The sequence below is a fragment of the Dryas octopetala genome, chromosome 4, assembly GCF_963921425.1.
Source record: "Dryas octopetala chromosome 4, drDryOcto1.1, whole genome shotgun sequence".
NCBI classification, from domain to species: Eukaryota; Viridiplantae; Streptophyta; class Magnoliopsida; order Rosales; family Rosaceae; genus Dryas; species Dryas octopetala.
The window spans coordinates 5,612,659-5,684,747 of NC_141369.1; the positions used below are offsets into that span (position 1 = coordinate 5,612,659).

General features: G+C 36.6%; 3 protein-coding genes and 1 long non-coding RNA gene across 5 annotated transcripts; 2 read left to right on the forward strand and 2 right to left on the reverse strand.

Moving 5' to 3' along the window:
* Positions 1-1,377: 1,377 nt before the first annotated feature.
* Positions 1,378-6,473, reverse strand: LOC147286301 (uncharacterized). Its single transcript, XR_015122036.1, has 3 exons — positions 6,215-6,473; positions 5,726-6,083; positions 1,378-1,709 (listed from the first exon to the last, which is right to left on the reverse strand). It is a non-coding gene; the product is annotated as an uncharacterized LOC147286301 (long non-coding RNA).
* Positions 6,474-11,878: 5,405 nt separating this feature from the next.
* Positions 11,879-15,524, reverse strand: LOC147286302 (uncharacterized). The gene is made up of 3 exons (XM_086240737.1): positions 13,237-15,524; positions 12,845-13,147; positions 11,879-12,719 (listed from the first exon to the last, which is right to left on the reverse strand). The coding sequence occupies exons 1-3, from the start codon at positions 15,522-15,524 to the stop codon at positions 11,879-11,881; spliced, it is 3,432 nt and encodes a 1,143-aa protein (XP_086096863.1).
* A 12,435-nt stretch (positions 15,525-27,959) lies between these two features.
* LOC147286303 (short-chain dehydrogenase TIC 32, chloroplastic-like) lies at positions 27,960-31,002 on the forward strand. 2 transcript variants are annotated; one of them, XM_086239128.1, is made up of 8 exons: positions 27,960-28,065; positions 28,669-28,900; positions 29,214-29,290; positions 29,630-29,783; positions 29,947-30,025; positions 30,344-30,459; positions 30,724-30,754; positions 30,838-31,002. In XM_086239128.1, exons 1-8 carry the CDS (start codon positions 27,960-27,962, stop codon positions 31,000-31,002), a joined length of 960 nt encoding a protein of 319 aa, XP_086095254.1. The 2 variants fall into 2 exon arrangements, with proteins under 2 accessions (XP_086095254.1, XP_086095255.1); XM_086239129.1 differs by having other exon boundaries at positions 30,344-30,428; positions 30,705-30,754.
* Positions 31,003-35,932: 4,930 nt separating this feature from the next.
* LOC147286304 (Pentatricopeptide repeat (PPR) superfamily protein) lies at positions 35,933-38,413 on the forward strand. Its single transcript, XM_086240475.1, has one exon. It carries the CDS (start codon positions 35,952-35,954, stop codon positions 37,749-37,751), a length of 1,800 nt encoding a protein of 599 aa, XP_086096601.1. The 5' UTR covers positions 35,933-35,951; the 3' UTR covers positions 37,752-38,413.
* The last annotated feature ends 33,676 nt before the right edge of the window (positions 38,414-72,089 follow it).

Genomic DNA, 72,089 nt, shown 5'->3' on the forward strand with positions numbered 1-72,089 from the left:
GAGCTCATAGTGGAGGATGGGTGAACACCTTGTAATTTAGGCCAATGGGCCTTCCTTTCAACACAGTCAAAAGAATTTAGCTTAAACATATAAGCAGGTTTTCAATGTTAGTATATTTTTTATACTTGTGTTTGATATTTCGGCCCCTCCAGCCTTAGAATTCTCAGGTTTCCCGCCTGTGTTCTTCCTTCGGTTCTTGAGGATGGAACTCGGTTGTTCAACTCAGTTCTCGATGATGGAACTCAGTTCAATCTCTTGTTTATGGAATTAGTTAAATTTAAATGGTTGCTTAGTATGCAAAATGTACAGGATTTTAATTAAAATCCATAGTTGTGTATCATAATTAAAATATATTTTAATTAAAATCCATAATTAAAATGCAAAATATATTTTAATTAAAATCCTGTACATTTTGCATATGATAAGTTATCCTACACAACTATGGGTTTATTGTCCTACACAACTTATCATATGTAAAATGTAAATGGTTGCATAGTATGCAATTCCATTTTCCTGATCATGATCATATATATTGATAACAGCACAAGTGGGGAGCATAATGACAGTACTCCTACCAAGGCATTGCACAAATATATTTTCTTTCTCCTGACCATGCTAGCGGTGCTCCTCCAAGTGAAGCAGCAGCAGGGAGCAGCCGCCGGTAATGGAGTTGGGTCTCCATTTGTCACAAACAACGTGACTGCAGTCATGTTTACTGTTGCTTTATTCCTTTACGTGGGTTCATTGGCCACTGATCTCAAGATGATACTCCAAGCTTTTTCCATTGATAATTCAGATTTGGGTGCAGCTCAAGTATTCATGAATAACATGAGCCTTTTGTTTGGAACTCTTGCCTCCATTTTACTATTGCTCATGCTTGTTCCAGCTTTTGGATGGCTGTTCCTTGTCTTCTGGACCATTTCTTTTGTCACCGTTGTGGTCAAGTCCTACCAATTCTTGAAAACATTGTATGCAATTGCAGTTGCAGCACTTGTTCATGCCTTTCACAAATTCAAAAATCTGAAATTCTACCACTCCAAGGAGGAACCCGCGGACCAGGCTGACCAGATCAATCAGATAGCTTAAGTAATCAATTTCTACCGATACATTTCTTTAATTCTATCAGCACTCTTTAGTAACCTTGTTGTATATCGAAAAACATTTGCTAGCTATTTGCTTTTGTATTGTATTTTCCTTTTTCGTTTTTGTTAATACTAGAAATTGTGCCCGCATAATGCTGCGGGTGTTAAAAGGTTATAAAATGTTCATTCAAGGCCTAATAAAATTTAATTCAAGCGTAATAGTTTTTACATATATATGATAATCTAAATTAAGTTTGGAAACATTGACATGATTGTTTGTTCACCAAGTTTAATTTACAAAATGTGCATTCATATATGGCATGTTTTATATATACGCTGATTGTTTTGTTAAGATATTATTCATATCTTAATAAACCAAACAGCATTCAAAAAACTATTATAGTAATCAAAAGATTTGCAGTATTCAACTGCTCATTGTTGAAAAAAGTTGTGAATGGGTGGTTGGAGGTGGCTTAATTGATTTTGGGGGTTTCTTCTTGAGTGTTGCTCGGCTGCTTATCTATTTTTATATCTTGTGCAGGGGTATTCTTCTCTTCATTGCTTTGTGGGATAGGGGGCTGTTGTTTTTGCTAGCTGCCTTCTGTGAGGGGTTTTTTTTTGTGTTGGCTGCAAATTTTGAAAAATAAGAATGAACTTCATTTAAGGGTACATGAGATTTCTAACCAATTTAAAGCAGCTGTAAGATAAGAATGAACTTCATTTCAAAATTTGATACCAATGCAAGGAAAGAAAGTCTAAAAAAAAGGCAAATTTTCAACCAATGCATAAAGCCTATAAAATGTGCAAATGTGCAGCTAGTGTATAAAATTTGGAGCAAGTGTATGAAATTTGGAGCATACCAAAGCTGGATGTAATTGAGGTTCCAAGCAGCCAAACCAATCCTAATTGTACCTTTTTTTAAAAATGTTTTTGATTTGCATTTGCAAGTTAAAATGTTATGATAATTGGTAACTTATACTAATTAATAGATTAAGCATAAAGATCAGCAGTCAAAAGCAATTTTGCACAGTAGTACAAATTAACTGATTTGTAAAAATGTATTTAAATGCAAATTTTGAGAACAAAGGAAAAACCTCTAACTTACCGAGCAATACAGAAGTATCATCTACTAATTCAAATGATCAGAATATTTTAATCAAAGTGTTTGATTAATCAGTGTTTTAATCATGAATGGATACCTACTAAAATCATAATCTATATAAGAAGGCAAAAAAGTGGAACCACGTTTCCACAACACCCCTCACCAAAGAAAAAAAGAAAACCAGAAAGCCTAATCTCAATTTTAAGAGACTTAAAAGCCGTGGCCCAAATGATTGCATGTCCATTTTACATTAGACAATTGAATTGAGAAACCTAATGAATTAGCTTTCAAAATCAATTAAGCGACGTATGTAGCCAGCTAAGTAGCTATATCTATATATAGGCAATATTCATCATTAAACCATCTTATTCTTGGGCATGTGATCAACTATTTAAGAAACCTGAAGATAAAATAAATGATTTCACAACATGTTTATGTGTTTATTAACATTATTGTTTAGGTAGAAGCTTGCCAAAAGCAGACATAATATACAATGGATTTATAAAATTTTAGGGTCCTAAATATTTGAGGGCCTGAGATATATAATTATCTCATTCATTTGCCTACTTTCAAGACCAGCCTTAGACATAACCAACCTTTCAAGGGTTGCAAACCAAATGAAATCAAGTCCATAACGAAAATCAAAGACTGTCATCTTTGCCAACAGAAAGGGAAAAAATTAGCAAGCTTAAATTCACATGCATTAAGTGGAGGGAAAAAAATAACAAAGCCACCCCCAAAACGAACTCACAGGCTCGACGACCTTGCAGGTCAATGCAGACGACCAATCAAACCAAACCCAGGAAAAAAAACACAAAGCAAGCAAGCAAGCAAACACAAAGAAAAGGCAAACAAAAAATATTTGATGCCACGGACAAATATTGTAATGGATGAAAACGTAAAATGTTATAATATTGTAATTGGATGAAATGATGACATGAAATAGGCTGTGATTAAAATTAAAAAAATTAAAAGAGAAAGTTAAAGTATTGAAACATTATATCTAAAATATTATTTGTAATGCTTCAATAAAGATGACTTTGTTATCAAATTACATCTCTAATATAAACAAAGAATATATAACAGTCAGATGACTCAGACGCATTCCAACTAATCACCATTTACCAATAGAATATTAGCTAATACAATGTTTACGAAGTCCCAAAAATTTTCTCTTATCTCATTAAGATTTTCAGACAAAAGCAAATAAATTTAATGATTTTTACACAACCACAGAATTTAGCTTACGTAGCTCGTGTCTTGTGAGTCCTTATATTGTTAAAGTCAATAAATTAATGATTCATATAGAAAAACCAAATACTGTCTTCTTTCAATATTACTCCATAAAAACCCACAACAATTACCACTGCTCGAATAACACTACTTGCAAAAAAAAAAAAAAAAAAAAACACTGCATTTATGAATCACAGTTTTCATATCATTAAGAAAAGAACATGGTTGAGATTTGAATATATGCATAAATGAAATTTGAAATGGAAAAAAAGAATATATCAATTATTTTCTTATCCAGAAACATAATTGCAACAATACTTTGTCTTGCAGATCAAACACCTTCAGATATACTTCTTTAGATGTGACTGCTGGTTTGCTAAACCCAGGAGTCCTTCAAGAACAATAAAAAAAAAAAGGGTCAAGCAAAAGGGGAGCACAGTCATAAACTTGTGGGCATGCTTGTAGTTAATTAATTAAGGAGAACAGGCTCAAAATGAGTGGGTAGCCAAATATAATTAGCAGCAAATCAAGAACTGAGTGAAATTATGCACTTAAGCTACTGCTGACTTGAGGTTTCTTAAAGGAAAGATCTCAAAAATTATCAAAAGAACCAAAACCTTGAGAGTTAAAAGTTGAACAGAAACATACCAAAGCTAAAACCAGTGAAAAAAAATACCTTACCCCAAAAAAAGAAACCAATCTTCAAATCCAAGAAAGTACGGGAACTTGAAATTAAAACCAAAATCCAATTAAACCCAGAAAAAAAAAAATTCATAATGAAAGAATTTGAAGGAAAAAAATAAGAAAGAAAACCCCGAAAAGTGAACCAAAACCCAAGAACTCATAATCAAATTCACCAAAACCCAAAAAAAAAAAAAAATTGAATAACACGTAACACCAATGCTCAAATGGAGGTGTTCCCTTAGTATTTCTACCTTGCTTTACGAATGTTTTTTTCAGTTAATTCTTTCATCAGACTTACTATTAGCATATACATGTCAACCATAAACTACATATGGAAGAAATATTTTGAAAATGACTTCGTAGGATTGAACAAAAGTAATGAAAGATACAATTGCAGTAAAACAAATGCAAAAGAAAAGAAGAAAAGGGTAGAATACCTTATAGCTTGAGAGCAGCCCATAGTTTCACCTTTGAGAGAAAATATAATAAACATTCATTTTCACCATTATTATCCCTGTTTCTTTTTTTCCATAACTTGTACAAAATTGAAGTCATGGTAAGTTTTAAAAAATACATTCACATCCTCTAGTTACAACCTTTACATTGAATATACATTCACATCCAAAAGAAAAAAGGTGGATCATCAAAAAAACAACTGAAGGCTTACTGCATCATGAATGAATGTAATTGCACAACATATGGATAGCTACAAATTTCTGCCTGCAGTATCCATTGTTTGAATATGACAGAAAATAAAGAATACACCTGCTCTCCTCAACAGATAAAACACTCAGAAAAAATAAATAAATAAATAAAAGAAAAAAGCAACATTACCTCTGGGTGAGGAATCAAGAATTAAACAACCAAAACCCACTAATTACGAACACTTAAAAATAACAGAAAACTACAATGAGAGAAACTGAAAGTAAATTGAAAGTAAATTAGAATGACATGTAGGCTTCTATGCCAAGTAAATTAACAATGAAGGGTACTTTCTTCTTTAAGAAAAGTTCAGACTATATTCTTCTTGTTGAATTGTTGAATCCTTGTTTTTCTTTCTTTAATAACTCTTTTCTAGAGGGGAGGGGTAAACTGATAATGGATTTCCAAGATTGCTTTAAGACATGTACTTGCATTGATAATGGATTCATGATTGTGTTAAGACATCTAGATGCTCCTTGTAATAACTTTGTGAAACTTTATCAAATATCGGACTAAGTGATTGTGACTTGTGAGTTCAAAAGATTTGCTCTTTCTTTTTCTCCCAAACATGGTGTCCAACATGATTGGACACTGTAAAATATTTTGCAATTTATTATTGGCCATCTATTATGTAGATTTTCACTAAACACATCAGGTTTCTGCATAATGTAAGAGGAGAGCATGCAGAAGGCCATGTTCATCATCATATCCAAGAGCTCTAGTATTACTTTATTTTTCAATTTTCATTTATGCTTCATCTGTTTCCAATCTTTGTCGCTAGCTTCTTGGAGTGAAATATAATTAATTCCAAAAAGGTTCGTCGTCAAAGTTAAATAGCACTAAAACCACTCAAGATGCTCTTAAAAGTACAAAATTCTTTTACAGTTATGTGTTCATTAAGCAAAACACAATATGAATGTACCTCATCCTCAGATCATTGGTTTCTCCAACAGGGCTGAAAAGTACCACTCATTTTTATTTTTTCCACGATCAAGCTTGGCACCGGCATTCCATCGTAGTTTGTTAAACCAATCCTATCCAACATGGGAACGTAAGTTTCGTTGAGCTGTGATCCCAAGAAGAAGAAACGATCGAGCCAGAAGAGCCCTCCTGGCCTCAACACCCAGTATATGTCATATACTGTGAACTCAAGCAAGTTATCGGGAATCCAGTTGCTGAGAACATGCATTGAATGCACAATATCCAGAGTGTTTTCGAATAATGGAAGCCTGTGGGAGACACTGAGATGAATTGGGATCAAGCCCCGCGATGCAAGGAAGCTGTTGAATGGACAGCTTATTAAATACAAAACTATGGTCACTACTCACTATATAGTTCAAACCCAAAACCAAATTAAATACAAATTATTGAATAAGGAAAAAAGTCATTACTGAAAGAAAGAATGACTAACTCGAAGAGAACCCAGGTGGTCGCGGGCCTCGATTCCGCCGGAAAAGAAGTCAATGCCGGCGAGCTCTCTTTCCGAGTTTTGACTCGATTCGTCGCCGTCGGTGACTGGATGGACGATCGGCGACCATGAAGAGAGAGAGAGGAGAAGGAGGCGAGTCGTATGGTGGTGGTCTCGCCGCCATCCCTCATCTGACGGCGTCGCACCTAGGAGAGAGAGAGAGAGAAGAGAGAAGTCGGTGGATGAGGAGAGAGAATGAGAGAGTGATTCTGAATATGGGTTTACTTAACTCACAGTGGAAGCCAAAAAGTGAAGGGTGAATGACCAAAGAGGGCATACCCAAGGAATTCACAGAATGGCACGTAGATAAAAAAAAAAAAAAAAAAGACTTAGAGAGGCGAAACAGAACAAAAGGAGAGCAATGGCATGGGCGTAAAAAAATGAAAAAGGCAATAGCAAAAAACAAAGAGATCGTGAATGACCAAAACGGGCCCAACTAACCCCACTATTACAATGAAAAGCAACTGAAATAAAAAAAATAGTGGCAAAAAAGTCTTTTCAGTGAACAAAACACTGTTCCTAAGCTACAGTAAACCGATTGTTCTCTTTTAGTATATAGGTAACTAGTAATTTTGCCCGCGTGTTGCTGGGGGTTTGGAAAGTCTAAAAAATGTGCAAAAATTTTAATGGAACGATACCGTGTTTAGTATATTAAAGTTTAAATGGTTGTGCCTAGCCTCATAAACCACCATCAATCAGATTTTAATCAAACCAAATATTTCGTTAGAAAACGTAACAGACAATATATTATAAGAACTAAAGGAGAAATGGCCCAAGAGGGAGGGATGACATCCTAGTCCTACACGCACTACAAGAAAAACTACATTTAGCGACAACCCTATTTCGTCGTTAAAAACTGATGTTTCGTCGCGAAAAACGTTTGGCGACCGAAATATTTCGTCGCCTGTTTCGTCGCCTATAGGGCGTCGCCCTTGATAATTGGCCAAGAAAGAAGGATTTCGTCGTGGATTACTTTCTGAGACGAAAATATATTTCGTCGCCAAATAGCATTATTTTGTCGCCAATATGCCAATAAAAATTGCCCGAGATTTGAATTTTGGCGCCAAAGTTGGTCGCCTATTGTAAAAATTTCGTCGCCAAGTTTCCTGGATATGGCGCGAACTACACATATTTGGCAGCAAGTGCTGTCGCCAATTATATTCATTTCGTCGCAAAATTTTGACGCCAATTATGTTCATTTTGTCGCAAAATGATGAATTTGTCAAAGGCGAGGAAAGCTAATTTTGTCGCCAATTCATTTATTGCTTTTTTTTTTTTTGTATATAGTTAATATGCTTTATTTTTTGGATTAATTTTATTATGTTTTCATTTATAAATTAATAGACATTTTAAAATCATATTATAAAATATAAATGAAATTTATGTAAATATTAATATGAAACAAATACTAAAATAAAGATAAAGATAATTTTAGTTTAAATGTAACATACAACCTACACATACACAAGTGTTCCAACACTTCAAAAGGACCAGAGCCTATGAATATATACATGCCAAAGAGACCTAAATATCTGAACACTTCATCTAGGATCGAAATATCTAATTACACTTCAAAAGGAGCAAAGTTTATAAACAGTTCAAAAACATTGAAAGCATTTTACCTAATGCATGTACATCTGATTTGGCACATACCTAATGCACTTCTACTGCACATCTAACTTACTTAATGATTACCAAATGGTCTGCATGAAGCCAAAAGACCACAATATCAAAATACCCAAAACACATACCATACCCACAAGTAAAAGTGTAACAGCCTAAGTAGACCTAATATCCTCAAGATCATCAAAGGTGTCATCACTTTCACCAACATCATTACCAAAAACACCATGAGAATTGTTTTGTTGGGAACCTCGAATGGCAGCAAGCTCATCTTTCATCTGCATAATATAAGAGGTAAGTTCCTCCACCTTTCCTGTAAGCTCCTCAATTTTCTTATCTCTTGCAGCAGCTGAAGCAATCGATGTGGTATGCATGTGAGAAGTAGTTTCTCGGCGAGGACCATATCCCACACCTCGAATAGTCGTACCTTTAGCAACCCCAACTCCTCTCCCCAAGATCTCCAACTGATCTTCAACAGGTACAATGATTTCCTCAAGTGGGGTACCCTCAGGTGCACTCTCAGCCAGCTCCTTCTTCTTTTCATTCAACTCTGCCACCATCTTATCCTACAATACAAGAAGAAATAAATCCCAAGGTTATATGAGCTAAAGAACAAAACAAACAATTTCTCTATCTTCCATTTAGTTCCTTATCTGAATAATCCCAAGGTTACTATTGAATATTCAAGTAACCAAAACTTAGGGATTTCAAGGTTGGAAGCAGTAATTACTAAATAGAAAAGGCCTTATTATTGTTGTGAAGGACTATTCAAAAGCATATCCAACAATATCGATCAACATGCTCAATTTGTACATTGTTTTCCTCAGAATGCAATCCCTCCAAAAAAGAAAAGGAAAATTCTTTGCTGCAGTAGACACACACACATATTTGATAGTTGCATTAACACAAACAAAGAAACAAGTGTAAAAGGTCATAAAACGACCACAAAAATTCATCACAACGTATTTTAATTACTGCAAAACACCACACAAAGTAAATTTGCAATTCTTCACTCCTGGTAACCATCTAACAAGCTCAGCTGATTGTTCAATGTGAATAGGTATAACAAACTATATTAGAAAAGAAAAATAATTTAGGGGCTTACTGAATGCCCAAGTAAAGCAGAGGTCAACTATTCATTGCTCTTTCATGTACAACCCCATCATAGCCTACCTTAATTAGCTCCCTGCATGTCTCTCTCTGTCTCTCATAATTCAGAACACATATATATACAATTAGCTGCAGAGTTCTATTGGTGGCAAAATGGGCTGCAAGCAATCAGATAAGCGAAACCCAAAGCCAAAGCACAAAAACAGATTGTGGTCTCCTGAAGAAGACCAAAGGCTTCGAAACCACATCCTATAAAATGACCATGGCTGCTGGAGCCCTGTTCCCATAAACGCAGGTGAGTTTTTTAGCTAAACACCTATACCAACTCTAGTATATATATGTGTATAGATTGCCTACCCAATTCACCAAACGTTTCAAATGTGCACCAAATTTGTAGGATGTTCAAAGCATTGCCTGGTATTAGTTAACGAATGCATGTATCCCTTATCATTCCATCTAAGATGACTATGATGATCAAGAATTTCTAACTGTTTGATTCTTATATTCCTTTCCCATTTTTTGAAGAAACCTTTCCCATAATGATAACTATACAAATGGCCAATCTCCTATCTATTGTTTATATAAATTATGTGGCATGCTTACTGTGTTATAGTTCATTAAAAATTACTTCATATAATTAAGATTAAGACACATTCAGATTGGTAATCATAAAGGACTTTCAATTAAGCTGCAATCATTAACTGACCCTATAAGTATTAAAAACAAACTACTCCAAACACAAGGATTTAGTCATATGCCTAGCAGATTTGTGTAATTAATCCCTTACATGTTTTTCCTTGGCTTTCTCGTCCCTCCAGTTGCCCGATTTGCTCTTATACATATGGCCCCAATTCTCAATATATGTAATTTGTTGACCCTCCTAAGTTTGCCAACAAATGAAAAAATATATTGAATACATACTTAAAATACCAAAAAATTAAACATGCAACTGAATATATACTCTTGGTAGTTGGTACCAATTTTTTGGCTTCCATGTGTTTTTGGAAAGGTCGTGAGCCACCATGGTGGTTATGTGGCAGCTTTCTTCGATTTTCTCCGTTAATCCTAGCGCGTTTCTACATGAGGAAAACACATCAAAGTTATAGATTAACCATAAGTAGTAAAAAGAAAAATCAATCAAAAGATCAGTATAATTAATTAACATACCTGATATTCATTTGTTGAGTACAACTCATCAACTAACCAGTGCCAATCCTCTATAGGTCGCTTACCCAACTCCTTTGGAGGGTGTGCCCGTGCATATTCAAGGTCCTTCAGCTGCGTCTGCTTCTTGTAATGCTTGTGGAGCTTGGCTCTCCACTCTTTGAAGGTTTTTGACATATGGTTCTCAACAAATCTCCATATCTCTGGGTCCTCCAAGTCTATATCAAACTTAACCTGATATTTTACACAAGACACATGTTAAAAATGCATGAAGACATTATTATACCTAGTAACATTAGTTTGATTATTGTTCCCCCTCCTTAACCTCCAACTATAACCCTGTCAATAATGTTGTTTTCATTGTGTTGGTACTTGGTATCCTCTACTATAGTTGTGAATACACATCACAAAATGGAAAAAATTTTCTCTATTATTAATGTTGTGTATTTCTACTCGTACTGTGCTTATATTATAGTAATAGACATCTATAATTTTCATCTCAGTTTTGAAACTATTCTATATGTATATTGCTTTTCTATAATTAGATCTATTAATTTCAAGGTAAATTAAAATATTATGAGATCCAAAAGATGTATAACAGTACATATATAAGACCTACATTATAAAGTTGAAGTAAACTTCAGCTACATTATATAAGACCTAAATTATAAAAGTATATAATGTACTCACCGTCAACCCTTTTGCAATTTCTCTCTTATCACTCTCAGACACCCCTTTTGCAATTTCACTATTATCACTCTTAGACACCTTCCATCTTTTGACTTTCATAGGAGCATAAGTGCGCACAAGGGATCCAATCTCTGAGACCAACTTCTTGTTGGCATCTATCCCAGCAGGAAGTTTTTGTGACTCATCCATCCGTATCACAATCCTATGATGGTGAGTATTTACCATAGCATGGGTGCCCAACCCCACTGTTGGGCCTCGCTTCCTTTTCCCTAGAGAAGAAGAACCAGCTAAACAAAAGAAATAAATAAATAAACAACCTCAGGTACAACCATATTTACAAAAAATTAAGGTAACATGTTGGCAATCACTCTTACCTCTCGAGTTTGCCCCTGCATCGAGGTCAGAGGTTGCTGGCTGCTGTGACTCTAAAGCTTGTGGTGGCTGTGTTTGTGGTGAATCTGGCTGTGGTTCCGGTGGTGGCAGCCTAGCTGATGTCCCCCTTGTAACTAAACAGAAAAAACAATTTGCAGTTTTGTCATAAGTAACAACAATAATTACAAAAAATTAAGGTAGCATGTTGGGAATTGGAATTACCTCTCAAGTTTGACCCTGCATGGAGGTCAAAGGTTGCTGGCTGCTGTGACTTTAAACCTTGTGGTGGCTGTGTTTGTAGTGAATCTGGCTGTGGTTCCGGTGGTGGCAGCTTAGCTGATGTCCCCCTTGTAACTAAACAGAAAAAACAATTTGCAGTTTTGTCATGAGTTACAATAATAATTACAAAAAATTAAGGTAACATGTTGAAAATTGGAATTACCTCTCAAGTTTGACCCTATATCTAGGGCAGAGGTTGCTGGCTGCTGTGGCCCAGATGATGTCTTCTTTTTCCTCTTTCCAGGACCCGTTAAATTAGTCATCCTAAGCATTAACAATGAAAAATAAGTTAATATAGCAGTACATATTACATTGTAAATAGATAGAAAATGACAAGTTTGACAAAAATTAAATTATGAATACATTTGCTTAGATCCATTCTAAATCACTAAATTCATCACTTTGGACACTATTTTCCTCATCATCTGATGGTCTTTGTTCTTCAAGAGGATTGTCATCTATGAAATCATCAACCAATACAGCTCTTTGTTCCATATCTTTTTCGCTTACAGCAACTGCTTCAGGTTCTACATCATCTCTACACAATGGTATATTCGATTCCTCATTTTCATCTATAATAATTCTAACAGTGTCTTCTCCTTCTTCTTCTTGATCTGCATCATCTACCTTTTCATTTTCAAGAACGTCCCACACATGTCTATGTTGAATCCTTTGAACAACTTTCCAAGTAGACCCCAGTTTTGGGTCGTCCAAGTAAAATACTTGACATGCTTGGGTTGCTAGTACATAAGGATCGTCATGATACCATAGGCGGTTTACATTCACTGAGGTGAGATGGTAATCTTTAACAAGTCTTTTCTTTTTCTTATCTGTGTCGAACCACTCACATTTGAAAAGGATCACATGATATCCATATATAAATTGTATCTTAACAACACTAACCAACTTTCCATAAAAATCACAATCATCATCATCATGTGACCCTGGCACCATAAGACCACTATTTTGTGTTGTGCGGTTTCTTTCAATTTGGTTGACCCACCACCGAATCCCATTAACAATGCACCCTGTGTAAGTTTCTACCCGATTATCTGGACCATATGATAGTGCATACAACTCATCAGTCACCGACTCATCACCCTCATCATAAAGCGCCTTCACATGTTCTTTAAACCACTTAGGAAATAATTTTCTATGTCTCTTATCTAGGTCAACTGCACTCTCTGTTCGTAACAATTCATAATGCTCTCTGCATAAACAACACATGTTGAAAGTTAAATTACATTACTGGAAGCTTAAAAAAATTTCATAAAATAAATAGAAAGGTCATTCTCACAAAGAAAAATGAACCGAATGCTACTAGTATTAAAGTACCTTCGAAACGGTTCAACCTCGTCGCAATTATTTAAGATATACCAATAAGATAATTCATTTTCACTGTCTGAGGGATGAACCATTCTATAACCACCAAATGGACTTGCATTCTGAGAAAATACTGAGAGCTTCGCATCAATTTCACCCCCATCAACATTTCTTTCTGGTCGAGTGAATGATGTCTCAACATTCTGGAGATACAGCGCACAAAACGTCACCGACTCATTAGAAATATATGCCTCCGCAATTGAACCTTCTGGTCTAGCTCTATTACGCACATAACCCTTCAACTTTCCCAACATCCTGAGCACAATTAGAAAAAACTAAATTACAATTCAAACTAACTAACTTAAAATTAATATGAAAAAAAATAGAATAGAAGTATTGAGTACCTCTCTATCGGGTACATCCATCGAAATCCAACTGGTCCGGCAAGTTTTGCCTCACGTGGCAAATGCACTGCTAAATGTACCATGATATCAAAGAATGCAGGCGGAAAGATTTTTTCAAGTTTGCATAGTATGTACACAATTTCAATCTCCAACCTATCAAGGTCTGCAACATTTAATGTCCTTGCACATATCTGTTGAAAGAAGTTGGATAATTCTACAAGTGGGGAACACACATCCTTTTTCAAGTATGGTCGAATTCCCACAGAAAGAAGACGTTGTAACAAGACATGGCAATCGTGGCTCTTCAACCCCGAGATCTTACCATCTTTAACATTTCGTGATATATTGGCTGCATAGCCATCTGGAAATTTCACTGATTTTAAGAATTGCAAAAATTCTCTACGCTCAGTTGGTGACAATGTATAACATGCATGAGGTTTCTCAATTCGGTTATGACGCTGTCTTAGATGCAGTTCCTTCCTTATTTTCATATCTGCCAAATCTAGTCGAGCCTTGTTTGTGTCCTTGTTCTTCCCTTCTATACTCAACAATGTTCCCAAGATGCTATCACATATATTCTTTTCAATGTGCATTACGTCTAGATTATGCCTAATTTTTAATTTCGCCCAATACTCTAATTCAAAAAAGATGCTCTTTTTTGTCCAATTCAACTCATTGGGTGTCCGCTTCCTCTTCCTATCCCTATTATCAGGGTGTTTACCAGGCTTAGAAGGCATAAGGTGATCAAATTGTAACAAGACATCATCACCAGATAATACCCTAGGGGGATCCCTCATCTCATGCTTTCCATCAAAATCAAGACTCATACGCCAATGATGGTTTCTACCCAAGTAACGACGATGCCCTAGGTAACAAACCTTACTCCGCAGCCCATGCGATGATGTATCCTTATTACACACAGGACATGCTAAAAAACCTTTAGTGCTCCAACCTGATAAATTTCCATAAGCTGGAAAATCATTAATCGTCCACAAAATAGCTGCTCTAAGGTTAAATCCGGAATCAGTTAGTTTATCATAAGTGCCTACGCCTTGTTCCCACAACTCCTTAAGCTCGTCAATTAAAGGGCGCAAATACACATCAAGTTCCTTGCCAGGGGCATTTGGACCAGGTATTAGCAACGTCATGATAGAGTATTGGGACTTCATACATTTCCAAGATGGCAGATTATATGGAACCAACACCACTGGCCACATACTGTAAGATGAGCTCATATTTCCAAATGGGTTAAACCCATCGGTTGCAAGACCTAACCTGACATTGCGCGGGTCTTGAGCAAAAGATGGGTACATTCGGTCAAATTCCTTCCACGCAATAGAGTCGGCTGGATGTCTCATAACACCTTCAATATCAACCCTTCTATCCTTGTGCCACCGCATATCTGCTGCTGTATGTCTTGACATGAAAAGTCTTTGTAATCTTGGCTTTAATGGAAAGTAGCGCAAGCATTTTTGTGGAACCTTCTTACTCTTTTTACCTTCACTAGAACTGGGAGTGGGTAAATACCTTGGCTCATCACATTCTGGACATTTTTCCTTATGTGCATGCTCTTTATAAAACAAGGCACAATCATACTTACATGCATCAATCTTTTCGTACCCCAAACCCAGATCTTTCAAGATCTTATTTGCAGCATAATATGATTCTGGAATGTTATTGGGTTTAGGGCACATTCGTTTTAAAATTTGTAACAGCATATCAAAAGACTTGTTAGTCCAATGATTAAGGACCTTGCAGTTCATGAATTCCACAATAGCTGTTAAAACTGTAAATTCTTCACAGCCAGGGAAAAACTCCTTTTTCGCTTCAGCCATTAACTTTTCATACTTAGCAGCTTCTGCCCTATGCACATTGTTTCCTCCATTATCCCCCACTGTAGGTTCAGTGGCTCCCAATATATCATCCTCTACCACTAAATCTTGATCCATGTCTACAACTTGTGGGAATGCATCATCCATAATATCAAGTACATCATCATTTGGTCTGCGTGCCCCTTGAGCAATTGGAGGAGGGGGATCTTGTCTCTGTGATCCCACTTGTTCTCCATGATGTATCCAAGTGTCATAAACCACTGACATCCCATAATGAATTAGATGCATCTCAATAACCGATAAAGACTGCCATTTCAGATTCTGACACTTCACACATGGACATGGAGTCTCATTACTAGAGTTCACATGCTGGCCTGCAACTTCTATGAATGATTGAATACCTTCAATATATTGCTGACTCACTCTATTAGGATTGTGAATCCATCCTCTGTCCATCTTGAACTGATTGAATATTCTTCTAATCTAGCTACCAAGTCTGATCATTTTTCAATTGTTAATAAACAACAAGCTACACATTTGTCAACTTCACAAATTTAAAAAAATATATTCAATCAATCAATGAACTTTAACAAGTTATTCACAAATTAAAATCAGATATTCATAACCTATTTAATTTTTTTGCTCTCATTTATAAGAGTATAAGAAGCTGTCGTAAGAACATTTCAGGAGAGTGCAGATACATTTCCAGTACAACACACAAACAAAAATGACTAATATACAAGTTCCCAATTTAACTAATATGCATTTGCTGCTACTAGAGGTTCCCATTTGGTTTGTGTTGTGCATGACAATTAGAAACCTATTTTTGTTAATTTAAATAAACAGAGCTGACTATGCACACACTGCAATTCAATTAATATGGTTTGATAGGCTTATTTACCTACAATCAGCTGCTCAATTCGTCTCGATTGCAATTTCCAAGCTGAAATTTGACCGATGAGTGAACTTTAACAAGTCATTCACAAATTAAAATCAGATATTCATAACCTATTTAATTTTTTTGCTCTCATTTATAAGAGTATAAGAAGCTGTCGTAATAACATTTCAGGAGAGTGCAGATACATTTCCAGTACAACACACAAACAAAAATGACTAATATACAAGTTCCCAATTTGACTAATATGCATTTGCTGCCACTAGAGGTTCCCATTTTGTTTGTGTTGTGCATGACAATTAGAAACCTATTTTTGTTAATTTAAATAAACAGAGCTAACTATGCACACACTGCAATTCAATTAATATGGTTTGATAGGCTTATTTACCTACAATCAGCTGCTCAATTCGTCTCGACTGCAATTTCCAAGCTGAAATTTGACCGATGAGGAGAGAACTAAAGAGCTGAAAGAGGAAAAAAAAAAAAAAAAAGTAAGCTAAATTCAAGATTGAAAAAACATACCCAGATTTGTCAAAAAATATTTACTCTAGTTAAGGCATGCATCTATGTTAAATCGTCGACATAATGTAAGTATTCTTTCATACAATTTGAGTTCATGGTATTTATGTGCTTGTAGTCTTACTGCTACTTTTAATTTTAATTTTTAAGGTAAATTGTCTCAATCAATAAGGCAGCAACACACCAACACAAGGCAATCACAGGCAAAATCATGCACAAGCACAAGCACAAGCAATACCGTCCGTTTATTAGCTTTTCTAGAAAACCTTAACATGGTATTTGTTCTTAGTAAAAAAGAAAAAGGAACAGAAAAGTGAGCATAAATATTTTGGACTTTGGAGGCAACGATTTAATTGATAGAGAGATAAAGACTTTGCTTGCAAAACATTACTAGAGGTGTTGGTTTTTACTAGGAGTAGAGTCAGCTGAAAGCACATTATTCAATTAAATATTAAATTTTTGTTTGCAAAGCTTGTGTCATATGTCTGCAAATATTAAAGGTAAAGTAGTACTAAAGTCAATATAGTCATATCTTTGCAAATATTAGAGGTAGAGTAGTACTGACTACTAAAGTCATATCTTTGCAAAGTTTGCATCATATCTTTAGCTGAGCAATATTAAAGTCAATAAAGTACTAAAGTCATCCCTATAATTACAAAGTTTGCGTCATATCTTTAGTATTTTACATTTGCAAAGTTGCAATGCATATGAAACAAATCCCTTTAGTATTTGTCTACTCTACATTTTAATAATGTAAACTATCTTCAATCAATCATGAACACTAAGAGCCCCAAAGGATAGCAGTTTTAAGGTTTTTTTTTTTTAATTATTTACTCTCAGCATTTTCCAAGGAGAAGAAAAACATAGTTTAGTTTAAGAGAGAGAAGCTATTAGCTATATCTATCTATCTATTTAGGGAAGACCTGTTCCTATTTGTTGAGCATAAGAAGAAACTTAGGAGACTAGTGTAGTGGTGAAAATCATCAATATACAGAGAGAAATAAATTAAGAAAAGAAAAACAAAGGTGAAATGGGCAGGCCTCCTTGCTGTGATAAAGAAGGGGTTAAAAAAGGACCATGGACTCCAAAAGAAGATATCATTTTAGTCTCTTACATTCAAGAACATGGTCCTGACAATTGGAGGGCTGTTCCTACCAATACAGGTTCAATTGTTTCACCAAATTATGTGTCCGTATACACATATTATTATTATATACATAATACACTTATTACAAATAAATAAAATTCAGAATAAGCTCAAATTTAATTAAATAAAAAATGTTACATTATTTGAGGAATGTAGCATCACTCCAAATAACAGCAAGGCAAAAGCAAACTTGGGGGCAGAGTGAAAGGAAAGGATATTCTCATGCATATGAACTGATGGATCAAATAAAGTTAATTTTATTGGTCTCTTCCACACCCACTTTCCGAAAGTACTAATACAGAAGAACTTAATACAAATCATCTCAATTCCAAATTTTCGAAAGCATTCAGGATACAATTAACACCCATTCGAACTAATATATGAAAAATGTATTCTGTTTCTGTAAAACTGTAAAAGTAATGGAAAGATCAATTCATTTGTGTTATGCAAGCATATTGGGTTGACCCTTGTTAATTTGTTTGGATTTCGTCAAATATAAACCTGATTAGCAACATAATTCTTGTCTCTTTTTCTTTTTTTAGTAACATATCATGGGTATGTATATAATCTGCTGGTCAATCTTGTTACGGGTTGTAATGGCAATCTGGGTTTTGTATAATTTTGAGATAAGGAGGTAGGATGTTAACTCTCCATTATTTGTTATTGGAGGAAGTGACATATAAACCAAAATCCTTTTAAGAGAAAAAATGAGAAAAGGGGGAATCTCCATAATGCAACTAAAAAGGAAAGCTTTACCACTTACCTCTTGCCTCACCACACGCACAACAACAAATAAATTTGCTGTACATCTAATTTTATAATTAACCTCTATTGAACAACAGGCCGGCAATTCAAAACCAAAGATAGCTATTGAATACAACCTAAATAGGCTAGGAATGGGCCTCTGCAACAACCTTCATCATAAGACTGTTTAAATGATAATTTGCCATGTCTCTCATTGCCTACATCCTTTATTATAGAGAACATTCACTCTAGTAATACCTCCCCATTAACAGTAAGCCAATATAAGAGTGTCTTAGCGTAAGTAGACCAACCAAGCAAATATTGGACAAACCCATTTTACAAATCAACATTATTCCCTTTTAGCATTCCCTAGATAAAAGTGGGGTGGCCATGTCCCCAACTAAAAGCTAAAAGAAAGCCTTTTCTCAGTGTTATAGGACATGTGTCTTACAACTTACAAGCACTCAACCTAAACTAAACAATGATTCTTCATAAACTTCTCCAGCAATTTTTTCAGAAAATCCAACAATTAACTTGTTCAGAAACTTTTACTTCTTCAACTTGTTGAGCAACTTATCCAGTAAGTCCAACAACTTGGCACGGAAGAGAAACATTTTCAATACAGTCCAGATTGCTACGCTACTACATAGAAAGAGTAGGGGGAAAAAAAATAGAGTAGGGGAAAAAAAAAAAAAGAGCAGCACCCCAAAATAAATAAATACTCAAAAAGAGCAGAAAAAACATTTGTCATCAAGACTCATGACAAGTCAATTAGGAACGAAGGGAGAGAATGAGATAATGAGAAATTTGGAGAAGACAGCACTAGCAGAGCACATTTTGGTTTCTGATTTTTCAAAAGGTTGCTAGAGATAATTTAAGTTTTTACTTTGTCTTCTTCTTGAAAAGAATATAGTTATTTGCAGAGACCAATAAGATACAGAGTGAAGAACAAATTTTCTAGAGGCTATACATGACTCTGATAAAGAAGGTTTCTAGTTTTTATTTTTTATTTGTATGGTTTTCGAATCATAAATGGCAATCTTATGTAATTTTCATTCCATGTAGTTACCGAAAAGAGAAATACTGCATCCCCATTTCCTTTCTAATCCATGAAAATTAACCAAACAGTCATTCCAACTCAGACATACGACTAAACAAACACAGAGGGTTTAGGAAATGCAAACCTGAAGACAAACAATGGAAGACCTCTCAGCTTGGCACTTGTAGATTGGGAAGATATGCTGAGAATCAAGCGCCGCCGTCGGAATGGGCCGAATCGGAGTGAGGAAGAGAAAGAAAGAGTGAAAGAGAAATTAGGACAAATGAGAAAGAATTCTATCTGAAAGAGTTCAGAACAAATGAGAAGTTTCTTTTTGGGAAATGTAAAAAATCATTTAAAAAAATGGACAAGGGAAAAAACTGGGGGAAAAATATTATGGGAGCCAAAATTTGGCGCCTTAATTATACGCGACGAACCTAAATACAATAGGCGACCAACCATTTGGTCGCCCTAAAGTTCAGTCACTTCGCTCGTAGACCCACCAAGGAATTGGCCACGAAATATTTATTTCGTCGCCCAATAATCTATCGGCGACGAAATATTCTGTCGCCAATTTATATTTGTTTCATCGCCAATGAGTTTACATATTAGTTTTCCAAACATTAAATCATAGACGACGAGATAATATATTTGGTCGCTAATTACACATATAGACGACGGAATTGAGGTCGGTCGCCCAAAAAGTCGTCGCTAAATGTACTTTTTCTTGTAGTGACGTATGAGAATTCACCCTTGGTACAATGGTTGTATGTCATACAACCACATCAAATGGTAGAAAATTTATACCCTAGTAGTGGAAAAGTAAACTCATTAATATTCAAGGGTCAAAAAGTGGTTGTATGATAGAAATTTCCCAAGCATGAATCCAAAATAGTTGATAAAATTCTGACTCTACAGAGCTAAATGACTGCTTATAAAGTACTTCCAAAATGTCAGCAAAAGCATACTTCATCTCCTTTGGTAAACCTCACATCAGTTTACCCTTATGCATGAAACCAAATAAGGCATAAAACTCTAACTATACAAAGATGAATGACTGCTAGTTGTAACTCGAAGCAAATCCTAAATCTCAGCAAAAGAAGTATACTTCATCTCCCTATGTAAAACCTCACAACAGTTTACGCTTTCCTTTCCGAATGACTGCAGCTTTCGCTTCAGTATAATCACATCCAGGCAAGTCTTCCACAATTGATTGATACATGTGGCATGAGCTACTCCCCAGCCTCAAGAGACTGTTTCATCAACTAAGAATTCAAGCAAGGGTTAGGTTTGTTTAGTACAGGAAAATCATTGATTAGATGAGCTATTATAAACATTCAATCAATAAAATCTTCAAGTACCTTTCAGTCGTTGAAATCAAATCTAAAGACTAGGTGGCAGTAATCAAGACTGAGCATTCCTTGGTGCTGAGTCTGCTGACATAGCAAACACAAAACTATATAAATAACCAAACCAAAAATAGAAGAGAATAATTCATCACAAAGATGAAAGTGAGCATTTGCAAAGGGTCTGGTTCAAGCCATCATAGAGAATGAGCATTTGCAAAGGATCTGATCCAATTGCAAAGTGAGTATTCATATAATCCTCAAAAAGAAAGAAAAACATCAAATAAATGAAGACTAATTCAATCAAAAAAATTAAATAAATAAAGACTGAAGTAGCATTGTACCTGTCAAATTAAATTTCTTATCAACCGGTGCACATCAACATCAATTTAAATTAGTTTGATTCTTTAACTTTAATTTCGTATGTAAAAGACCATTTGTACTTGAAATACAACCATTTGTTATAAAACCAAGTTTCTTGAAGCAAACAAACTGTGGTAATATTTTCTTTCAAACAAACTTTTTTTGGTAAACACACCAAAGAACATTTTTTCTGACATTTCATCAAAGATCTCGTATAAAACATAAACTAATGCATGTGTAGAATAATTAAACATAAAATGATACCCAAAAAGCCTAGACTCAGCAAACTAGCTTTGAAGATATTGAGAATACCTTGTTCTTATTTACCTAAATTAAATTGGAAAGGTTCTTATTGAGAATACCTTGTGGGGAGCGAATAGGTTATACAGTGTTTGACATGTTGACATGAATGGACAAACCCCAGAACTTGTTCGGATGACGTTTTCGTGCTGTTAGTGCACTATATGAATTGCTAGGGATTGATTTGATTGATGATGTTTTACTATTGATTTGATGAGTGGATTTTCTTTTGCTTGCAAAGCTTATGGGATTTATGGTTTTTATATTACTTTTGAAATTTTTGAATTAAATGATGAAACAATGATTTGAGTAAAGTCTGTTTTGCATTAAATAATTTTAGATGGATTGAATTATTCGCCATTTTTGATCTAAGGGTTATCAAATATTTAAACAAATTATTTAAATGCCGTGTCTAAGTACCCACTGATTATTAAATAGGTCTTTGGGACCCATCACGGCACACACATAGGCTTTGGGCCGTGTGCCGGGATGCCTTGCCCTTTGGGGGTAGTCTACGTGCACGTAAGACATTTTGGCTTATTGTACGACGGCGATTCGACGGTACAAGGGCCACCGTATGTCCACTTGTATGACGGCGTTGCGACGGTACAAGGGACATCGTAATTCCACTCGCATGACGGCGTTGCGACGGTGCAGATGGAAGGGCAATCTACGTGTACGTACCACACTTGGCTTATTGTACGACGGCGATTCGACGGTACAAGGGCCATCGTAAGTCCACTTGTATGACGGCGTTGCGACGGTACAAGGGACACCGTAATTCCACTCGCATGACGGCGTTGCGACGGTGCGGGTGGAAGGTTATGTAGACGGTTCACTTGGTGCGACGGTTTTGTAACGGTACCAGTGTGGAGCCCGTCAAATGGGTACTTATATGGCCAACGTTATTACTAAAAACTTTATTAGATAAAAAAACATTTTTAGTTATTCTTTTTATCAGTTCAAAACGTATTTTTAAAAATTGGGGGTTTTCAAAGAAAATGAGTAGTTTTATAAAATGGTTTTCAAATGAAAGGTTTTGAAGTTTATTTTGTCCACTTACTGAGAGTTTTTCTCAAAATTTTGTTTATGAAGTTTCCCCAGGTAGTAGCGATCACTGAGGTCGGACCGTACCACGTCGATGCAACGGGACCCATTTTAATTCGATTTAATCGATTTCATACAGTGACTTTTACATAAATGTTTTGGGCTCACACTATGATTTATCAAATATATTTATTTATTATGTTAAGTGCATGGCTCATTCTTTGAAAAGAGGTTTAAAGGTCAAAGTTTCAGTATATTTATGGACTCGAGGTTTGGGGCGTTACAGACGAGGCGTGGAACTGGCGCCACATCATTAAACATGTTGCTTTATGATTGGCCACGTTGGAATTTAACCCCCAAACTTAGCAATGCATCTTACATATGTCAATTTTTCAATTTAGTAATTAGTTTGATCATGGACACGATTGAAAGATTTTGTGTTACATGAATCCAATTTTCATTTCATCTGGGAAAAGCCATCTTTTTCTCAACAAGCCAAAATTCAGTTATTTCAACTACATCAAGTGATATATCTCTTGTGAAAAAAAAAAAAAAAAAGACTTCTTTTGTGGAATTAACTAGGGGTGGGTTCGGTACGGTTACCGAACCTCAAACCTCAAACCGTGTACCGACCGAACCCTCCTCGGTTGGCCATTTTGGTTACCGAGACCGGTACCGGAATGTTGGTAAACCGGCACTCGGTTGGACCGGCATTCTCGGTCGACTCGGCTCGGAATGGGCATTTAACCGAAATGGTGGTGGGTTGAGCAGTGGTCTGATGAGAGGATCAAGAACATACCAGTTCGCCGGAAAATTGGCAGGGAAACTAGCAACCTTTTAAGCCTTCAATCTGCCACCTACGGTGGTCGGACGAACAACCCAAATACATCGAAAGACTCAAGCCGACGAGAAGAGGCTCTGGGTACCAACCACGAATCACAGAGTTTGTCGGAGAAGACGACCGACCTTGACTGGGTTTTGGGTTTTCGGAATCTTTGGGTGATTTGAGGATAGGGGGAGAGAGAGGAGACAAGGGGAAGATTTTCTGGGGTGGTCTCGTCGCCACCCAAGGCCGGACGACGGCAATTTCGCTGTCAATGCTCGACGTGAGTACAGTGGGATGAGAGAGATGAGAGCATCGAGGGAGAGGAGAGAGAAATGAGAGATAAATGAGATTTTTTTTTTTTTTAAGCCATCGAGAGAAATAGAGTTAATTTCTGATTTTGGGGGTTTAGTGTTTTGGGGTTGGGGTTTGGGTTTGGGGTTTGGAGTTTTTACTTTAAATATATTTATATATAAAATACATTTTTATACCCTAAAATATCTTTTTATATAATACATTTTTATAATTTATATAAAACATCTAATTTATAAATTTATAAATTTTTTCATTTATATAATACATTTCTATATAAAAACTAATTAAAATACCCTAAATCTTAATATTATACCATATCCTAAACCTTAGGGTATATAAAATAGGTACTTTTTTGTCAGAAAATGACAATTCAATCATTATTATACTATTTGACAAAAAAAAAAAATCATTATTATACTATTCACTTACTCACTATGCTCAAATATTCTCCTGACACTGACTTGAGCGTCAGAGGAGGTTCAGCCGGTACCACACTGGTGCCCTTCCCCCTCACTTTTGTGTGTTTGGGCAGGGTGCTTCGAACATTACATTTCCTACTTCCATTCGCTAGTCAGACCAACCCATCCGATCCTACCCCACCTCAACGTGTCATCATGCATCTCAGTGGGAGGTCAACGGGTCCACGTGGTTTGACTCGTTGTTGAGTGCTCTACCATTTTTGAGCATCAACATATATATATATATATATATGTGGATGAACATGTATTGGGTGTCATTTAAATATCCATAAATATCTCAGCATGTTTGTAATTTTTTTTTGTCAGAAGCGTGTTTTGCTTCCCTATGAATATGAACTATGCCAGCCATGTTTTTGGTTCATTCTTTGTTCGTACATGAATTGTATTTTATTCCTTTTTAGGTTAGATGAAGAACAAACATGAATTTTAGTTTACTTAATTGCTTTCACAGGATAAGTAACCCCAGTAGCATTAGCAATACTGGTTCATTTGGGTTGGGTGGTACACAAGAATTCATTGTGATCAAACGTCATATGATCAGTTGCGCCCGAATCAATTATCCATCCATTGGAATCACTCTTATTAGAAGTAAGTAAGTTGGCATGACATTGAACATATCAATCATTATTGCTATATTGATTACACTAATGATGTTTGAATGTTTGGACCACTAACTTGAGACGAAGGATCACATAGTGATAACCTTGGGTTTGATTCCCTAAATCCACCGTTGGGGTTTTCCTAGCGAGCTGTGGCTCCCCAGGATCGATTGATGTTATTTACACAATCGTATGGTTATTACTTTATGAGTAAGTTAGGTTGTTTTTATTTGAGGATCAAATGATTAGGATGTCTTGCTACCCATTCAGATTTCACTGACAGGGAGGTAGTTGATACATTTGATTATCGGTTAGTGTGGGTTCACTATCATTTGTACAGGTATACAAGTGTTGCTTCTTTTGCAGGCCAGGTACGCATGCATTGGTGTGCATGACATATAATTCATATGGCATCATGATCATTAAATGTTAATATGATTATGAGATGAGAATATATGTGCCATTATGTTGTTGGATTATGAAATGTTGATTAATAGTTAAATTAATGATTGACTATTAAACTGTATAGTGAATGCGTTGTTTATGGAGATTGTTATCTAGTGCTTTGTTATGCACATGTAAGCATATTATATACGTGATATGTAATGAGCTTGAGATGCCGTTACTTGTTTATTGTTGATGGTTGTTGTCATTGTTTGTGTGTGTGATAACCTGGATGTTAATTCCAGGATCGGTATTGCAAGGTATTTTATATACCATATTGATAAGTGTTGTTTGTTTCTGTTTGTTTGTGGGATGATTCACTCATACGAGCTTTATAGCTTACCGGGTTTGTTCTTTAACTCGGTGCACCATTCAACGGTACAACGGTTTGTTTTGCAGTATAGTCGAACGTGGATGCAGTGTGGAGGAAGTGGGGCAATTGGTAATCCAAGAGACAGAAGTTGTTTCCTCTTCTATTTTTGTAAAAATTAAGTTGTTTTTGTATTTATTCAGCTCATTAATGTTCGAAATATGTTATTCATGGTTACGATTAATTTATGTAATTTTAGGGGTTGGTTTAATCTAAAGTATTTGGTTTCTTTACGCTGGTGTATAGTTTATCTTTGATCCAACCCTGTATTTTTTTTTAAAAAATGTCAACTTTACATTGATTGTTTGGTTCTAAAAGCAGGTTACCGGAGCTTGGAAATTCCTTCTAGGGCTAAATAGTCAGTGTGGCGCACTCAAATCTTCCAGACGGTGGTTTGGGGCGTTACACCTAGACACCTGCTTATGCACACACAAATATACACATGTCATCAGTTTATGGCTTATATACTCTATTTGCAGGTTGTATTAGCTTGAAACATGGAAGCAAAGAGAGAGCTGTAGGCGGAAACAAGCCATTAAAATAAAAATCACTAAATAAATCATCTGTTGTACATATAATACATTTTTTTATAAAAATAAAATATACTCATTATGCACAATTTTGGATTTGTGCTATGTGGGTAAGAGTATAAGCTCACGTCAATTATGTGATTGTCAAAATAGAGGTTGTGCGAGTGACACAAATATTGGATTTGTGCTCTACGTTATTGGTAACGCCAAGACTGGTCACATGCAAGAAAATCGTGGTTAATTGCACCGTTACCAATGACATTAGGACATGATTAATTAATTGTGCTTTTTGAGTCAAATGACACAAATAAAAATGAGCTTAGTAAAGATTTTTCTTGTAGTCTCAAATCTTTATCAAATTAATCATATCCATATAATACACACATATCCAACGGCTCTCACGCTAGCTGTGGTCTATCAGAGTGTTAGTGGAGTAATTTTTTTTCTTAGTGGGGGCCAATCCACTACTTATATGACTCTAATGCCTAAAATGTCTGTATGATCAAAGCTGCGAGAAGTCATCACATACTCCCCATAAAAACTGCAACATACATTATGTTATGGCCTAAAAATGCCTCGGCCACATGGACGGCTGAGAACGACCACAACAAACCTCGCCATAAGAGACGAGGTTTCCAACTTTTGGCGAGAATGTGAGCGTGCCACTAATCAGCTTGAAATAGCCAATTAGAAAAAGATAATATTTGATGTGCAAGTAAAAATAAAATATATTTAAAGCACCAAATTAAAGATCTAACTTCTAACCAATGATTGTGTGATAAAAAAAATGGACGGATAACCAATTCTTTTCTTGTCTAAGATTAACTAGGACTTTGAATATAAATAACCAAGAAAATAAATAATAGAGCAACAATATTTGATTGAAAAGTAATGAAAGATGACATTAATTTAGAATTAGTACTAAGAGAAAGTTCAATCTTAGTAGATCAAGCAACAAAGGAAATGCATAGGAAAACTATGAAGAAAATATTAAAAAGGGCTAAGAACTTGACAACAATATAAAATGAAATTGATATAAAAAGAGATTTAAAAGACTAAAAATATTGAGAGCTTGATAGCAGAAAGTTTCTAGGTTGATTTGATTTTGTCCTTTGTTGTAGGGGTTGTGTGTTACAGAGAGTTCTAGAAATTGCCTTGTGAGCTTCTTTTTATAGTGATCCAATTACTTTGCCTCTAAGTCTTTCAATAGGATGCAGCCACATGTCTGGTTAAGATGACTTGTACTTTGAGTGGTAAGTAATTATCTTTGAACTGGAGCTCAGCTTTAAATGACTGAGTATGAGCTCGGTTACTTTTGGGTTTGCAAGATGTCCAGCCGAGAGGCTTTACTATGGTGGGTCGAAGATATACCTCAAGTCTTCGGAGTGTTCCCAACTCGGATTTTAATAGATTTAAAAAATCAAACAAAATCTAGGTGTTTTCAATTAGAATTTTATAATGGATTTCATAAAAATCTAGGCGTCCTCAACTCGGATTTTGATAAATTCCTTAGAGATCCAGATGTCCTAAAGAACTCATAGATTTCATTAAGTGATAGATTTTAGTGAATTTGGATGGATTTTACTCACATAACAAAGGCCATGAGAATTCAATTTTTGATGGATTCTATGAAATCTGCTTCTTTAAAATCAATTAAAATCCCAAAAACATCACTCATGCATGCAAGTCACGTACTCATCATTTTGTTTTTCTCATTCTCTACTTGTAAATCTCCTCCATTACTCTTAATTATTTTAAGAGCAAAAAATAAATATAAATATGGGTGTTAAATGGGGTATAAACACATTACATAGTACTAAACTGATACTGCTGGCTGTGATTACTGTGTTGGATTTTGGACGTGTAGCTCTGTGAAATTGTTTGGATTTGATTCTGGGTTGGTTGGTATCATCTGACCAAAATCTGAAACCATGTGGATATTTGGGCGGAAAGGGCCATCTGGGTTTTCATACCGTTCTACAGCTGAGGAAGTCACTCAAGGGATTGATGGAACTGGTCTCACTGCAATTGTTACAGGTCTTCTTTTTCCTTCTTTTTTTTTGGCTACAGCTGAGTTTTTCTTTTGTTGGTCAGTTCCTGTCATTTTCTATTCCATAATATGTTTGGTTGATGGGAGACTTACTGGGAAAGAAGGAAGAAGTTTTCTTTTTTAGTTGTCTTTTATTTTGCAACGACAATTGAGCAACCAAAGGGTATACTAGTTTTCTATCATGGGTAATTTTTTTAGTATTTCATTGGTTGGTTTTTTTGATTGAAGGTGGTGAGGTTTAGAATTAGCTGATGTTCTAGATGCAATGTAAAGTTAAAGTGTCTTTTGTTGGTGATCGTTACTGAGTTTTGGGTATAAGATATAATTCAAAGCTTGGTAAAATGTAGTAGTCGTGAAAGCAAGGACCGTGGTCTGCGAAGGCTATAATATTCATGCTCTTTCGGTTATATATTCATGTAAATCATGGATGTTTGAGTGTTTAGACTTTAGAGTAATGAATCAAATAAATATGTGATGTTAGTGATGCTTGAGTAATAAGTCTTTATGATTGACTTCTTTGATTTTGGCTTGGCAATTGGTGAAATTTGTACATTTGGCCTTTTTCAGTTCTTACATAGATTTGATTTCAGGAGCGTCAAGTGGTCTTGGTGTCGAGACAACACGCGTTCTAGCATTGCGTGGTGTTCATGTCATCATGGCAGTAAGGAATACAGATGCAGGTAGGGATGTCAAAGAGGCAATACTTAAGGAAATCCCCACTGCCAACATTGATGTGGTGGAAATAGATCTCAGCTCAATGGCATCTGTAAGAAAATTTGCATCGGATTATAAATCATCTGGTCGTCCATTGAATATTTTAATGTAAGAAATCTAAATTGGACAAGTATAATTATTTATGTTACATTTTCTTATAGTTATTTGAATCTATCTTCTCTAGTTGGATAGATGTGCTTGCATGCATTTGAGTGTGTTAAACACACGAATGTTTGTGTGTCATTATGACCTATGGTTATTATTGCCGTTTTGTTCTCTGTTTTGAAGTTGTTTTGATCGTAAGACTCTAAGAGTGGGCAAAAAGGAAAGAAGGAAAAACAAAAAGAAAGTTTGTATTATAATACAATGTTCTTTTTTATATTAACATTAAAGAGTTATAATTTCTCCTCCATGTTTGAAGTAATAATGCAGGGGTGGCAACTCCATTCATGCTTTCCCAAGACAACATCGAAATGCAGTTTGCAACCAACCATATAGGTATCTATATTTTCAAACATAAAATTCTTTTGCTGTTTTTATCAAGAATTATAAGAAATTTTTAATGAGGGAGTAGGGTTGACAAATCTGAGATAGGAAAGTTTTAGTTATTTGACATTCCCAATTTGCTGTTCTTCTTTCGAGAAATCTAAAATAGTTGGATTGCAGTATTAAGATCTGAATAACTTCAGTTTTCAGAGAGAGATAATTCAACTTTACTCAAGTTTTGACCTTGAATAAGGTTACTATTTCGCTTTTGAAAAATTCTAGTGGTTTGAAATGCCCTGTCATGTTGTCTTTATAAACTGGAATCTTAGAGTTCTTACCTCTATTTTACAGGCCATTTTCTTTTGACAAACCTTCTATTGGAGACCATGAAAAAGACAGCATGTGAAAGCAACAAAGAGGGAAGGATTGTGAATGTGTCATCAGAGGCTCACCGATTTGCATATAGGGAAGGGATTCGTTTTGATAGGATCAATGATGAATCAGGGTAACAGACTGACATGACCATCTGTTGAATTTAATCACTAAGTTCTGCTACATTAGTGCAGTGATCTATAATTTTATGGTTTGACATGTCCACATGATGTATTGAATTGTTTCAAATAATATTGTTTCTTCACTTTGCTTTTGTTTATCTTGAAAATTTACAGATACAACCAAATGTTTGCTTATGGGCAATCAAAGCTAGCCAACATATTGCATTCTAATGAGCTTGCAAAGCACTTGAAGGTACTCAATTCATATAAGATCATCAATTTGATTACCAATGAATTTAATGATATAAATTAATTTTATGTGATCATAGTATTTCTTGGTTAATAAATAATAATCTCAAGAGGAATTTGGTTATTAATGTATCAAGTTCCTGTCATTGGTTAATAAATAATAATCTAAGGTGTTTGCCTTTACATCATTGGTGTTTTCAACATTCATAAGCAGTCCTTCAGTTCATACTTCCAAAAAAGCCATGTCATCATGCAATGGAAATTCTAATCGGCTGTTGGGGTTTTTTTTTTTTTTTTGATGTTATATTGTATTGTTTAACAGGCAGAAGGTGTTAACATAACTGCTAATTCCCTTCATCCTGGAACAATTCTTACCAATCTCTCGCGCAACTACAGTTTTTATAATGGTAAAAGTTTTGAACCATTTATAAATATGTAGTAATGTTCTTCAAGATATGCTTAGACATGTAGTTGTTGTTGGGTCCACATGACAAATATGCTCATTTGTTTGGGATGGGTGATTAAGGTCATGCATTTTAAGTTGTCTGTAAAATTATTGTTATAACTAAATAGTAATTTTAAGATCTTCATCCTGTGTTTATAACCATCTTCCCTAAACTTTCATCATCTCCTGTATTTGTCTGGATTCATATTAACATCTTCATCGTTATGGCTTAATGCAGTTGTTGCCAATTTGTTAAGCAGAATATATGTGCTTAAAAATGTTGCTCAGGTATGTTTATCTTTGAACCCTAATATGATATGCTCAAGCAGCTTCAATTTACTTGTCTTTTTATATATTTGACATAACTTCAGGGAGCAGCAACTCAATGCTATGTGGCATTGCATCCACAAGTTAAGGGTGTCAGCAGCGAGTATTTTATGGACAGCAACAAAGCCAATCCAACCTCTCAGGCTAAAGATGCAGAATTGGCAAAGAAGCTGTGGGATTTCAGCTTGAACCTGACGGATCCAAAGTAATTGGGATTTATGGATCAAAAGTAAATATTACATTGGTCATCAGACTTGTAAATTGTAGTTCAATGTGCCTTTTACTGGTTTGAGATGAAGCTACAACATTGTATGACCATGAAAATTAAAAACTGTAATAACCATGGACCATGGTGTCCTGCTTGTTTACTAGCAGAAGAATGTATTGTTTTAAAATAGGCCGTGACAATGTAATTCAAGGGATTGTTCTACCCTACTGCAGTATTAAAATACTTTTATTTCTATTTTTTTTTATTTGCATTTTTGCCCCCTATGCACAAAAATTGTTATCGATTCGTTGTTCTTTTGCTCAGTCACATAGTTCTTGGTACACTGGAATTTCTCAATTCTAAGAAGCTCAATTGCTCTTTCGAAAGTAATGAGACCTAGCTGTCCACCATCCCAGTCTTTGTAAAAGAACTAGCATCGGTGGGTGGCTCGGTTGGGGAGAGAGAGAGCGAGGCAGAGAAAGAAAGTGAGGAGCGGGAGAGAGAGAAGAGAGGTAGGGAGAGAAAGGGGGTGGGTGGGAGGTGGGTCGGTGGCTTGGTGGCTGGGGTCGGCGACAGGGTGGCTGGGGTCAGAGGGGTAGGTGGCTGGGTTGGGTGGGTCTCGGAGGGAGGAGGGCTGCAAGCCTGGAACTCCATTTTTTCTTTATTTTTTTGTTTTTTTTAATTTTATTATTATGTTTTAAATTTTTTTAAATAATTCTTTCTTTTTTTTTTGTCCACATGGCATTTTTTTAAAGGTATGTGAGTATGTCACGTAGGCAATTAACGGCCTCCCTGACGGAATAATTGACGGAGGTACCTGGGTGTGCAAAATCAGTAGTTTAGGTACCTCTGAGCAACTTTTTTTTATTGAGGTACTCAAGTGAACAAGGATGTATACTTAAGGTACCTGCGTATAATTGGCCCTTAATAATTTAAAGTAAATGATTATAAAGTCCAATTTTAGGCTTTCACTACTTTTAAGACCCAAGTTTTTTTTTGGTTTTTGAAGGAGGCCCAGTTTATACCAAACCGGTCCTTTCTTCCGTCTTTTATCATTCTCCGTCTGCACTCCGTCTCTCTCTATCTATCATTCTCTGTCTCCCTCCTTCTGTCTCTCACTCTCTGTCTCCCTCCTTCTCTATCTGTCTCTCTCTGCTCGTCTCCATCTCTATCTCTCTCTCCATTTCTTTCCCGGTTCTGCAGCAGATCTACAAAGACTAGAAAGCCAAAACCCATTTCTTAACAGCAAGTATGTTGTAGAGACCTCGACGACGCTGCGATGTGCGGCCATGGGTGCCATCGTGCTTAATTGCTCTCTCCCTTTTTGTTCTCTACTTGACGTCGTTGTCATCGGCTTTAAGCAGATCCACTTGGATAACATAGTGCTTCGAATGGTGACCCATGCCACACCTTCATCGGTTACTCTCTAAATCCCCAAAACCAAATTTCACAAAAACTCATTTTTTTCTTTTCAGTTCCTTCACAGCTCCGACAGTGAGAGAGAGAGAGAGAGATAGAGAGAGAGAGAGGAGAGAGAAAGAAAGATTGCGGGTTTTCTGAACTCTCCCCCATCTCCCCCACAATCAAATTTGCTTCGAAATCGCTCCACAACAATTAGTAAGACCGCCATCCATTTCTCCTTTTTTTTTTTTTCATTTGATTCTTTCACTTTTGTTTTAGATCTTCGGGTTAATTTTACAGACTTGTGCTCAAGATTTCAAAGGCGGGTTAGCTTTTTTCTTCAAAAGTTTAGATCTTTTGTCTAAAGTATGTATAGATTAGGGTGTTTTTTTTTAGGTGACATATGTTATGGTTGAGTTAATGATTGTCTGATTGATTAATTGGCCACTGGGGTTTAATCACTATTTTAATTTAGTTGCATAAGGAATTGAGTAATAACTTTATGACCTTGCAAGTTATACATTTTTTTGTTTTGTACAGTTATTGTACCTTTTATCATTATCCTTTTATGAGGAAATTTTGAATGTGATTGTATGTTTTATGTTCACTTATATTTATAGTCTATTCACATTACTACTGAGGAGATGCCAAAATATTGTTGAGTTTTTGGTTGATTCCTTATGCATGTGTATATGTGTGGCTTGTCTTGTATATATTCAGCTTGCTATTTGAACACATAGATGCAATTGGTGGATACATTAATGATCTTGAACCTGAGAATCTACTTAGTTTAATTCCAAGTGCAGTGGAATTAAACTGTGTGTATTTGCCTACTGAATTTACTATGTTTATTGTTCTTCAGGTTTGAGTTTTAGAAATGCATGCTGTTGGCTATCATTATTGGCTATAGGACACCTTCAATGCTTCGGAATTGCAGTCACATTGGCCAAAAAGAAAAAAAGAAGAACAAAGATTTTTGTTTAAGTTTTTTTCTTTTTTATGTGTTTATGTTAGAAAAATACATAAGATTTGTATATGTATATTGTTTCTAGGTATTTTTTTTACACAGTGAGAATAGTCATTGTTCGACAGTGGCAATAAATAATAACTGCCACTGTGACAATAGCAATTAGCTGATTGTTACTGTGTGATAGTAGCAAATTAGCAATCACATGATTTGTTACTGTGTGACAGTAGCAATCAGGTGATTGTTACTGTATAACAGTAGCAATCAGGATATTGTTATTGTGTGACAGTAGCAATCAGGTGATTGTTACTATCTGAATTTTGTAATTTTCTATGGTTTGAATTTTGGTGATTGTTATTGTATGACAGTAACAAAATATGTTAGTTATCTTCAATAGGTGATTGTTATTATCAAACAATAACAATACCTGATTGTCACTGCTACGCAGTAGCAATAAATGATTGTTACTATCAAATAATGATAATACTTGATTGTTACTGCCCGGCGTAGCAATAGGTGATTGTTACTATTCGATAGTAACAATTATATTTACTATTAAAACATAAAAGATTATGGATGCCTCATCTTGATTTTTTGTATTTTATATTGGTTATTATTTAACATGTTTATAACATGAAAATACATAAATTATTATTTGTTTTTTTTTTGGGTAGTTTATGTACCAATTGGTACTGAAATGGGGAAAAAAAAGAAGGGGAAAAATGACATTTTAAAAACACTGTAGAGCTACAGTAACGGCGTCACTGTAGCGCTATTACTGTAGCACCGGTTTTTAAAAATTGGGCCGCTACAGTATTTTACTGTAGCGCTTGGGCCGGATGAATAGTGAATTTTAAAAAATGGACTTAAAAAAAAAAACCCAATAATTTATATGTTTTTTAATTTATATAATACATTAATAGATAAAAACTAATTAAAAATACCCTAAACCCTAATATTATATCATATCCTAAACAATTTATGCCATATAACTATAAACTAAATTATAAACCCTATATCCTATTCCTATATCTCATACCCTAAACCCTATTGTGTATTTTAAAAATTTTAAATCTTATAGCTTATAAGGCTGATATCCTATACCGATATACCATATACCCTAAGACTATAAATGTGTTAAAAGTAAAAACTCCAAATCCCAAACCCCAAAATACCCTAATGTCTAAATTAAATTAATTAATAAAATGAAACAGGACTTAAACAAAACAACCCAAATTTTTTTTAAGAATATAAAATATATTGATTAAGAATTTATGACCTTATTTATTTATTTTGTTAAATACGTGGCATTCTATGATTGGTTGTTTTCATTCTTACCATACACTCTACCCTATAGAATCTCAATTCCCACAAATCACCACCCTACCCTATCCTATCTAATAAAAAATAATTATTAAAATTAAGAAAATAATAATCATTACCCATGTTAAATAAGAAGCTTTTACTGAGTCAACTTTATATAAGAAAGTAAGTATTAAAATTAAAAGAAAAAATGCCAGCAAAAAATATTCAAAAAAGGTTGCTCCTCAGCCAGCATCATGATTCAAATTAGGACATGGATTCTCTGCCAGACAATGTGCCTGACTTTTAATCTCAGTCCTTCAATAATATCTCATGGTTGATATTTTGCCACGTTTCTAAACTACTTCTTTTTTATTAAATAATATTAAAAAATTGAAAAATAAGAAAAACAAAAACCCATTAGGCCAACACATCCCACCGCACCACTTCCCTAGTACGGCAGACCCACCTCCTCCCCTCTCTCTCTCTCTCTCTCTCTCTCTCTCTCTCTCTCTCTCTCTCTCTCTCTCCCTCTCTCTGCGATTTCTCTTTCTTTGTTTTCGGTCAGAGCCCATTCCGAGCCAAGCCGACCGACAATGCCGGTCCAACTGAGTGTCGGTTTACCGACATTCCGGTACCGGTCTCGGTAATCAAAGTGGCAAATTGAGGGAGGTTCAGTCGGTACACGGTTTGGGATTCCCGGTTACTGAACCGTACCGAACCCACCCCTAGGTATGATACCATCTCCATTCCTTCCTTGCCCCGTATGTCTATTCAATAAAAACATGTATACCCGTTTAATAAAAAAAAAATATTATATAATTATATTTTAATTTTTGTTGTCTTTATAAAAAGTAAATGATATTGTGTATTTAGTTAGAGTTAATTACACTTACACCCCCTGAGGTTTCAAAACTGTTGCATATAACCCCCTATAGTGAGACGAAAATTGATGAGAAATTATGCAAAAAAACATGTTAAAGAATTAAATAACCTGATAAGATTACTCAAAATGTAAGGTCCAACCTCAATACAAATATTTTCTTTTTTATTTATTTATTTTTTTCTCTTGTAGGGGGTTATATACAATAGTTTTAAAACCTTAGGGGGTGTATGTGTAATTATTGAAACTCCAGAGGATGTATGTGAAAAGACGATAAATCTCAAGTATAATTAACTCTATTTAGTTATTTACGTTGATTTGATATGTTTTACCGGAGAGCCATTGCTCGGTCTCTCCTCCACTCTTAGCGATTGACAAACAACAGACTGAAACAGACATGGCTCTCTTCAAAATCCCAGGTAGCCATCGCTTGGTCTCTCCTCCACACAGCTACAACTGCTGTTACTGCTTATGCTTCTCCACCACCACATGGTACTCGCAACCACCAACACCTCACCCTGAAGACTCAATACTCTCAGTTATCTCCGAGGCCATCAACAGCACCCAAACTAAGCCTCTCGACTCCTCTCTCAGAAGGCTCCTCCCTTCCCTCACAGCCCGTGACGTTATCAAGCTCATCAACCTCAACCCCCACTCTCTCTCCCCTCCAGCTCTCCTCTCCTTCTTCAACTGGCTCTCTTCTCAGCCTGCTTTTCGCCACACCATCCAATCCTATTGCACCATGACTCACTTCCTCTGCTCTCACCAAATGTTCCCCCAAGCCCATTCCCTCCTACGACTCGTCGTCTCTCGCAAAGGCAAGGACTCAGCATCCTCAGTGTTCGCTTTGATTCTCGAAACTAAAGGTACCCATCATTCCAATTCTGTCTTTGATGCTTTGATGAATGCATACACGGATTGTGGATTTGTTTCTGATGCAAGTCAGTGCTTTAGGTTGCTTAGGAAGCATAATTTTCAAATCCCATTTCATGCTTGTGGCAATCTGCTTGATAAAATGTTGAAGTTTAACTCGCCTATTGTGGCTTGGGGTTTTTATATGGAGATTTTGGATTCTGGGTTTCCACCAAAGGTGTATAATTTCAATATTTTGATGCACAAAATGTGTAAAGAAGGTAAAATTAGAGAAGCCCAGTTGGTGTTCGATGAAATTGAAAAGCGGGGTTTGCGCCCTAGTGTAGTTAGTTTCAATACTTTGATTAATGGATATTGTAAATCTGGGAATCTAGAGGAGGGCTTTAGGTTGAAGAGAGATATGGAGGAGAGAAGAATATGTCCTGACGTATTTACTTACAGTGTTTTGATCAATGGGTTGTGTAAGGAGTGCAGGTTGGATGATGCAAATCGGTTGTTTGATGAAATGTGTGAGAGAGGTTTGGTTCCAAATGACGTCACATTCACGACTTTGATTGATGGCCAGTGTAAGAATGGGAAAATTGATTTGGCCTTGGAAATGTATCAGAAAATGTTGAGGAGAGGTATCAAACCAGATTTAATTACATATAATACACTCATAAATGGCCTTTGCAAGGTTGGAGATTTGAAGGAAGCTAGAAAGCTTGTTGAGGAGATGAAAATGACAGGTTTGGAGCCTGACAAGGTCACGTATACTACACTTATTGATGGATGCTGCAAAGAAGGAGATCTAGAATCAGCACTAAAAATAAGGAAGGGAATGACTAAAGAAGGGATTGAACTTGACAATGTAGCTTTCACAGCCCTTATATCAGGATTGTGTAGAGAGGGAAGAACTAGTGACGCAGAAAGAATGTTGAGGGAAATGTTAAATGCCGGCATGAAACCTGATGATGCTGTGTATACAATGGTCATTGATGGGTTTTGTAAGAAGGGTGAAGTGAAAATGGGTTTTAAGTTGCTCAAGGAGATGCAGGAAGATGGCCATGTTCCAAGTGTTGTAACCTATAATGTGCTCATGAATGGATTGTGCAAGCTAGGACAGATGAAAAATGCTAATATGCTCTTAGATGCTATGATTAATTTGGGGGTGGCTCCAGATGACATTACATACAACATTCTATTAGAAGGGCATTGCAAACATGGAAACGTAGAGGACTTTGATAAGCTACGGAGTGGGAAAGGGCTTGTTCTTGATTATGCTTCTTATACTTCGCTAGTTAAAGAATGCAGTAAATCTTCGAAGGATGGTCGAAAGAGATGATTGCAGTGCACTGCCCTTAACTTAATCCTTAACTTGATTAAGGATTTCAAGTGACTCAGATCAACAAATTAAAAGGAATAAGTGACTTGAGATTATTGTTAATACACACTACACCGGAAAGCATTTCTCGAACAAAAGTAAACCGCAAGAAAAAAGTCAAAAGCTGTTGGAAATACTAGCATTGGCAAACTGGGATGGGCTGGTTACGCTTGTCGAACTGTTGTAAAGGAAATGAGTTGTGACTGTTTCAGATTGCAGAGTAGCAACTTTCGTCTCTTCAAGAGCAATTCCTATTTATTGTACATGCTGCATCCAATTTTCCAAAGCATTAGAGCATTCACATTCGCACAAAATTAATGTCTTTCAAGTTAGTGAGTCTGTCTAAGAGAGACTTCAAACATGTTTTAGCTCGTTGTCTTATGATTCAAAGTGCCATCATAAGAGAAGGATTGTTGTATCCACAGAGACAATGACAAGTCATTCCCCAACCATCAAGCAGTACCTGTTTAGGGTGAGTATTATCTTAATGCCATAGAACCAAAATTAACATGATTTGCGAAGATTCTTCTATACCATTCTTATTGCATTAACTATTGAATCTAATGTTCATTTAGTATTTAGAATGTTGCAATAACTAAATAATTATTTCACTTATTTTCCAATATATATATATATATATATATATATAGTATCATACATACATTAAAATTTAAAATTAGAACAGAAACATATGCACACTTGCTTGGTTTCTGATGGTTCAGAAAAGTACACTTCAAAAATATTACAATAATATATCCCTTCAAAAATTACAATAATACATAAGAGACATTTGAACTACCACTTAAAAATTTGAATTGTTGCTTAAGTTAGGTTCTATATAGATTATATACTAGACTTATTTAATATTTAATTTGGGTCTTTCTTTCTTTCTTTCTTTTTTTTCTTTTTTGTGAGGGAAGAAGAGTCCTCACCATTTCTGAATAGCAGATTCCAGTCTGCAATTCATTTATACTTTTATGAGGTTATAGGGTGCACCAATAACAGCAAATTGTGTTTGGAATGCTTGTAGGATCATAATCAACTAATTGTATGTGTAACCTCATAATGTCATATGACCTAGACGTGGACTTGAATTTAGACTTTCGAGACAATAAACTTTGCATTGCAGAATAAGCTCATAAGTTCTTGAATGTCTTGCTGAGGATTCTACTCACGTTACTCCATCTGTATGGTGCGCATGCATGCCTCTCAATCTTTAAGTTACATGTGTCTCATTCTAGTGCATAAGTGGTTGTTTCTTGATTGGAGGACAAATAAAAGCACCCATTAGACACAATAACACAGCAACTTGGATAAGTTTGGACTTTTGTAAAAGCACCTATCTGGAAGCAATAACAACTTTTAAATCTACAATTTATTAACAAGCTAAATGGGTTTAATTAGTTGCCTTCTGTAATCCATATTCAAAAAGCTGCATAGATGCATGCTGTATTGTATACATTTTGGATTAGTTCTCTAGGTTATGGTTTACTTGAAGATTTCAGTAAACATTATTCTTCAGTAACTGTATAGATCTCATTCTAGATGCATGCTTGTATTGTTGGTCTCATATTGCTATTTCTCTCTACTCTATACATGCAAACCGGCTATTATGTTGTAGATGGTTGAGAGGATAGAAGAGAAAATATTTGAGGAAGAAGTAATGAAAATTGTAGGGATTCTTGTATCCATATATGGGTCATCCATACCTGGTCCAGACAGGATCTTATATCAGAATTATTTACGCCAATCCTATAGAAAGCTTGTTTGGACGAGATCCTATACCGGAATTCTTTATGCACGGAAAACATCTTGTATAGGATTGGCATAAAGGATTCTTGTGTATAATCCTGTTCGGACTAGGTGTGAATGAGGCGGATATGGATGAGAGAAGCACTTATAGATATTGTATATGGATGACCTAAAAATCAACTGAACAAAAAAACCACTGAACTATAGGGCTTAGGCCTCATTAAACTATAGTCAGGTCGTGAGCTTTTCAATTTTGTTTCTAGTTGCATTGTTTTGCTGATGTTATCATAGTTTTTTAGTAAGTATAATTTGGCATTTGATGAATTTCATATATTTTTGACGATATTATTGTAACAAAATGTGATTTATGACCATTCCTCCTTGTTATGATAACTCCAAGACATTGTCTTCATTTTGTTTGGAGAATGTTTGGCTTTGAGAATGGCATCAATGGGATTTGGTGCATGAGTTTCAACGATATTATTGTAGGTGCTTCTTGTGCTTCTTTTGTAAGCAAAAAATAAAAATGTTCGCCATTGCGAAGGAAATATCGAGCCATATTGTACTATAGTTTTTTTTTTTTTTTTTTTTAAGCAAAAAATGTAAATATTTAATAAACACAAGATTAAAAATAATTAATTAGCATAAATTTTTAAAAAATTATTGCCCTCATTGTGTGGGTTTCTAGTCATGTCATGTGTTTTTTTATATGCGCTTGGGGTTCATTCCTGTGCTTTATTATATTGTTGATTGTGACTAATTGTGAGTGTGGTTCTTTGGATTTTTATTTTTAATATATATATATGTATATATATATATATATACAGGCTCCTTCTGTTGAAGTATACCTCAACTTATTTATGTTGAGGTATGACCTTGTTGGGGCCCACACGAGTCGTTTTGTATCGATCTGAACCGTTCGCAAGGATGATCTTCATTGATAGATCATCCTTGCAAAAAATTAGCCAAATCAGAAATCATTTGCCTATCTAACTTTGATAAAACAAATGGACGGTTTCATCGAAAATATTTGGTTCGTCCATTTATTTGATCAAAGTTAGATAGACAAATGATTTCCGATTTGGCTAATTTTTTGCAATGATGATCTATCTATGGAAAGTAAAAAATGAACGGTTCGGATCAACACAAAACGACTTGTGTAGGCCCCAACATGGCATACCTCAACATAAATAAGTTGAGGTATACCTCAATAGAAGGAGCGTGTATATATATATATATATATATATATATAGATATACATGGTCTTTCCATTAAGGGCTTATTTAAGGGATCCTTCATGGGGTTCACTCCATAAAGTATTTTTATAATCGAAATTATCTATTTTTTTAGTCTCCATTGAAAAATCATCTTTTCAAAAATTAGAAAAATTGGAAACTATTTGACCGTTGATTAAATAGTCACAATTTCAAGTGTTTATTGAAACATTTTGTTCGTCTATTTGTTTCATCACAATTAGATATCTTAATGATTTCTGATTTGTCTAATTTTTTGTAAAAATGATTTTTGAAGAGACATTAACAAAATAGATGGTTTAGATCGTTGAAATACAACATAGAATGAGCCTCATGAGGGATCCCTTAATGAAAGAGGTTTGAATAGATATATATATATATATACAGGCTCTTTCTATTGAGGTATATCTCAACTTATTTATGTTGAGGTGTGACCTTGTTGGGGCCCACACAAGTCGTTTTGTGTCGATCCGAACCGTTTGCAAGGATCATCTTCATTGATAGATCATCTTTGCAAAAAATTAGCCAAATCGGAAATCATTTGCCTATCTAACTTTGATCAAACAAATAAACGGTTTCATCGAAAATATTTGGTTCGTCCATGTATTTGATCAAAGTTAGATAGGCAAATGATTTTCGATTTGGCTAATTTTTTGCAAGGATGATCTATCAATGGAGATGTAAAAATTGAACGATTCGGATCGACACAAAACGACTCATGTGGGCCCAATAGAGTATACCTCAACATAAATAAGTTGAGGTATACCTCAACAGAAGGAGCATGTATATATATAGAAGTCTTCTAATGAGGGATCCCTCATTTAGTGTTAAATGAGGAATCCCTCTGTGGGGCTCACACGAGTCGTTTTGTGTCGATCCGAACCGTTCATTTTTTACATCTCCATTAATAGATAATTTTTGTAAAATATCAGCCAAATCGAAAATTGTTAAGATATTTAATTTGAATCAAACAAATGGACGAACAATAAGTTTGTCTCTAAACACCTAAACTTTGACCGCTGAATCAAACGAGTAAACGGTCTCCGATTTGATTGATTTTTTTACATGAATGATCTATCAATGGAGATGTAAAAAATGGATGGTTGAGATTGACACAAAACGACATATGTGGGCCCCAAAGGGGGATCCTTCATTTAACACTAAATAAGAGATCCCTTATTGGAAGGCCCCTATATATTAAATGAAAGATCCTTTATTGGAAGACCCTTATATATATATATATATATATATATGGAAATTTTCAAGTAAGGATGTCCTTACTTTAAAAAAAGTAAGAACATCTTCTTTGGATCTACAATTCAATGATTGGAACCTTCTATATTTTAGAATATCATTTAAAGATCACCCTTACAAAAAATCAACCAGATCAGAAATTGTTTAGCCAATTTATTATAGAAAACATCATTTCAATTTTATTTGTCTGTACAGTTTAGATGACCAAACAATCATCGATTTGATTGATTTTTTAACAGGGATGAACTTTGAGAAGGAACCTAAAACATGAATGGTTCTAATCATCAAACTGCATTGACAAGTGTTACACAGAGAAGATATATATATATATATATATAGGCCTCTTCCATTGTGGATTCCATAAATAATTTTATTTATGAGATCCATTATAGAGCTCACTCCATATGGTATTTCAACGATTTGAACCGTCTATTCTTTAGGTCTGTACTCAAATATTATGTTTGCAAAAAATTAACCAAATTAGAAATTATTTGTCTATCTAACTTCGATCAAATAAATAGACGAACCAAATATTTTTGACAAAATCGTACTTTTTATTTTTTTTATTTTTATTTTTTTATCAAAGTTAGATAGACAAAAAATTATTTGATTTGGATTGTTGAAAAATTACAAGGAGTGAGCTCATTCACCTCATCCCACAAATAAGCTTAAATATTGGATCCCACACTTAAAGGGGCCTATATATATATAGAGGAAGCGTCAAGTGTGAGATCTCACATTTAATGTTAAAGCGATGGGAGAAGAGCATGTCAAGGGTTGGGGTTTTCAAATAAGGGTTTTGAAATTCGAAGCAATTGAACCCAAACTTGTATACCAGTAGAAAGAGCATGTCGAGGGGAGAAGAATGAAACTAGAACCACTTCAATCTGTCGCCGGCAATGACGGAGGTAAGTCTCGGACCTTCTCGGTGTTGATTCACCGTCTACGGTGGTCAGATGGAGAATCGGAGACCACCATCGTGCTTAAGACGTCGAGAGGAAGAATACTTGGGTGGTCCAACATTCCAACTCCGTCAGAAAAGGCAGATCGCCGGTCGGAGAAGCTGCGGCCATTGTGGCTTTGATCTACCACCGTGATTGATTGGATGGAGAATCCGAGCACACCATCGTGCTCAGGACGTCGAGAGGAAGAAGGCTGGGGTGGTCTGGCATTCCAACTCCGCTACAAAAGGCAAATTGACGATGAGCACCACCGATCGGAGTCGCGGCGATCTGGGCTGTTTGGGCATGATTCGGGCCGAGTGAAGACAAAGGAAGGAGGAGAGAGAGAGAGAGAGAGAGAGAGAGAGAGAGAGAGAGCCTGAGAAATGAAACAGATTAAGTGACTAGGGCTATAATCGAAAAATCAAAATAAAAGGGGGTCAAACCTAGCTAGGTGTTAGTTGACGAGGGGGTTTTGGGAAAGTTTAAGTGACTAATAAGGGGTTTTAAATTAGTTTTATTAAGGGTGCGGGTTTTGAAATAACTAAGCTCTAATTAAGGGGTTTTGAATAGTTTACTATATTATGAACATGAGTTAGAATGAGCTTCAAAAATTATGGCCGCCTGATGCAGTGAGTCGTACATCGATCTCAAGAAATTCAACGACTCTTTTATTTATATATATATATTCGCATATAAAGTAGCAAGTATCCCATAAGTTTTCTAATAAAATAAGACTATATATCCACATTTATGAACATGCAAATTTCTTCCGTTTAGCACTTAATAAATAAATTTTATTTTGTACATTGTAACTCACCAAATTTCTTACGGTGATCCAATACAAAGTGTGGTAAAAAGCTTATAAAAATGGAAAGTTTTTTTTCACAACCCTTATTGTATAATGTATGTGTACTATTGTTATGGCTAAAAATGCTTCCCGCCATATGCTAAGCTAGGATTCGCTTAACTCATAGCATACACAAATCTGAACGCTGGTGTACTAAGAAATGAAGGGCGTGCTACCAAGTAATGTTGTACTTGGAACAAATACAATATAAATCTCAAAGTGGTGTAAGATCAAATGATGTAACTAAATGATAAATAAAAATAAAAGAAAGATAATGAAAATTGACTTCTAATCAAAGGATTGCACTGGATTCTTTTAATTATCTGGGCATTCCAGGACTTTAAGTGCTAAAAATCCTTGGATGAGTGTTCATTGACGTTTAATGTTTGCTTAAGAAATGTCCATAGTGCGTGTAGTTAAGTGCAAGATTGATTAAACCCAAATGGACAGAGAGTTGAGAAAATAGATCTAAAGAAAGCTAGAGAAAATCTAGATATGACTAGTCAAGATCAAACAGTTGTGAATTCTCTCACCGATCTAGCCAAGGTTGAGCGAATAATCCATAAAATAAAATAAAAAGAAATGCATTAAATGTAAATTATTCAAACTCAAACTTCCACTTTGATTGATGTTCGAATCTCAAGAGAGATATACATTCAATGAGGGAAATTAATGCCAAACTAAAAAGTAAATGCTAATAAAAGCAAATTCGGACCAACTAACTGCATAAATCAGGATCGGAAATCACAATTCTGAATAATCAAAATTTAAATGAAGAACAAAATCAGAAGAATTTGATGAGTAGACAAAATGAAGTAATTGATCAAGCCATTGTTAGAAATATGCGATTTGCAGAGGTTTTTTGTGTGAGAGTTGTTGGAGAGTGAGCCTTTGGCTTTAGCTTTTCTATTTATAGTCAAGTCAAGGTTCTGAAAACCCTAAGCAAAGTGTCCTTGGATCATCCCACGTGTAGGGTACTGAACAGGCTTGGAATTTGTACTTATCCTTCCATGACAGCTGCCATCCAACATTTATCAGCTTTACAAGACACGTGTCTTCGCATAATTGGCTCAATCTATAACCTTCTTGGTTTGGTATAGCCGAGAGTAAATCCATTCGCCAAGGAAAATCAAACTTCCTAAAGACCTAGGCCTTGCGAATTTGGGCCTTAAAACTGGGCTATCTATTCCTTTGGGCTCAATTTTCCTTCTGAAAACTATGGTACAAACATTGCCCCCCAAGTATGAGTATCTTTTAGCTTGATCTAGCCGAAAGAACAAAGACTTTATTATACTTTACAGAGCCGAGCGAACGAAAATGATCGCAAGCAGAAGGACCTGGCGAATATCCTTGTTTTATATTTGGCTTAAACGAAAGGTACGTTCGCCAAAGAAAGAAACATCTCAGCCTCATTAAATGCTTGCAGTAGCTTTTTCGCATGCTTCAAGACACGTGTTATGGTCTAACTGGCTATGTGTCTCTTTGGATGTTCAGAAGCTGCGTCACCTCTTTTCTGTTCTGAAACCCTAGGCAGTGTGTCACTTTGTCTCGATTTTGCAGCTGCAATTAAAATATGGCCGCCATTTTCCTTTTAGATCATTAACTTCACAGATTCTGAGGCTCCTTCTGATTGTTTCCGCATACCACCTTTCCAACTTCTCATCACGTCAAATCAATTCAAAAAAAGTATTCTTTTAAAACACTTGATTACCCAAAACCGACTCTTCAATTTTGCAAACTTATTTTCCATCCCTTTCATTCCCACTCTTACGCTACCAAGTTTTCAAATTCTCCAACTTTTTGAACTCTCTGTGTTTTTCATCTTTTAGAGCAAAATTTCATTTCTTCATCTAATTCCTTCTGTTCAAATGGCTCAAGTCAGAGAAATTGTTTCTTCAAAGAAGATGGGTGAAGAAGCCAAAGCTTTCAATGACGCAATCGCCCCATTACTGTCCCCTGAGGCATTGTTGGAGGCTAAGAGTGAAGTTATCTCATTTTCTAGCATCAGTTTCGCAAGAGAGCCTGGTTTCATGGCGGCCTTGGGTCTTTACTTCAGGAACAAAATGCCAATCCTCGTGGAAGAAATCATGAACACCCAATTTGTGGATCACTCCACATTCTATCATGGTGGGCTCTAGGGAACTTGGGTATCAAAGAAACCTCAGACTGTGTGGCCTACCTCTGCCCTGAATTATGAGTGGCTTCGATGGTATAAACGAGTCGAAGCTGAAAAATCGGCAATATGGGAAGCTCTCGGTATCAGAGACGCCATCGCCTTATCAACCAAAGCCCTAACTTTTGATCGCCCATTCCTCGCAGCAGCTCTATGTTTCTGGTCATCAGCCATGAACATTCTATACCTTCCCTATGGGTCACTTACCCCAACTATGTTAGATATGGCTGCCATTTTTGGGTTTAGACCACATGGTAATTTCATCTCCCCATTCTTTGAAGAAGAGCTTGACAAGAGCGAAGATATCAAAGTGAATTGGCGACATGTCTTTAGAAGGGATGTTAAAGCCTCTCGCACAGTCTGTAGTTACGAAACATTTGTCAAGCACTACAATCGAGGAAAAGGGGCAGTGACTAGGGGTGGGCGTTTAAACCGGAAACCAGGTGCACCGAATCAAACCGGAGGGAAAAAAACTGTAAAAAACCGCTTTGACCAAAACTGGTCAAAACTGGACCAGATCGGTCCAATCCAATTTCGGTTCCGGTTTTGCACTTCACAGTACTGGACTGGACTAGATTGGACCGTTTAATTAATATGTATTTTTAATTTTTATATATATTTAATTTTTATACAATTTGTATACACTTTATAAACATTTGTATACACATTTTTACACACATTTTACACATTTTAGGTAATAAAATTAATATTAACCTAGCTATATTTTAGACCCTAAAATATATTTTATATAACCATATGGCCTATATTCTATATATATAATAATGTTTTAGTATATAATTTTAGTTATCCCTTTTATAATAAAAGTAGTATATTCTCTATACTCTATAATCTATATACTAAACCCTATATACTAAAATTATTATAGTTCTAGGATATAGTATATAGTTAATTAGTTATAAACTTCAAATAGAGGAAATTATGTATTAGGGTTTAAGGTTTAAAGTTTAAAGGAAACCCTATAATCTAATAATCTATACCGTAAACCCTAAAAGTAATAAGTATATAACATATATAACTAATAACTATATAAGTACATAAGTATATCAACCCAATTGAAACCCCAATTAGACTCATCGTCAACTATAACCCTATATCCTAATACATTATAACCATATACCCTAAACTATATTAATTAGTTAATTACTCTACACATATATTATATATAAGTAATAAGTATATAAGTATATATAATTATATAAGTATATAAACCCAATTGAAACCCTAATTAGACTCATAGTCAACTATAACCGTATACCCTAATAAAATTATAACTATATACCCTAAACTATATTAATTAGTTAATTACTCTATACATGTATTATATATAAGTTATAAGTATATAAGTATATAACATATATAACTATATAAGTATATAAACCCAATTGAAACCCTAATAAAACCCCAATTAGACTCATAGTCAACTATAACCCTATATTCTAATACATTATAACCATATACCCTAAACTATATTAATTAGTTAATTACTCTATAATATATTATATATAAGTAATAAGTATATAAGTATATAAACCCAATTGAAACCCCAATTAGACTCATAGTCAACTATAACCCTATACCCTAATAAAATTATAACTATATACCCTAAACTATATTAATTAGTTAATTACCCTATACATATATTATATATAAGTAATAAGTATATAAGTATATAACATGTATAACTATATAAGTATATAAAGTATAAACTCAATTGAAACCCCAATTAGACTCATAGTCAACTATAACCATATACCCTAAATTATATTAATTACTCTATACATATATAAGTAATAAATATATAACATATATAACTAATTAACTATATAAGTATAACTATATAACCACAATTGAAACCCCAATGAAAGTTAAAAACCCAATTTAATTACACAAAGTAGTTAAGTGTCTAAAGTGACTTAAGTCACAAACACAAACTCAAACAGTCAAACTAAAACAGTTTGACACTTTGACTCAAAGACTTCAAAGTCTCAAATATACTTGGCAGGGTTTGGGGGTCTGGTTTATTGAGCAATACCTAAACTGAGTCCAAGTCTAATTGCCAGGCTTACACTACTACTGATCTCTTCCATTACATCATTCATTGGACCTAGCTACTTCCATTCCTAGTCTCAAACCCTCACGACGCAGGCTCACTTAGACACTTACGCAGACTCACCTCACTCACGCAGACAGCAGACTCACCTCACTCATGCCGTCGCGATCTTCCTATCGCAGACAGCAGACTCACCTCACTCATGCCGTCGCGATCTTCCTATCGCAGACAGCAGACTCAAACTCCCTAACCATGTGTCCGTTGCCGAGTCGCCGAGTCGCCCTCGCCATCTTCCTCTCTTCCCGTCGCCATTGCCGTGGTGATCTTCCTCTCTTGATCTCTCACTCTCTCGGCGCCTCTCGATCTCCCCTCTCGATCTCGATTTTGGAGGAAGACGAAGAGAGGTTCGATCCATGAGCTATGGGTCTGTGAGAACCGCCATTTTCATATAGTTGTAGACTCTCATCTCTCGTCTCTCATATCTCACTCTATTACAGTATTATTGATTTTGGGTTAGGGGTTTGATTTAGGGTTTGATTTGGGGTTTGATTTGGGGATTTAGGGTTTGATTTGGGGTTAGGGATTTACTGATTTTGGGTTAGGGGTTAGGGATTTACTAATTTTACAGTAAAGTCAAACGATTGTGGTTGTCAAATCCAATTTGGGTTTTGTTTTTCATTAGAAATTTTTCTCTGGGATGTATGTATTCAATCAAATGGTGTTCAGTGTCGAATTTTAAAATGGTTTGTTTCTTCATTTCTTGGTTGATTTGGGGTTGTGAATTGTGATTGTGAATCTGTTTGGTGGCTTGGTGCAGGTTCTGAAATGCAGACTCCTCACTACGGGGTCGGATGAAGGGATTCAAAAGACAGCATGGATCGGGGAGAGGGGAAATTTGACGCAGTGCAATTTTTGGTCCAGCCCCAAACAGTGCACCGAACCAAATTGAAACTGTTACAGTTCAGTTTTGTCCAGTTCTGGTGCAAAACGTACAGTTCTCAGCACCGGACCGAACTGGATAACCTCCACCAGTCAAGTGCACGGTTTGGGGGGAGAACTGAATTGGACTGGACCGTGCCCACCCTTAGCAGTGACTGATCACAAATATTCAGCTTTCTTATCCTACTGGCTACTGCGCAAAAAGTAACAACGTTGTGCATGAGTTTGTTTGCCTGGCCAATGCCTTAGCATCAAGCCGAACACTCGCTCTAGGGCCCTTCGTACTAGCCAATCTCTACCGCTGTTTGCGAGACATTACCATGGGGCGAATGAACCAAAATGTAGGTGGCCCCTTATGGATATTTCAACTATGGCTGCAAGCGTACTTCCCTCAATTTCGCACAAAACCCAATGTTGAATTCCCAAGTGATGAAGTGATTACCAACTTCATTATTCCTTTATCTTTAAGGTCTCACACAGTGAAGGAGTGCTTCAACTTTCTTTTCTCCCAGACGAACATTCCTGAAAGTCTTCCAAACTTATGTCTTCCGCCATCATCCCCTCTGCCTATCCATTGAAATTGATGGAACTCTCCCAACATATCCTGGTGTGTTGGAGGAAGCCAACCAAATATGGGTGGGCATTTTACTTAACAAGGACTTGCCTTGAGGGAGTCCCTCGCTCGTAGCAGACAAGTTACAAGTTTATAAGGCTGAGGCGAAGATCTATCAACCTTACTTTGTTGCTCGTCAATTTGGTTTTTGTCAACTTCTTCCATTCTTTTATTTTAATTCTGCCAACAATCTTTCCTCTTGGCAAATAGACTACATCAAAGCAGCTTTCTTTGATAAGGTGAGAAACTTCTACAGAGCGCTTCGTAAAGATGCATGGTCTACGCTTGCCAAGAAGTTGCTCAGGCTTCAACCAAGGAAGATTAACTATCATGTAATGGCACCCTTCACCACTTGATGATAGGGAAACTACTCGTGTCCTCGCTCTTGACAGCATTCCTTTTAAATCCACCAATGACAGAAAGCCCAAGGATTATAAACCGCCTATTATACTCAATGAAGCGAAAATAAAGGCAAAGACCACAGCGTCAGAACAACCAACTGAAGAAGAAGATCCGCCAGCTGAGGAAGAGATGAGCGAGAAGGAAGAAACCATCGGGCAAGTATTGGATGCTCATAAAAAATGAAAAAAGAAGATGAGGGAAGAATCGGTAGCCTGAAGAAGAAAAGCTTGCCAATTCTCCCCAACCATTGATTAGGCAAAAGAAACACAAGGGGGAAACGGACAAAAGCTCCTAAGCACCATCTGCTGCCGCTACAACCAACTTACCATTAAGTAAGAAAACTCAATTTATTTTGAATGTACTTTTAATATGTAAAACTGCCATATATATACTTATCATGTAACCCCCCATTTTTTTATTATATATTTTTTTTATATATACAGAACCCTCACTATTTATTAGGAAGAGCTGCCTAATGGCTCATTCTTGTACCATACATTGGATAGCCCAGAAGCTTTTAGGCTTTAAAACCAAGACAAAGAGAAAGAACAGAAAAGAACAAGAGAAGAAGAAGAAGAAAGAGAAAAAAAAAAAGAGAAACGAAGAGAAGAAAGACAAAAAAGAAAGGAAGAGAAGAAAAAGAAGAAGGAAGAAAGACAATTGGCGAAAGCTAAAGAAGAAGAAGAAAGAAAAGAAGAGGAAAAGAAGAAAAAGGAAGAAAAGAGAGAAAAAAGAAGACAAGAAAAAGCTTCGACTTCAAGTTCCCAGCCGAAACCTTCTCCTATTGAAACTGATGTTCGCCAGGTAATTTTTTCAACTTGGGTTCTTTTAATCATTTTAAGCTTCCAATGCCCATCATTCTTTTTCCTTTTTCAGGGCGAAGACACTACTGCTGCCAGTGAAAGGAATGATGATGGCCAACTAATCAGACTGCTATCGCCAGATATGTCTGACTTTCCACACTTTGAGGTTTGTCATCTTTCGCCCTAGGTTTTCATATATTGTGGTCCTCCATATGTGCCAAAACTCAATAACGGTCATGAGGTATATTTTTGCTTTTATAGATGTTTTTATTTTCTTCTAACGCATCCTTACCATCATTAATATTTTTATATACATTGCTCAGAATGTGATTGCTGGCAATGAATCAACAGGCAAGGGCTTAGTCCAGATTCTTGCAGTTAAGCCTCTTCAATCGTACTCGCCACATTCCCAACATCTTACCCTTCCTCAACGGTAGTTTATACTCAACCTATCCCTTTTTGTCTTCTTGCTTTTGAATCTTAACCCCTTCGTCTCCTTAGCAGGATGAACCAACCTCATGAATATGTCCCAACTAACAACCAACCCCCTACTTCAAACGAACCATTGCCTCCAACTCCCCCTTTCATTGAAGGGTTGGCAACCTCTGAGATGATTAACAAAGTTGTCTCAAGCGAAGACGTTTTTGAACGAACTCAATCTCCTCCTCCTTCAACTTCGCATGTGCCAACTCCAACTCCTTCGCTCAAAGTTTATTTCCCAGTTTCCAATTATTAATCAGTTCTAATTGCCTTTCTCTTTCACAGGCACCACCAGGCTCTCTTACTCGCCTTTAAGAACTTCTAACCCTGAATTTGGACGAAGATAGTGGCGATGATCAAGTGCCCTCATCTCCAGTTGTATGGATACCTTCTTCTGATGACATTCGCTCCACTTATGAAGAAGTCAAAAACATGCTGGCTCGCCCTTTCGCCAAGATTGTAGATCCATTAGTTTTCGAGTCTTTCTACACTGCTCTTGGAATCTTGGCTGGCGAAGGACTCTTTGGGAAGATGAAGGAGTTACTCAAAATCCATTCTTCAAAAACAATGACAGCTTCAGCTACGACATACCCTTCGCTAAGTTCCTCACACATCAAAAATAAGTCTTCTCTTTGAAAATGTCAGCAAAGTTCAAAGGGATGCCTCCATTGGTCTTCGCATAAGAAATCTTAGTTGGCACTCCATTTCGGTCCATTCCTTCTAGCTTGACTACCCCGATATCATCCTCATACACTCGTGCGTGCAGAAAGTTCGCCGCAGTCACAAACGGATGAGGGTCAGCTTCGATTATTTCAACTCCGTCTTTACCCCTCACGATGCACTATTGCAAGAGAGTCGACGAGATGCATAAATTGGTATAGATTCAATCTCTCCCCAGAAAAACATTATAGCGAAACCGAATTAGCAATAAAAAAGCCAGCCTTCTATTTTCGGCTACCAACTTTTATGTCCAACGGAAAACACCCAGCGGACTTATGTGCCATCCCGACATAATCGGTGATGTACATATTTGTCTTGATCAGACCATCATTTCTCTTGCCGAGCTTCCTCATCATAGGTCTAGGCAAGATATTCTCTGTCTCCCCTGGGTCGATGAACACTTTGTCAACTGGAACTCCATTCAGTTCCGCCAAAATATACAATGGACGAAGGTGGTTCGCTGTTAGTGTCTCTAGTTTCTTTAGTACAACCTTTCCAGACTTGGTTACTGATAAAGACCCCACTCGTTCAACTATTTCTTCTTCCTCTACTTCAGCAATGGCTATCTCAGCCGTGGGAAATTCTTCTGTTCACACGTCACCCTCTAGCTAGTTCAATTGGCCCGAAAAAGCGGCGAATTCCGATGGCAAGATAAAAGCCATGTTACATTCGGTTTGGTTGATGGTTTCAAGTTAGAAAGTGTGTTTTGGGCTGATGCTATAAAAGCCATGCTACATTCCGTCTGATCTCTAGCTGGGCCTTTGCCTTTTTCAACAGAAAAACTTGACTCCTTTCGCACCAAGGGTTTTGGTCTTGTCCTAGTCATTAAGACTTTGGGCTGCACACTCTGTGATCCTTTGCCAATCCTTGCAGTCAACCTTTTCTCAAGGTGTATCTTAACATTAGACACTTCGACAAGAATTTTAACTTTCGCCGTCAAACCCTTACCTTTGTCCATGACGAATTTAGTAACCGTTACTACAGGCATTTTCCCTTTCACGCTGCTTTCGCTAGCATCCTTCTTCACAACCTCTTTACAGTTCCCCCCAAGTGTTGGAAGTGCAACATCTTCAATTCCTTCATACTTCTCGGCCTCTAGCGTTGCTTGTTCTCTCATTTGCTGCCTTCTCTTCTGGGTCTGGGTCTGGGTCATCGTCTCAACTTTCTTTGTTAGTTGGTTAAACCGATACCACCGCCTATCTTGTGGCACCGTTGCTCTGAAGATCTTCGGGCTGATCTCTCTTCGCTCTTGAGATCCTGGCTCGGCTTGCTTAGGTCTTGCAGGCGACCTTAGGCTCGGGCGAGCTTGTTCTTTTGTTTTCAATCTCGGCATGGCCCTTTCCCTTTCGGGTGAAGGCCTTGCGGGCGAGAGGCTTCTCAATACTTGTCCGCGTGCTTCCTCTTGGCTATCAGCCTTCTTGTTTTCCCTCGGGACCTATCTCACAACCCTTCTAGGTTCCTCTCATTTTCTTTTCTCAGTCCTTAGCGAAAAAACCCTTTGCGGAGATTGAGCTTGCCTTGGTGGACTCCTTATTGCCGAGCTTTCATCTTGAAAACTTCTTTTCGTCATTGGCTCAAATTTTTGCTCATTGGCCCTAGCATCTCCTTTCATCATTTCTTCCAGCTTGATTTCACACTTGCAACGGTTGCATAGTAAAACCAGCTCTTCATTCTCTACTTTTCTCTCTTTATGCCTTCTAGGCGGAAAGTCCATATTCACCATATTTTCTTCAGTAATGAAAGATAGCTCTTCATCAATCTTCATTTTTTGCTTTTCCTTATTTGGGAACTCAAGTTTGCCCTTTTCAATGTTCTTCTGCAGGTGCTCCCAAAAGATGATGCACTGGTTCGTGGAATGGTGATTCCACCTTTCATGGAACTTGCATAAAATTTTCCCCTTCAATTCTTCTGGCAAAGGCAACTTCTTCCCAAACTCCAGTTTGATCTTCCTGGCAGTATATGGATAATCGAAGATTTTGTCTGCCACCGAAATATCAAATTTAGTAATCCCTTGGCACAGGCACTTCTCGCTTTTGCTTGCCAGGGCAGTCATGATGACCGTCTGTTTTTGCCCGGCCTTTGTTTTGGCCTCGTCAAAGCATCGCAAGCGAAAGGTTTGTAAAAAACGATTGAGATAGTAGCCACCTCTGCCTCTTCATATTTTTCAGTCTCTGGCAAATAAACTTCTGCCATATGTGCCCTCACTATACTCCGATAGTGTGCACTATTCGCCTCTTCCTTCAAAACAACCTCGTACCTCCATACCTTCTCAGCAAGTTTGAAAATATCTCGGAAGTCTTCATTGCTAAATTTTTCTCTATATTTGAAATGCAGCCCCGCCAACGCCATTTTGGAGAATTCTTTCTCCGGCAGCAAGACCGGGCATTTAGACTTCGCCTCTTGGAATCTTTGTATATGGCCGAGTACTGTCTCCACATTCATCTGATACATTTTCTCCAAATCCATTAAATCAATCACCTCCGCAAGCCTGTAGAAATACTCATGGAATTGCTCCTCCAACTCAGTCCACGAATAAATCGAGTTTGGCCTCAGATTGTTAAACTTAGTGAAAGCATTCCCAGTCAAGGAATTGATGAAGATTCTTATATTCAAGGTCTCATCTCGTGCATATTCGCCACATTGAGCTATAAATCTCCCAATATGTTCCAAAGTAGAAAACCCTTCAAAGTCGGAATACAAGGTAAAGTCAAGTAAACGGAAGGGCCCTTGGGTAATCCAAATTAGCAATTTTTGGCAGAAAGGGAAGCTGGTAGGTGGGCCTTAGTCTCCGCCCTTGGTTGGCCATGAGGGCTTGCATCATATTCTCTACTTCAACCATTGTCAAGAATTGTGCTTGTTGGCCTACGAAATAGTTTTCGTTCACCGCCATTCGTCTAACATCATTCCCATATCCATGGCCATTATTGCCATTGTTCCTCGGCAGCTAGCGAACCTGCTGCTGAGGAATCTCATTCCTTGGGTACTCATGTCTCTGCACCTCTGCTCGAGTGCCTTCTCAATTTCCTCCATTCGTCACTGGTGCACGGTTATATGGTGGCACATAAGCTCCGCCTTGACGTTGGGCTACGTTGGCTTGCTCAAGAGCAACCGCTCGCTGAACTTGAGGAAGTAGAAGTGCAATTTGCACTGCGCCTTCGCCCACAGCTGGTAGTGCTTGTGCTGCTACCTCCTGTACTATCCGTTCAGGAGTTTCTCCTCGATGAGTTTGTACCTCGTCCTGAATCGCCTGCACGAGGGAGGCTTGCATATTCTCGATGGACATAGTCAGTTGTCGAAATTCGACATTCATTCCGTTCTCAATCCAGATATTTTCAGTATGGACTTTACCTATTCGCGGGTCCATCTGCTCGTCGTGTACCTGTTCGTAGGGTTTATTATGACATTTGGGGTTGGTTAGTTTAACAATAAGGGACCTAAAGCCCCAAAAGCTCCTTGTCCATCCGCCATCTCTGGGAACTCAACAACCACTCTTTACTCACTATTATCTCGTGCAATTCTTAGTGCAAGTTGTCTACGGGTCTCGACCAAAAACCAAAAAACACTAAAAAATGCACAAAATAACGAAACACACTACAAAGTTATATGATAACAAAAGTGAAAGCGAAACAAAAGTAAATTTGAGATTCAAACACCTTAAACTTAAAAACTATTAGCACTAAATCCCATTGGGCGTGCAAATTTATGTTATGACTTAAAATGCTTCCCTCCATGTGTTAAGCTAGGATTCACTTAGCTCATAACATACACAAATCTGAACGTGGGTGTACTAAGAAATGAAGGGCGTGCCACCAAGTAATGTTGTACTTGGAACAAATACAATATAAATCTCAAAGTAGTGTAAGATTAAACGATGTAACTAAATGAGAAATAAAAATAAAAGAAAGATAATGAAAATTGACTTCTAATCAAACGATTGCACTGGATTATTTTCACTGTCTGGGCATTCCAGGACTTTAAGTGCTAAAAATACTTGGATGAGTGTTCGTTGATGTTTAATGTTTGCTCAAGAAATGTCCATAGTTCTTGTAGTTAAGTGCAAGATTGATTAAACCCAAATGGACGGAAAGTTGAGAAAATAGATCTAAAGAAAGCTGGAGAAATTATACATCTGATTAGTCAAGATCAAACAGTTTTGAATTCTCTCACCGATCTAGCCAAGGTTGAGCGAATAATCCATAAAATAGAAACAAAGAAATGCAATAAATGTAAATGATTCAAACTCAAACTTCCACTTTGATTGATGTTCGAATCTCAAGAGAGATATACATTCAATGAGGAAAATTAATGTCAAACTAAGAAGTAAATGCTAATAAAAGCAAATTCGGACCAACTAAATGCATAAATCAGGATTGGAAATCACATTTCTGAATAATCGAAAATTAAATGAAGAACAAAATCAGAAGAATTTGATGAGCAGACAAAATGAAGTAATTGATCAGGCCATTGTCAGGAATATGCGATTTGCAAAGGTTTTTTGTGTGTGAGTTGTTGGAGAGTGAGCCTTTTGCTGTAGCTTTTCTATTTATACTCAAGTCAAGGCTCTGAAAACCCTAAGCAAAGTGTCCTTGGATCATCCCACGTGTAGGGTACTAAATAGACCTGAAATTTGTACTTATCCTTCCATGACAGCTGCCATTCAACATTTATTAGCTTTAAAGGATACGTGTCTTCGCATAACTGGCCCCTTCTATAACCTTCTCGGCTTGGTATAGCCGAGAGTAAATCCATTCGCCAAGGCAAATCAAACTTGCTAAAGACTTGGGCCTTGCGAATTTAATAGTTGGTAGTATATAGTGCATGTCCAAACCTGCTTGTATAATGTAAATCAAACTTTCTAAAGACCTGGACCTCGCCTACATATTCCTTTTGTATAGTGCATGTCCAAACCTACTTGTATTTAATAGTCTGAGAATGCAATTGTTGTCTTGTCAGTTTACAATTGTGGTGAATGGACATTTCATGAGTTGTTTACTTAAAAAATATAACTTTTTTGCAGGAGTTACGTACATTTCAATTGTTACTTATATATAAATTGTCAAACAAGAGCTCTAATTTACTGTACAATAAACCAATTGCATTTATGCAGCTATATAATTGTATCAATTGCATTACATGGCCATTTGGTAGTGTGGCATACAAAAAATGATCTGAACCATGCACTATACAAAATGAATCTGAACCATGTAAAAAAAAAAAAAAAACAGGTCGCCTACAAAAGGTTGATAATCTTTTTCGTTCGACCCCTTCATTTTTTTGTCCTTTTCTTGTTTGTTTAGACACTTTGGTAGATAGAGGCACTTCTGACATCAATTTTTCAAATGAGTCATTCGGTGACTTGGAATTGGGGTGTGATATAGTCTCAATGTCCTTCAAAAGCGCATGGAACCTAAGGTTTCGTGGATGTCTGACAATTTCAAGGGCAATCTTCATCCACTCACCCACTGAATCAAAAGGCTGCATGAAACCCAATAATATTCACAATATAGAAACTCAAACACTCAAATAACCAATAATGCATAAGATATTAAAAAAACTCATGTCTTTGCCAAATTCTAAGCCATTTTTCAAATCCATGATCCACCTCATTATAAATAACCCACAATCGTAGCCATTAGGCTGTTGTGGGACACCATTGGGGTAAATGAGTTTGAAACTACTGAATTCTCACATCTGTTCTAATCGCTCGTTACAAAATAACAAATCGAGTAGGCGCAACTGAGGTAAATTCAATTGAAACGAACAGATTAACAATCAAAAGAGCATTAAGAAATAAAATACATGCATATAACATACGTTGGAAAAGTAAACTCACCAAACCGGAAACCATCCCTTGACGGTGTAACTCACGATTAGGCGTCTTAAGTGAATCTTATATCTCAGTCTCTTTTTTGTAAGGCTTAACAACTAGTAAAAAGAGATGGGGTGTTTCGGCATCACGTAAAGTGAAAAACATCTGTAACAATATAAAGCGGTGTCATGCTTGCACCTATATTAAGTAACTCTGTTTGATTAACTAATTGATTGATTTATTGACTAACAAAGTAGAGAATGAGGTATACCCGCTGACAATTCTTGAAAAAACAAGTATCTATTATTTTGACGAGTGCATTCTCCTTCCACTCTTTCAATTGTTTTTCAGCCTTGGCTTTATCGAGAGGTAGCATGTGTGCCTTTTCCTACAAACATTTTGAAAAAATCTGAAATAGTTTCATTCACCATTAATATTTATCACTATAGTAAGGTTATTAGGGTAAGGTACCGAGAAGAAAAAATGGAAGATCCAATCCGGAGAACCAGGATTTCTTTGGTGTTTTCCTACCACATTTACCAGGTCCGTGCTGATGTGCTTTTCAGGCCACAATGTTTCAAAACTCTGCCGGTACAATGTAAAGTGGTGTCATGCTTGCACCTATATTAAGTAACTCTGTTTAATTAACTAATTGATTGATTTATTGACTAACAAAGTAGAGAATGAGGTATACTCGCTGATAGTTCTTGAAAGGACAAGTATCTGTTATTTCGACGAGTGCATTCTCCTTCCACCCTTTCAATTGTTTTTCAGCCTTGGCCTTATTGGGAGGTAGCATGAGTGCCTTTTCCTACAAACATTTTGAAAAAATCTGAAATAGCTTCATTCACCATTAATATTTATCACTATAGTAAGGTTATTAGGGTAAGGTACCAAGAAGAAAAAAGGAAAGATCCAATCCGTAGAACCGGGATGTCTTTGGTATTTTCCTGCCACATTTACCAGGTCCATGCTGATGTGCTTTTCAGGCCACAATGTTTCAAAACTTTGCCGGCACAATGTAAATCTGTATCCTTTGTCAAGGTGAACAATGACATATCTATATGATTTGAGAGGATGTCATATGAGTAAGTCTGAAACATTGATTATGTAGTGTACATTGAGAAACTTCTAGTAAGTAACCATCTTACTTGTTAAACATATCCTCCTAGAAAGACACACATTGAAATGTCATCATGGGATAGATGGTGGGGAAGAGGACCCTTGAAAGGTTCGCATCTTGCCTCTCAGAGATCTTATTAAGTTTCTTTTCCAGTTTAAAGGCTTTGTTCACTTTATCAGGAACAAAATGCCTCTTAAGACCCAAGGCTACATTGCTAGTGCTAGTCATGCTTGTGGACTCATCATGCTTTGACTAATCAACCAATCGACCAGCACAAACACAACATGAACAAAAACCAAATAACACATCAATACTTGCTATTCAAGATTCCAACCAACAACACAGCAATATGAACAAAAGCCAATCAACACATGAATACTTGGGCTATTCAAGATTCGAAACAACAACACAGCAATATGAACAAAAGCCAATCAACACATGAATACTTGCGCTATTCAAGATTCGAAACAACAACACAGCAATATGAACAAAAACCAATCAACCATTACATTTTAACAGTACATATATTTGTTACAAAAAATATGGGAAATACTTATTATTCAAGATTCCAAGTCTGGAAAATAATTTATATATTAAACATCAATTGTACTTGAACACGTGAAAAATATGGTCAATACTTGTTATTCAAAGCTTTTTCATACCTCTTTCCGAGGTAGCTCCTCCAAAGATAGAGATCTTTGACGGGTTATTCTGGGTTCAATTTGTGGCGGGGGTTGCATTTCATTAATTGGAGGTAAACGGTTACAAGCTGTTTCACCTTCATTAAGCGCGTTATGGACAGGTGCAATTTGCGAAACCGCTACTATACTAGCAATTTGTCCACCCACATTTTTTAAAAATTCTTCTTTAAATTGCATAAATCTTTTGGACATTAATTCACCTTCGATCACAGTGCATATGTAATTAAATATACTAGCAAGGGCATAGCAACTTACGTGTTCACAATGTCCATCCAATCTTGGTCACAGGTTGGAATTAAGCATAAAATCAGAAAACACACAAGCTTGTTCATCAATTAAATAGCCTTACCCCGAATTGTACAGCACTAAAAATACCTTATCAGATTTCCCTTGTTGGAAACAGTCTGCTAAGTAAGTTGATCTTTTTTCAGGGACTCCTACTCCAACAAATACGCATGATAGGTCCACAAATGCAACCATTTCATGCATTTGTGACTTCACAAGCATATCATATAGGTGCCTATCAAATCATATTAGAGCAGTTCACATGGCAAAATAATTTATAAATCACTTGAAGAATGAAGCATATAGCTTACCTAATGTAAACAACTACGCATGAGGCAGATAGTTCTTGTATCTCCATCACAGACATAATATCCTCCTTCAATATGTATAACCTGCGGACAACCCCAAAAACCTCTTCCTCTCACTCAGTCCTTAGAGCTTTTCTAGTAGCCGCCATCGTATCCCTAGCAAAACAATACAGCAATTTGCAGTCCATTGGAACTTTATTTGAGGGTGCATCATTTTTAAATAGTTCTTTCAAAATCACAGGAACCCTATTTTTTTGTTTATAGGGTAAATTTAACAAATAGACTAGTGTTAATTAAGAGTGCATGTACATTTACATGGAAAAGTAAAGTGATGGCAGATTTACCTTTTTCAATTTGTTGGATAACTAGTTCCTTCGGCCAAGTTACATGACTACTAACAGTTTGTCCAACAGTTAGTAACTCATCCTTCACCAGAATTGGAAGTAAGGCAGTCAAGTTAGTGGCACGACCAATGGAAATCTAGACATTGCCCTCGCCTAAAAGAACATCGTGCACGGTTGAGGATGTCAACTCAACCATTCTACCATACGCAACCACGTTGGTGATTTCACCTACTGCCAATTTGCATGTTTGACCCTAAGCATATATAACAATTCATTAGGAGGTTATTAATTAATTAAAAAAACAGGACCAATTTATATATACATTCAACTTCAAGCTACTAGCCTTTTCATTAACCTTCTCTTCAATTTTCAACTCCTCCACATCCACTATTTCATCATTTTCCTCATTTTTTCTTGTTGTCTCGCCATCTGCATTAACTTTAGCCTTTTCTGGGAAATAGCAGCTTCATTTATCAGAAACCAACCCCTGCCCTGGGTTTCCAATTTGGGTGTAACCAGTGCATCCACATTGTCACGTGACTCTAGCTTTTCAATCCTATCCAACAGCTCTTTGTTTTGCTTTTGGAGCATTCCCAACATCTCGTCTTTTGTAATGACATCCCTCGGCTTTTTTGGGAGGTTGAAGTCAGTAGAGGGGTTAACGTATCCCCCCACAGCTCTAATCCGACCACCATGCTCAGATGTCTCAAGAGCCTTAGTAAGAATATCGTTTGCACCCTCGACTTGCAACTTGCAGTTCTTCTTTTTCTCCAACAACTCATCATGCATGCCAAATTAAGGTGGATGACATCATTATGTTCTCAACAAGATACTAATCCTGCAAGCTATATATATATATGCATCATCATATAAAAAAGCTTCATCCTATACATGATATTGTACTTACTATGACTTTCGCCACCAATGACACTTCCTCGTCCAAGTTGCCATTCAAGTCCTCGCGTGCTTTCTTCCACAATACAAACCGGTCAATGTCCTCTTCTGCCCCAATTTTTTTTCTGTCCCTACAAGTACATGGTTAGACCAAGGGAAATTATTGAATCTACAAGTCAAATCTGCATGAATGTTTACCAATTCCTCCTCCAATCCAACGTAATCCTTCCACGCCAATCTATGATGGTACTTCCTCTTGGCTACCTTTTGGCTGTGAGCCTTATGTAGTTCCTAAAATCAAAACATGCACCACCACAAAAATCACTTTACTAAAACCAAGCTAATAAATACACCATATAGCACTCAAGGCCTTCATTAGGGAATTTGGAACACCAAGTTACCTGAAAATCATCTTTCAATCGGTTGGCAACAAACTGAGTCCAATGCTTTTGCTCAATTTTCTTATATTCCGCATGTAGGGTTTTTAGTGCATCCAGATCATCTTTGAATGTCATTACGAATTTGGTTGTTAGTAAAGTCTTGAATGTCCTCCATTTACAACCAGCTGAAGATAGAACATGTTTCTTGTTTGTAGATTCAAGGTTAAATAAACCCTACAACCATTGAGTGAGAAAACCCATTAGAAAATAAACTTAACCCCTAAAACATGTTTGAATAATATATATGAACCTAAGGAGTTTAGACATTATATTAGATTAGATTGATGTTAAGCATTATATGCATTAAATCTGTACCCTAAGAAAAAAAGGCCAATAGACAGACATTTAGTACTCTAATTACCTCAACGTCTTCCCATATTTTATCTTTTATTTCTTTCGGTACCTTCAACCAGCTGGTGTAAATGCTTGCCAATGTGGTCCTTGCCAAAACCCCTATGTACGAAGCAAGAGCCTTGCACGTTTCTCCTATAGGCGTGTCATACAGGTTAAACTCAACATTCATCTTTCTCCCTAAAGCTTTCTTCAACACAATGCCATGCATCTTTATAACCACGTGTGTATATGGTATCTTTATCACTAGTCACAGTCGCCTTAGAACTCAAGCAGGCTTTGGCTGGTGCCTCACTAGCATCCTTTGACTTTGTTGCAGAGACATTCTTGGACTTGGGTGTTGCTGTAGTCTTGGCCTTGAACTTGGGAATGGATGCTTTCTTGGGCTGTAGTGATATGGTGGCTTTAGATTTAGACAGTACACGTTTTTTTCGTCTTGGGGTAGCCATAACAATACCCTAAAAACTGTTAAGAGCAGAACCATATTTTAAATTAGTGACACCAGAATATATATAACAGATTAGTGATAGAAAAATAGGATATATACCAAATTATTAATTACAACACAAAAGTATCAATTTTAATTTTTTAAGTCACAGCACAATTATAACACATAAGTCTCAAACTCATTCATGGTCAACAAATAAGTCTCAAACAAATAAGTCACAATTACAACACATAAGTCTGAATTCCAATTCAAATGATATGGCAACAAATAATCAAGGTATGGCAGGCCTTCACAGTTATTTTTTTTTTCATTGAGTGGACAATCCAAATCCCTTCACAATTGTCTCTCCTGTAACTCGAGCCATCATCACCCATGATGTCATCAAATTCCTCAACCTCTGGTAGGCCATTGCTAAAAGATTCATTGTCACTGACGATGTCTCCAAACTCATCCTCATTACCACCATCATTATAATCTCTATTCAGGGTTGCAAATACCACTGACCACCTAGAGTCTAGTGATGAGTCTTCAACATAAAAAACTTGCTTCACTTGGGCAACGAAGGTAAAAACATCTCTCTTGTGACCTACCCTATTAAGATTAACCAAAAGAAACCCTAAGTCATCTGTTTTTATGCCCTTGTTATTCTCTACCCATTGACACTTAAACAAAGGCACCCGAAAATCATAATAATCAAGCTCCCAAAGTTCTAGGATAACCCCATAGAAACACATATCCGTGTAAGCAAGATTTTTATCCTTCGCGCTCGTCACTTGCATTGTCTTGGCCACCAAGCTAACCCCACTATTTTGGACAGAATGTATATTATCACGTGACTTTGTGTGAAAATGGCACTCACCAATCTCATAACCCTTATACATTAAAACACTCATAGGTGGAGCTTGAGTTAGCTGCCTCAGCAATGATGTGATGTCCTTGGCTCCATAACCTACGTCAGCTGCCACCTATAGGAATAAAGGTTAATAAAGATCCTTGAACTAATATTTCTATATTAGTGTGGGATCTTTATAAAGGTAAAGAAATAATACCTTGTCACGTAACCAGTACATGAATTTTTGGTTGTGCTCTTCTCGCAGCCACTTCTCACTCTTTTTTTTTACTTGAATATATAGCATTCAAGTGGGCCTTATGTAATCTTCAGTCAAATTTCAAAAAAAAAAATTGAAACATCTAAATAATATTAGAAAATCAAACCAATTGAAATCTAGAAACCATGTTCTAAGTGGTAGTTAAATAAAATAACTCACTCCGCATAAGGAGAAATTTCAACGGCGTTATCCAATACACAACGGTGTGCTTGTTCCCATTCTTCCTGGCTTACTGAACGTACTTAGCACCTGAGAGGGGTCTACTGCCCTTTGAATCACCCATGCGCGATGTCGAAATTCCAACAGTATCAAGATCAGATAAATACTCTCAGCAATACTCAACAGCTTCCTCACCAATATAGCCTTTAGCAATTGAGTCTTCTGGTCGATTACAGTTCTGTACGTAACCCTTTAACACTTTCATGGCTCTTTCAAATGGATACATCCATCTAAAATAAACCGGTCCACACAATTGAACCTCTCTAACAAGGTGAACAGTCAAATGAACTATTATATCAAAGAACGAAGGTGGGAAAACCTTCTCAAGCAAGCACAATGCGGCTACAAGATCATTTTGAATTTTATCCAATTTCGACACATCAACCACTTTACTGCAGAGAGAGTTAAAGAAGAAACAAAGCTTAGTGATCGCATATCTCACATTTTTGGGCAAGACCACCCAGATGGCGATTGGTAGCAATGGCTGCATTAAGGTGTGACAATCATGAGACTTAAGACCATACAATTTCAACTCTTGCATAGTGATAGTTTAATTTAGGTGGTCTATTCACTCAATTAACTTGATTAATTTCACTTTCAGTGATCGGACCCCAATTTTTGGTTTATGTGATCACTCACGAACTAGTCAACCAAACACAACTCAGACGGTCCAGTAACAAAAATATGAAACTCCACATTGACTTCTAAAAACCAAAAATCACTTCAGTAAACAACACAAATCAAACACACCAAGGATCAAGTGACATCCTATACACTCAGAGGATCCATCACAGTAGGCATCCCAGTGTTATCCACAACTACAGTGGTGTGTGATTAGCTAGACAATTAAATAAGGCATATATCAATTTCCAGCAAATAGCTACAGTACCGATTTGTGTTTAAATGTTGAGTGAATCAGTAATCATAACAACACAAACAGGGAAGACAGATGCACACAATATGTTCACCCAGAAAAACCACAAAGGGTAAAAACTGGGGGTCTATCCAGCTGACCAGGCAATCCACTAAATCAGAAGTTCAATACAAAAGAGGGCACTCAGCACACAAGCTCAATCACTAAGTCCTAGACTAAGTGGCAGCTATCTTACCCCTTTTGTGCAACTTCCATACGCAAGGCAGATGGTCATTCATGAAGAAGGCAGCTCCTCTCCAAGCTCATCAACTCATGGCACCAATCCGCACCAAGCTCAGTGGTTTCATCAATGCATGAACATGATATGCAAATGTAGGATTCAAATAACAAAGATCAACTTTCTCAAGCTATAGGCGTGGAAAAAGTTGATGTTGAATCCTTCAACTAAGATCTAAAATGAATGTGTTTGAATAGAGTATAAAAAGATTTAAGCACTCAAACCCATTTAGAATTTTAGATGAAACAAAGAACAAGTTCAGAAAATCCCTTTTTGATTTATCAAGAATTAAAAACCATTTTCTGAAAATTAATGAAGATGAGCTCTTCACATGGAAAAATACCCAGGCGTGAGAAACCAAGAATCACGCTCAAAAATTGCTCATCGACGCACACAGGGATCTGACCAGCCAGCCCCCACTTATGCCCGTACACACTCACGCAAGAAGCATGTTCGCCCATGCCACGTGGAAGCCAATCAATGGCTGTCCACAAGAGACGGATTAAGGGCATATTCCCTTTGTCCTAGAGGGGTATCCTAGTATTTACTAAGGATAGAAATAGGCAGCTGTCAAAAGGAATTTTGCTTTTAAAAATCAGAATGAAGAAGATGATGAATAGTGCTGATGTGTGAAGGTGTGTGCGTGAATGGAAAAAAGGAAATCAGATCTGAATGCTACAGTGGAAAAAACAAGTCTTGTGCAATGCACATGCATGTCTAATACTAAACAGAATATGGGCTTTCAAAGAATTGGGCTTAAAAATCAAAACCCGAAATGACCCACTGTAGCAACTGTGACTTAAGTAACAGTCACTGTACGTGAAAAACAGTGTTCTTTATGATCAGTGAATGACTAGTCAAATAGACAAAAATCTGTTAATTTCATGAAATGAATGAAGTGCAGTATACCTTGTGACTTGTTCATTCTTGACTTCTTCAAAGCAGCAGACCTTGTCCTAAATCTAGCCTAGAGCTTGTGAGTGAATAAATACAAATTAATACAATTGTTTTTGACAAGGAAAATAGCCAACATTAACAAATCCTAAAAACTAACAATCTCCCCCTTTGGCTTTCCTTGACAAAACAATAACCCATTTATCTCACAAGACTCTCAACACACAGCCCAACACTTGTTATATGTACCTGCATGAAGAAAAACTTGCACAACACAAAGTATGATAGTATGCAGTTTAAACGCAGCAAGCAACGGAGATTAAATAACCAATACATTCTCCCCCTTTTTGTCATGGAAAGACAAAAGGTCATACATAAAAGAAAATTCAGTTCAGAAGCACAGAAAAATGGAGAGATATGCAAGAAAAAAAAATACATGCTCAAAGAGTAAAATCCATGAAATTCTAACTCCCCCTAAATTCTAACTCCCCCTACATTCTAACTCCCCTAAAGACAAACTCCCCCTAAAGACAAACTCCCCCTAAATGCAACATCTCGATACCGGGCTTGCAGAATATAGACATGTAATATGAGGGACAGCTAGAGAAGAACCTAGGTATGCAGAAAAGTATGAAATGCCCTTTAATGAACAGTAATCCAAGGTGCAGAATGGTCCTGTGAAAATGACTCTGTGTGACTGTTGTAGACCAGACAAAATGGACAAACTGCGTACTGGAACATAAAACAAAAAAGATAGAGGAATCCTTAGAGAATTGGAAGCAATGACACACAAGGAAAATCTATGAGTTAGATGAGCTTCAGGGAATTTATTTTTGACAAAACAAATTTGACAAACAACAAACACACTTGAAAAGAATTAACCACCAATGTCAACACTCTACTAGATATGGAAAATGAAGATTGCAAATTTTGTGCAAGAAAATAAGCATAGTTGGGATAGAGGGAGGTCAATGCTAGCATTCAAGACTTGTTCAAGATGGAAAAAACAATGTCAATGACAATCAAAGAGGTTAAATAAGTTTCATCCACTACAAGAGATTAGAATTTAACCACTCAAGAGAATTTCTAATTTGGGAACAAATCTTGAAAGCAAAGTTTTTCAGCTCATGACAATGGCTTTTCAAAAATTATTTTCATTTGTTTTGTTTAGGCACATCCCAAGTTAAGTGCAATGAATTGGTCCAATTTTGCGACTCTTTACCCTAGAACACCATAAAAACACCTTGTTTCTCCCTAGGGCCGTGACTTCTTTGGTCACACTTCCTTTTTTTTGTTTTTTTGTAGGGTGCACATTTGTTCAAATGAGAAAAGTGTAGCTGAAGATGGTTCACAAATAAGGAATTATATTGAAGGGCTAAATTGCATCCTCAAACAAATTGACATTGAAAAGCATTTAACAAGTTTGATTGATTATGACAAAGTGTTAAAAAAAATCTCAAGACTAACATTTGACAAGAGGGAGGGGTTATGCTTATTGACATGACTCATGGTATGCAAAAACCTTTTTGAATATCAAAGAGAGTGTGACAAATAATGTTAAGACCTTTCAAAGTGGTTATTTTCTTTAAAAGAAAAACTACTTAACCAAATAAAAGAAACTTAAACAATGAAGCACATTTAACTACAAAGACTCATGCATGTGTACAAATGCCAATTGACTTCCGAAGACTAATGTGCTTTGGATTCTCTAGAGCTTTTGTAAAGATGTCTGCAAGTTGTTGTTCGGAAGGAACAAAAGTCAAGGTAAGAGTGCCACTCTCCACAAGATCTCGAATGAAATGATGTCTTATGTCAATATGCTTGGTTCTAGTATGTTGCACCGGGTTCTTGGAGATATCTATAGCACTCATGTTATCACAATAGATGAGAAAAGTTTTCTCATCAATTCCATAATCGGCTAACATTTGCCTCATCCAAATGAGTTGTGTACAACAACTCCCTGCTGCTATGTATTCAGCTTCAGCAGTCGACAAAGAGACAGAATTCTGCTTCTTGCTATGCCAAGACACTAGGTTATTCCCAACATAGAAAGCACCACCCGAGGTGCTCTTCAAATCATCACTACACCCAGCCCAATCGGAGTCACTAAATCCAACCAATTTAGTGTTGGTATCATGGGTATACCACAACCCATAGTCAAGAGTCCCACTTACATATTTGATGATTCTTTTTGTTGCAAACAAATGGGATTCTTTGGGATCACTTTGGAACCTAGCACACACTCCTACCGCAAATGATATGTCCGGTCTACTAGCTGTGAGGTAGAGGAGACTTCCTATCATGCTTCTATACAAGGTTTGGTCCACTTGCTTACCACTTGGATCCCTATGAAGTTTGGAGCTTTTACTCATTGGAGTAGTAGCCACTTTGGAAGACTCAAGCCCAAATTTTTTGACCAAGTTTCTAGCATACTTAGATTGGGAGATAAATATCCCACTATCTACTTGCTTGACTTGAAGCCCTAAAAAGAAATTCATTTCACCAACTAGACTCATTTCAAATTCACTAGACATTACATCAATGAATCTCTTAACATGAAAATCTGAAGTTGAACCAAAGACAATATCATCCACATAAACTTGAGCAATCAAGACATCATTTTTCAACCTTTTTACAAATAGGGTCTTGTCAACCGACCCTCTTTGATACCCATTGGACAACAAGTGATGAGAGAGTCTCTCATACCAAGCTCTTGGAGCTTGCTTCAGCCCATACAGGGCTTTCCTCAATTTATAGACACCATCTCTCATATGAGGATCCTCAAAACCTTTTGGTTGTTCTACAAAAACTTCCTCATTCAAGTAACCATTTAAAAACGCTGTTTTGACATCCATTTGATACAATTTGAACTTAAGATGACATGCAATGGCACAAAGCAACCTAACGGACTCAAGTCTAGCAACGGGTGCAAAAGTCTCATCAAAATCAATGCCCTCTAATTGAGAGTATCCTTGAGCAACAAGCCTAGCCTTGTTTCTAACTACATTCCCAAATTCATCGGATTTATTTTTGAATATCCATTTGGTTCCAATGACATTTGTGTTGGCTGGTCTCTCTACAAGAGTCCACACTTGGTTTCTCTCAAATTGGTTCAATTCCTCATGCATTGCACTCACCCATTCCTCATGATTGAGTGCTTCTTTTACATTTTTAGGTTCAACAATGGAAACATAGCACACATGAGCAAGTTCATTGGCCATTTGTTTTCTAGTTCTAACTGGCTGGTCTAAAGAACCTAGAATTACATCTTCACCATGGTTACACCTCACCCATCTTGGTTTTTCAGATCTGTCACTCAGAGTTTTGTCATTTTGTTCGCTCTCTGACTTGTCAAACTCAACAATTTTTGAGTCATCAGTAGGTTCATCACTGCCTGACTTGGACTCTTCCTTAACCAAACTAACCTCTTTAGGATCAGATTGTGGGAACAATCCATCCTTATCTGCAGCCATTTCAATAGATGCATCATGATCATCTATTTTAACATTTATGGACTCCATCATAGAATTTGTTCGCAAATTGAAGACTCTAAAGGCTCTACTGTTGGATGAATAGCCTAAAAACAGACCCTCATCACTCTTGGAATCAAATTTTCCCAAATGTTCTCTATCCCTAAGGATGTAACATACACTCCCAAACACTCTAAAGTGTGTAACCTTAGGTTTCCTACCCTTCCACAGTTCATAGGGAGTCTTTTTGGTTCCCGGCCTAAGATAGACTCTATTTATGATGTAACATGCCGTGTTTACCGCCTCAGCCCAGAAATGTTTAGCAAGATTTTTGCTATTCAACATCACTCTAGCCATCTCAATCAAAACCCTATTCTTTCTCTCAACGATTCCATTTTGTTGGGGTGTTATTGGAGCTGAGAATTCATGTTTAATACCCATTTGACAGCAAAACTCATCGAATTGAGAGTTTTCAAACTCAGTACCATGGTCTGATCTAATTCTGGACAGGGTTGACAGACTCATCATACCTTCACTTTTCAGCAGTTTCACAATCTTGACAAAATGTTGAAATGTCTCCGACTTGTCCTTAAGAAATGACACCCAAGTGTACCTAGAAAAATCATCTACCATGACTAGAATGTATTTCTTTCCACCTATTGACAAGGTTTGGACCGGACCAACTAAATCCAAGTGAATTAGTTCAAGTGTCCTAGAGGTGCCTATGTCTTTGACTCTTTTGTGTGGTTCTTTGGTTTGTTTCCCCATTTGACATGGACCACAAACAAAAGTTTCGGGCTTTCCTATCTTTGGAAGACCTCTAACAACCTCATGCTTAGACAACTTGTAAAGGTCATGAACATTAATGTGACCAAGTCTTTGATGCCAAGGAGAGCTAGTGTCATCAATAGCTCTATTGCAAGTATTCTCAATTTTTCCAACATTGCCATCAAACACATAGCAATCATCCCTAGACCTAGGGGCATTCAAGATCTCCCTTCCTTGGGAGTCAACAATTCTACATCCACTCTTGGACATACACACTTCACCACCCCATTCATCACAAAGTTGGCTAATACTAAGCAAGTTAGAATTTAGCCCATCAACAAATCTCACATTTTTCAATTCGGGTATACCGGGTATGTGTACAACCCCCTTTCCACTCACATAGGACTTCTCTCCTCCTCCAAAAGTCACACTACCACCATCATAAGGAGCAAGAGAGGTAAAGACCTCCTTATCTCCCGTCATATGTTTGGAACACCCACTATCTAGGTACCAAATGTTCCTCTTAGTGGCTGAAAAAGCATTCAAGGTTACTAGACACTTAGTGGAGCTCTTCACAACCCATCTTTGATGTGGACTTGGTTTATTTTTGGGAAGTGGGGTGACAAGTAAGGCAATTTTGGTTACCTCTTTGAGTAGATTGTTCACTTGCTCTTGTAGAGAAACATTTCTCTTTGGTTCACTTGATTTCTTTCCTCTAAGTTTGTTACAATTTGGTCTAATGTGACCCTTGACATGACAATGATGACAAACCGGGACAAACTTTGTTTTTCTAAGTGAAGTAGAACAATTAATTTGTGTGACACTTGATGTAGCTTGACTTGACTTAGAATGAGATGCATTTTGACCAATGTCAATGAAACCTAGACCCTTTTTGACACTATGATCAGATTCTGACTTGACAAAAATGGTCTTTGTGTTGGATACACTAGGACTATTTTCACTAAAACCCAAACCGGTTTTGTCACCATGATGCTTTCCAATCCTAAGCATCCTATCAACCTTTTCAGCCCCAATGGTGAGCTCAACAATGCTCTCATTTGCTTCATGAACTTCTTTTTCAAGCTTTTCATTCAAAGATTTAAAGTAGATGTTGCTCTCCTTGAGCACTTTGACTTGACTCTCAAAATTCAAGATAGCCACACTTTCTAATTCACTTTCTAATGACTCAATCTTCTCACACAATTTCAATTTAGCATTCTTTAGTTTCTGATTTTCTTCCTTTATGCTAAGAGTTTCGGTGAAAAGTAAGTCATACTTATCACAAAGTGCAGTGTAAGACTCATCATCAGGAACAGATTCTGAGTCAGACCCACCATCTACTTGGTCAATCTCCTTGATTGATGCAACAAATGCAACTTCATCACCCTCAACATCGGAAGAAGACTCACAATCATTTGAGTCATCACTCTCACTATCACTCCAAGTGATTTTCATGGCTTTATTGTTACTTGAAGAATGATTCTTTCTATTGTTTGCACATTCAATTGCTATGTGACCTATTCCACCACAAGTGTAACATTTCACATCTCTCTTGGTTGTTCTTCCTTCTTTAAAGTTAGGCTTCCTCTCTTGTTTTCTCTCACATGAATTCTCTCCTTGAGGTTTGAATTTGAACTCCTTAAAGTTGTTACCACTAGTTCTAGCTTCTCTCCCTTTATTTCTAAGAATTCGTCTAAATCTTTTGACAAAAAGGGCAACCTCATCATCGGACAT

Bases quoted from the DNA above. Each gene is read 5' to 3' on its own strand.
- LOC147286304 (XM_086240475.1), top strand. From the start codon at position 35,952: ATGGCTCTCTTCAAAATCCCAGGTAGCCATCGCTTGGTCTCTCCTCCA.
- LOC147286303 (XM_086239128.1), top strand. From the start codon at position 27,960: ATGTGGATATTTGGGCGGAAAGGGCCATCTGGGTTTTCATACCGTTCT. The intron at 30,026-30,343 runs GTACTCAATTCA...ATTGTTTAACAG, and splicing joins AGCTTGCAAAGCACTTGAAG to GCAGAAGGTGTTAACATAAC. The intron at 30,755-30,837 runs GTATGTTTATCT...ACATAACTTCAG, and splicing joins TGCTTAAAAATGTTGCTCAG to GGAGCAGCAACTCAATGCTA.
- LOC147286302 (XM_086240737.1), bottom strand. From the start codon at position 15,524: ATGGACAGAGGATGGATTCACAATCCTAATAGAGTGAGTCAGCAATAT. The intron at 13,148-13,236 runs GTACTCAATACT...AATTGTGCTCAG, and splicing joins TGGATGTACCCGATAGAGAG to GATGTTGGGAAAGTTGAAGG. The intron at 12,720-12,844 runs GTACTTTAATAC...TTGTTTATGCAG, and splicing joins GAGGTTGAACCGTTTCGAAG to AGAGCATTATGAATTGTTAC.